The sequence below is a fragment of the Vitis vinifera genome, chromosome 18, assembly GCF_030704535.1.
Source record: "Vitis vinifera cultivar Pinot Noir 40024 chromosome 18, ASM3070453v1".
Lineage (NCBI taxonomy): Eukaryota > Viridiplantae > Streptophyta > Magnoliopsida > Vitales > Vitaceae > Vitis > Vitis vinifera.
In genome coordinates, this window is record NC_081822.1 from 21,482,183 (window position 1) to 21,554,271 (window position 72,089).

At 31.8% G+C, this 72,089-nt stretch overlaps 2 protein-coding genes and 1 pseudogene across 2 annotated transcripts; all 3 read left to right on the forward strand.

The window, feature by feature from the left end:
* Window positions 1–2,043: 2,043 nt before the first annotated feature.
* On the forward strand, window positions 2,044–5,594 carry LOC100249362 (laccase-15). The gene is made up of 7 exons (XM_059734544.1): window positions 2,044–2,122; window positions 2,582–2,724; window positions 3,056–3,207; window positions 3,470–3,714; window positions 3,807–3,935; window positions 4,241–5,191; window positions 5,329–5,594. The coding sequence occupies exons 1-7, from the start codon at window positions 2,044–2,046 to the stop codon at window positions 5,457–5,459; spliced, it is 1,830 nt and encodes a 609-aa protein (XP_059590527.1). The 3' UTR covers window positions 5,460–5,594.
* A 35,599-nt stretch (window positions 5,595–41,193) lies between these two features.
* LOC104877341 (protein PIN-LIKES 2-like) lies at window positions 41,194–51,794 on the forward strand (annotated as a pseudogene).
* A 5,537-nt stretch (window positions 51,795–57,331) lies between these two features.
* LOC100240966 (laccase-15-like) lies at window positions 57,332–60,229 on the forward strand. The gene is made up of 6 exons (XM_002265059.5): window positions 57,332–57,522; window positions 57,772–57,923; window positions 58,185–58,429; window positions 58,521–58,649; window positions 58,957–59,907; window positions 60,016–60,229. Exons 1-6 carry the CDS (start codon window positions 57,421–57,423, stop codon window positions 60,144–60,146), a joined length of 1,710 nt encoding a protein of 569 aa, XP_002265095.3. The 5' UTR covers window positions 57,332–57,420; the 3' UTR covers window positions 60,147–60,229.
* Window positions 60,230–72,089: the final 11,860 nt, after the last annotated feature.

Sequence of the window (72,089 nt, forward strand, 5' to 3'; positions counted from 1 at the left end):
GCGTGCTTTTAGTCCCACTTTTTCCAAAAAAAACCTTCTTGCTGAAAAGGAAAATCCTACTTCCTTTTCTCATTTTCCTTTTTTTAAATCTTCCCCCCTCCAAAACCTTCCAAGGAGAGTCCCACTTTCCTTAAACTCCCATGGTAAGTTTCCTTGCAAAAACATGAAATTTTAGAAGTTAAATAATTGCATGAATAGATAAATAAGTAAATAAATTAGAAAATAGTAAAAATAATAAATAAATAAATAAGTTAAGGAAAATAATATAAAGAGGAAGATAACCAATAAGAAGTGAATGATAATCATAAAACTAAAACTAAAAATAAAAAATAATAATAAAAATAAAATAAAATAAAATAAAAATAAACAAATTAACAAAAAAATGGGCCCTACGAGCCATGCAAACACGCAGGTCATATAAGTCACGCTAAAAAAAAAGTCTTAATAGGCCTAGTGTGCCTAAATGGGCCTAGGGCGTCTAAGTGGACCTAGGGTGGTGCCTAATGGGCCAAGTGTATCTAAAGGCTATCCTAAAAAAACAAGAAAAGCTTAAGTCTAAATTAGGGCTGCCAAGGGTCACAATAAGGGATCAAATAATCCCTCAACCAAAGTCTCCAAGGTGACTCAGAAAAAGGTAAGTGGTGAGTAGTACTGGGCCACCAAGGAACTACTGTGGAGCATTGAAAATGAATTTAAAGACATGTGCTAAAGGAACAAAATTGAGGGTCTACAGCAAGATAAGAAATAGGTAAAAAAAAGTGGTAAATATTTGAATGGAGATGAAAGCATGGGTATAGGTTTGTACTTTAGAAATTTAAAAAGGAAATGAACATATGATTAAAATAAACCTGATACAGTTACTCTATAAGAATGGATCCTGTTTCTAACCTTTTAACACACAAATTTGGAAATCTAAACATTCTTTCCTATAATGGAATCCTATATTCCTTCTGAAAGCAGCGCTGACTTTTCCCTTCCTACCAAATGCAAACATCATGGCTGGAGAGTTAATGAAGATTTTTACCACTACCATGGATTCTGGTGCTATTCCTTCTTCCTAGAAGGAACCATGAAATCTCAAGAACACTTCCAGGTCCAATCTTTATAAATTATTTAATTTTGATTTTTTTTTCAAAATAGATTCATATATGATTTAAAACGGGTCAACCCGTTACAATTTTTTATTTTTTTCTTTAAAAGATGTTAACGTACACGTTTGTCTACATGCAAGTGCAAGTGGAAAATAAAATATTGTCCTGCATGGTCAAAATACGGTTGTCATGCTTTAATTATGATTTTATTTAACTTTTGCAAGCATATATTATACAAAATGGGTCACATATAGGCCGAAAAAAATTCCAATTTAATAAGCTTTCGATCTTACTAATTTTAAACATAATTGAAAAATAAATTAAATAAATTTAAATTTTATAAAATAAGATGTAAACTTTGAAAAACTTGTAAGTAGGCCCATCGTCATTATATCCTCATAGTGTTTTGATAACAAAGTTTACAATTAACAAATTCAATTAAAGAGGAATAATTCTAACATAATAAAGATTTAAAAGAGACAAAAATAATAATTAAAAAAGAAAGAAAGAAAGAAAGAAGAGATGGTTATAATTCCAAGTAGGTGAACTCTCGAGTTCAAGGGCCCATGATAAGGCAGAGTGAGGATAGGCAATTACATTATTTGTGAGGGTCTTTTTTGCATTTTAATTATGAAAGGTGGTGGGATTGAAATTCATGTCACATGACAAATACATGGACTTGCTGGTGATTGTTCGTTATTATATATGAAAGAAAAAAAATGAAACATTTCGAGTTACCTTCTAAAACAGATTGATCATTTCATTGATAATTTTTTCATCTCAAATCGTGAATAAAAATATATGGCTATATTCCTCTCTAACCTTTTAACACACAAATTTGGAAATCTAAACATATGGATTGTTTCTTTCCTATAATGGAATCCTATATTCCTTCTGAAAGCAGCGCTGACCTTTCCCTTCCTACCAAATACAAAGAGAAAATCTGAACATCATGGCTGGAGAGTTAATGAAGACTTTTAAAAGTATTCATGAAATCTCAAGAACACTTCCCAGGCCCAATCTTGATAAAGGTACTGTACGCGAGGTCAAAGTTTTAAAAGTATTCTACATATATTTTAAATTTATTTCTCGGTCAATTCTCAAAGTCAAACTTGTATTCCACGATACGCAACCTGATTGAAGCTGAGTTGCAAGAAATTGATTTTCACAATTGTTAGCATTCTTCATGCATTTGGTTTATTTTGGTAAGTGATCAAATATCATAATTAGAGTGGTCCTGCTCATTGAACTGGTCCTGCACATTGAAGTGGTCCTGGAAGAACATTCAAAACTAATACACATTCAAATTACTTTATCTTATATTGATACGTGGCGAGGACTTGTTGAACCCCAGGAGAATCGTCTTGAATATATTAAAGAAATACAGCAAAAGTTCGGGAGAAACCGGCTGTTGGGTTCCCACAGAAGGTGACAGCAGCCATAAAAGTTGCTGTTCAGCTTTCACCAATTCTATTTTTGGTTCTCTCCAGCCTCTATAAATACCTTTAAGAATTCATCTATTCATGTCAAAGAGCAGATAAGTCGTGCTATTAGAAATAGTAAGAAAATTGAAGGAGTTGTGTTTAGGACAAGAGAAGCTTTTCTTCCAAAGAAGATGTGGCTGATCATGAAGGTTTTCCTCTTGCACATTTTAGCGTTTCTACTTTTTGGTGGTGGCATCTATTGCCAAGCTTCAACCCGTCGGCTTACTTTTGTGGTAAATACTATATATGATTCTAGCCTTAACGCTACCTTATGATCATAATATTTAGGGACTAGTATTACTCTCATTTTCCACCATATGACCCCCATAGGGTCTCGGGTACCTGTGTCATTGAGTCATTCATGTATGCTATCAATTTCTAATTGGTTATACACTTGCATGAGTGGATCGATGCAACTATTCATGCATGTAATATGTCTTTAGGGATGAGGTTGCATGGTTAACTTTTAATTGGTTGCAGGTGAAGGAAGCTTCATATACAAGGCTTTGTAGTCCCAAGAACATCTTAACAGTAAATGGACAATTTCCGGGACCAACTATATATGCTAAGAAAGGAGAGACGATCATTGTCGACATTTATAACAAAGGAAAAGAAAACATCACCATTCACTGGTAGGTCTTGTGCGTATCTCCAAAAAACGATAGCAATCGGCAGCATGCCTACATGACATACATTTTTTTATTTCGAAGAGGGGGCTGCAATATATTGCTTTGCAAATAAAGTCAAATTTAAACAATACTTTATGGTTATTTGCTTCAATTCCATTGAAATACAGTTGATGCCTCTTGTTACTATGACAATATGTTGTTGCATGCCATCTTTTGTTAGTCCAAAAATTAGTACTAGTTTTAACGTATAGTTATTGTTTTGCAGGCATGGGGTGAGCATGCCTAGATATCCATGGACAGATGGTCCCGAGTATATCACACAATGCCTAATTCAACCAAGGTCAAAGTTTAGCCAAAAGATCATCCTTTCCTTTGAGGAAGGCACTCTATGGTGGCATGCTCACAGTGATTGGACCCGAGCCACCGTTCATGGAGCTATAATCATCTATCCCAAGAATGGAACCAAGTATCCTTTTCCCAAACCTAATGCAGAAGTTCCCATCATATTAGGTATAAGTGTTGTTACTTTTAAAGGTTAATTTACATATCACGAATTAACCAACAAATCAAAGTCTAAAATTATTGGAGTTGTTGAAATGCAGGACAATGGTGGAAGAGTGATGTGAATGTGGTTCGAGATGAAGCGCTTGCAACTGGAGCTGACCCCAATGCCTCTGATTCTTTATTGATAAATGGACAACCTGGTGATCTTTTTCCATGCTCAAAATCAGGTACAAATTAAGTTTAACTTCCCATTTTAAAATTGTACACGATTTCATTTTCTTGTATGTTGACCATATTACTTTTTCTTATTAACATCAACATATTTAAAGCTTAATGCTAAAAAAGAGGAATATACCTATAAGGATGGTAGAGCCATGATTTAACACATAAGAAAAGGCTAGTCCGAATATAATTTTGAACTATGGAGCCAAATTTACACCCCTAATCACTTCATAATTAGTGGATCCTCATGGAAATTTTTCTTTTTCTTTTCACTAGTCATAAGTATAAAAATTTCCCTTTCTAATTGCAGACACATTCAAGCTAACGGTGGATCATGGAAAGACCTATCTACTTCGCATAATCAATGCTGCCTTGCACGAGGCTCTCTTCTTCTCCATTGCCAAGCATAAAATGACAGTGGTTGGAACAGATGGTAGCTACACAAAACCATTGACACGAGATTATATCACAATATATCCTGGCCAAACCTACGATGTCTTACTAGAAGCTAACCAACACCTGGATCACTATTACATGGCAGCTAAAACTTATTCCATTGCCCCGGCAGCTCGTAATTTTTTTGACAACACAACCACCACAGCTATTATACAGTACAGGGGATACTACACTCCATCTTCACCTCTCTCCTTGCCTTATTTGCCTACATACAATGACACAAATGCATCGGTTCAGGTCATGGCCGGCCTCCGAAGCTTAGCAGATGCGGAACATCCTTGCAATGTCCCATTGAGCCCGAGCACTAAACTAATTTACACGGTTGGTATGAACTCGTACCTATGCCCCAATAATTCATGTGCAGGGCCTAATGGGACGCGGTTCTTCGCAAGTATAAACAACATAAGCTTCCAATTCCCTACAATTGACATATTGCAAGCTTACTATTATAACATTAGTGGTGTATATGGAGATAAATTTCCTAGTGTTCCAGAACTGGTGTTCGATTTTACCACTGATATTATTCCCTTAGAGTATCAAACGCCAAAAAACGGAACAGAAGTAAGGGTGCTTGAGTATAACTCCACAGTGGAGATTGTTTTTCAAGGGACAAACTTGATTGCAGGGACACACCACCCCATGCATCTCCATGGATACAGTTTCTATGTTGTTGGATGGGGATTTGGGAATTTCGATAAAGATAAGGACCCATTGCACTACAATCTGGTGGATCCTCCCCTTCAGAGTACCATCTCCGTTCCTACGAAAGGTTGGGCTGCAATCAGATTCGAGGCATCCAACCCTGGTATGTTGCAAGCACTCATGTGAATTTTTTATTTTTTTTTAAAAACCCTTGAAACTGCCAACCTGCATACAAGGAAATAATTTTTCTTAATATTGCAATAAGTTAGGTGTAATGTTGGTATATTTTCTCTGTTGCAGGAGTGTGGTTCATGCACTGCCATGTAGAACGCCATCAGACTTGGGGCATGGACACTGCGTTCATAGTGAAAAATGGTAAACACCCAGAAGCTCAAGTGCTGCCTTCGCCATCTGACATGCCACCATGTTGAAGCTACAAAGAATTAACATGCCAAAGATTTCATTGAATGTTTGCATTATTCAGCTCTTTGTTTAAAAAAAACGTTGACTAAGTATTCCTCTTGTATTAAAATAACAAGAATAATGTAAGGTTGTAGAATATTGTGTCTGGGATTATTATATAATTTGTCAATTTCTTGGATTGTTAAAAGTCTATAAAGATATTTTAGTTATTTATTTTTTTTCCTTTTCCTTTATGTTAGTGTAGTCTTGTGATATTATTACTAAAATAGGAGGTAAAAATATAAATTATATATCGATTATTTTAAATTTAGAAAAAAGTGCTTATTTTAATTTGAAATAAATAAATAGAAAAAAAAACTGATTTTATGTCAATTGTGTAAGACTTCAAAAATATTTTCTTATTTGCAAAATATTTTGAGTTGTAAAAGTAAAAGTTAAACAAATCATTTCATGACCTTTTTCACAAGTATCCATTTACATCATAGTCTAATTTTAAAATATTTAAAAAATCCAATTAATCTAAACTATATCATTTATAATTTTTTTAATTATTGCTATGATACCTAACCTTGTATGGAATTGGAATAAAATGTGGATAAGTAAAAAATGTCAAATGAAAGATAATTTCAAACTTTTCTAATGCAACATGATATTTTATCATATTGAATAAAATTGGAATGGGAAAAAGTTGTCAAATCAAGACTTCCATGGCAAATTCCACCATTGCATATCGCAAAGATTATTCTACAACATTATATTTGTAGACATTTAACAATCCAAGAAATTGAAAAACTATATAATAATCCCAGACACAATATTCTATAACTTTACATTATTCTTGTTATTTTAATACAAGAGGAATCCTTAGTCAACAATTTTTTTCTAATATTGGAGCAAACTTTTTATTTGTTTCTTATAAATTTCATTTGGGAATGATTTAAAAATAAATAAATAAAAGCCCTTCTAAATATTAAAAAGTAACTCTTTCTTACAAAAATTAATTAGGTGGATGGTAAGGTCAAATTCGGGATAGCTTCATAATTTTTGCTTTAACTGAAAATTAAAATAAAAACTAAAGTAATAATTTTAAAGGGGAAATATTGATATTGTAAAAGTTTTATTAAACATGAAAGAACTTCTTATATAAAAAAAATGGAATTATAAAATTCTTATAAGAAATAACATTTTTATGAATTCTACATGAAACTTTTTTTTTTTTTAAAGTTACAAGTTTTTTTTAAAAAAATAAATAAATAGGTATAAAAACTTTTATTTAACTCTTAAAAGTCAATCCAAATTAAATTTATATATATATTTGAAAATCACTTTTAAAAATCCAAAAAATCACTTAAAAATAATTTCCAAATATTTTTTTTAAGTTACATTTAAAAAACAAAAAATTAAATATGATTTGTTTTTACTAGTTATTTAAATTAAGGAAGCAGGAAAGGGTTTGGTCTAATGTAAAAAAAAAAAAAAAAAAAAAAATGAGGGTTTAAAAAGTAATTAAATCACTAAAAATAGAATTGGAGTTCCTTCAGTGTGCGGTTAGACTCAATTTGTCCCCATGCAATGGAAATGGAAAATTTTTTATTTTTTATCTTTTATTTGTTTTTTCCTTTTCCTTTATCTGGTGTAGTCTTGTGATATTATTACTAAAATAGGAGGTAAAAATATAAATTATTATCAATTATTTTAAATTTAGGAAAAAAGTGCTTATTTTAATTTGAAATAAATAAGTAGAAAAAAAACTGATTTTATCTTAATTGTTAAAGACTTCATTAAAATTTTCTTATTTGCAAAATATTTTGAGTTGTAAAAGTAAAAATTAAACAAATCATTTCATGACCTTTTTCACAACATGATATTTTATCATGTTGAATAAAATTGGAATGGTCAAAAGTTGTCAAATGAAGACTTCCATGGCAAATTCCACCATTGCATATCTCAAAGATTATTCTACAACATTATCTTTGTAGACTTTTAACAATCCAAGAAATTGACAAATTATATAATAATCCTAGACACAATATTTTACAACTTTACATTATTCTTGTTATTTTAATACAAAAGGAGAGACGATCATTATTAACATTTATAACAAGGGAAAAGAAAATATCACCATTCATTGGTAGGTCCCATGCATGTCTCAGAGAAAGATAGCGGTTGGTAGCATGCCCGCATGACATACATTCTTTTATTTCTAAGAGGGGGCTACAATGTATTGCTATGCAAATAAATTCAAATAAATGGGATAATTTTGGGCTAGATTTGTGTATATCAATTGGGGAATTGGTGAAACCCCTACATAAGAAAACTCTTCAAAACTCTTCCTTGCTGCCAGTTTCCACTCAACCACTAACCATTTAGTGTTAAAATTCATTATAGCAATTTCAAAATGCTCTTAAAGAAAAATTCAAAACTTGTATGATTTTCCTCACTTCTTGAACTTGAGTTAAATTTTTTTTTTTTTGAGTTAGAAAACCATTCTGGAATAGAAGATATAAACTTATCTTTAGGGGAGGGGGGAATGGGGGGCTCTGTTTTCACCTAGTTCTGGACACCCGAGATCTTTTTGAAAAAATAAAATAATAGATGACTTTTAAAATTTGATTCTCTATTTTTCGTTAATTTTAGGGTTCTTGAAATTTATCTTAGACACATAAACTATTAAAAAATATTCTTTTTTGAGGGAGATATGATTTTTCAAAATCGTACCTATTGCACATGCTGAATTCTGGACATCTGATTAGCTTGAATGTTTTAAAAATATTTTTGAGTACTATCCGACCTTGGATTCATTTTTTATGTGATATAGACACTTTGAATATGTGGGTGGTTTTTTTTTTTTTTTTATTTATGATTTTATGTGATCATTTATTGTTTTTCAAAAATTCATTTATACATGTTATTTTTTCTTCTCTAATCTGGACTTTGTAGAACCTTTAGGTGTCTTTGCTGCAATCTGTCCTTTGAATGAGAGTTTGGCCTTCGGTATGTTGATCTAGATGGATAGGAGTTGTTTCTTGAAAATTTTCATAATTAAATTCCACTCTAAATCATTTTTTAGAAATTGTTTTTTTTATGCTCCCTTTTCTAATTGCATGTTGATGATCTTGTACATTGCTTGAATTAGTTATTTATTTTTGGAGTCATTTGACTTACCTTAGCTCAATTTTGACTTTGGTACTGTGTATTAGACATTATGAATATGTTATATAATTCATACTTGTTCTAACCATTCTAACATTTTTGGAGGAATCTTATAAATTATGCATGATATTCAGGTATGCTCTCTATCACTACTTTCCGGGATTCCTTGAACATGCATGTTGTTGTGAGCCTTATTTATGCTTGATATGATCCTTAGGTGCTTAGATGTATGCTTGATTCGCTATACTAACTCTGATGTTTTATGATAGCGCTTGAGAAGTGGTTTGGGTATGCATCCAAAATCTTCTTTATTGTGATTTGATCTTGTTTGGCATGCTACTTTTTGAAATCACCCTAGCCTACCTAGGTACCCTCAATTAAATCAATTAATTGCTACATTTCCCCCAACTTAGTCAGTAGAGACCTTTGTAAGGCTTAGAGGGGTGCTACCTTTTAGAGGTACCTTCCCAATAGGTAACCTGATCCCTAGACCTAGACTCAGGTTTTTCAAAGACATGCTTTTCCAAAAACTATGGAGTCATTTTTTAAGGTTTTCTTTTTTGTTTTATTTTCCCTTTTAAAATAAAATAAAATAAGTGGCGACTCCGAATTTTTTCCAAAAGCTAAATTTTTCATAAAATAAAAACAAGTCTCGCCAATCGAGTGGGGACGCATGTGAAAAATGCAGGTCCACAACGAGATAAGAGAAAGTGAAGTAAAGGGAGAAGTAAAGATTCTGTTGTTTCAAAATCTTAGGTTTCATTGGTCTCTTTAGATTGAAGTAAGTGGTTTTTCATTTATAGTGTTTGGTTGTAGGGAAAGTGGATGAATTAGCTACAAATATGCAAAAAAAAATTGTTTCAAAATTGAGTTTGGGGCTTTGAATTTTTAATTTAGTTTAATGTTTATTTGGGTATGTACAGGTTTGGCTTTGTTCCAATTTCAAAGAGAAAGAGAGTGGTGAGCGATATGTTAGGGCTTTGGTGAATTGGGATAATGGGAGCTTCATCTCTGTTTGTGGTTTGAAGTGGAGTCCTCCAATTGGAAAGCAGTGATTTTGTGAATGATTCTTCCCTAAAAAAACAATTATAGAATATTTAGTTTTCTTAATTTCAAACGTTTTTGGGTCTTAACTATTAAATTGGATTGTTAGTGGTTAACTTATATATAAAGTTTGACTTTTTAATATTAATAGATTCTTAATTTTGGATTGCTATTTTCTATAACAAAATTAAAAAAGAAAATACTCAGCTTTGTTTTTATTATGGATAATATATAATTATTTTTATATGGTAGAAAATTTAATAATACCTCTATAAGTATAGTATTTTAAAAAAATTTACTATTAAATATTATAATTAGTTTCAATAGGTAATAAAATCGATTCTCCAATAAATTAATAATGAATTAAGTAATTATTTTTCTTTATTTTATTTAGACAATGTATTGTTTTTTAAATGTCATATTTTTATTAGTTTTTAATAACAGTGAAATAATATATATATATATATATATATATATATATATATATATATATATATATATATAAATTAATGTATAATAAGTTTTTTATTAAATAGAAGACAATGAATTCTAATTATTTTTCACTAGCAAGATTAACTTTATTTGGCTAGTAGAATATTCAAACTTCATTTGGGCTATAACACTTTAACTTTATTTGACTAGTAGAATATTCAAACTTCATTTGGGCTATAACACTACATAAAATTAATATGATGAATCACAGAAATTAGAGTAATAGATTAGAGAGGCAGATCACTTAGTTGAAAATAGGATAATGCTGACCATCAAATAAATGATTCATGCTTTGTACCTTATGATTCAAAGTCCCAAAAAAAATTTATTACTTTTTACAATCCCTATCTATGTTCTGAGGCCTTTCAGAATTCATGTTGTTAGATTCACAGTTCTAACACTCCCATCATGCGCACCACGAGCTCAGCCCAAAAGAGATAAAGTATATTTTATATCATTTATTTACTTTGTTGTCATAAAATAAATTATCAAAACTCTTTTTAAGATCTTTTAATTGTACTAACTTGTATACCAATTCTTGATTTTATTTATTGGCATCATCATATTAATCTTCTATGACACTCGGTGATTGTAATTCACTTCTACAAAATGAATACATGATTTTTAAGTTTTGTTCATTAGAATCAATTGAAGGAAAAATATTTTTCATTTTAATTTTGAAATAATTTCTTAATATCCTTTTTATTTACAATTTATTTAACAAGAAAAAAAATTTATATTTATATGATTGAGAAAGTTGAATTGGAAACATTAACATCACTTATTTATAAATATGCAAAGTGTAAGAAAAATATAATTTGACAAGGAAAATTGTTATTATGGGTAAATTTAATTTACTATCCAAATCAAGAACCGTTGGATGATGCAATCGCGATGAAGGAGATCAATGAGCTAATAAATTGGTTCACCCTATTAAGGAAAGTGACACAAGACAAGAATAAGATTTAAATCTGGAAGTGATTTGCAGCAATCATCAAGCCCCAACAACAAATCTGGAAGTGATTTGCAGCAATCATCAAGCCGAGTATCATGGCCTGAAATTGATGTAATTGTTTTATTTTTAGTAAAGCAAATCTGTAACCGTTGTACATGATATTTCCTTTGTTGTACAAATTCCTTAGATAGGTTTGTATACGTCTGTATAAAGGTTTGCTAAACAGATCAATATATGTGTGTTGACATTTCCATTGTGAGCTTCAGATTATTTACTTTCCTATATGGTATCAGAGCATCTCTCCAACGAGAATTTGATCCTAATGTCTTCCCCAACACAGCCTACCTTCGAAATCCCCCTTGTTGTTTTTAACATCACAGCTCAGATCAATGAGAAACTCACACCTTCCTCTTTTCCCCAATGGAGAGCTCAGTTTAAGGCTCTCCTAATTGGCTATGATCTAATGGACTACATTACTAGTGAATCCCGTTGCCCTCCCTCTGATGGCACCCCACCATCTATAGCCAAGAAACACCACTGGGTTAGGCAAGATAAATTAATTCTTAGTGCCATCCTTGCCTCTACTTCCCCAACCATTACCTCTCTTATTGCCACAGCAAAAACCTCCTATGATGCCTGGAAAAAATTATCCACCATGTATGTAAGTAAATCACGTACAAGGGCCATGCAACTCAAGGAAGAACTCACCTTGATTCAGCGTGGAAACCGCCCAATTCTGGAGTACCTTCATGTTGTTAAAGGCCTGGTTGATGAGATTGCACTCATCGACCACCCAATCTCCGACGACGACATCACTCTCTATGTCCTCAACGGGTTAGGACCCGAATTTCGTGAGATTGCTGCCCCTATTCGGGCAAGAGAAAAATCCCTTGCCTTTGAGGAGCTTCATGACCTCCTTATAAGGCATGAAAATTACCTGCATAGGATGGAGGCTGCTACCCAGCAGCTCGTGGCCACTGGAAATTTCACAAGCCGACGCTCTGGCTTTTCTGCATCTCAGCAACAGAAAGCTTCTCACAAGGGAAATGGGTCTCCCCGTTCACAAGGCCATTATTGGTTTTCCAGCTCAAATGGCCCATCTCGTGACCCACGTCGTTCCAACAATCAGGGCCAATTCAACTCTAATAAGAGACGCTATCAGCCCAAATGCCAGTACTATGATCAAATGGGCCACACGGCCAAGGCCTGCCCTCAATTAAATTCTTCTGAAATGACTGTTAATTGTGCAGGAACTTCTGATGGTCAAGAAAATAAATGGTTAATTGACTCTGCAGCCTCTCACAATATCACGAGAAATATAAAAAATTTATCAATTCACTCTGAGTATGATGGCACTGATGAAGTCCTTCTTGGTGATGGTACATGTTTAGCGGTTACGCATATTGGTTCTTTAGCATTACCCACACCCAAAAAAATATTTCATTTACATGATACTTTATGCGTTCCCAATATTCACAAAAATCTCATTTCAGTTCATCATTTCACCAAGCAAAATGATGTTTTTCTTTAATTTCACCTTTTTTTTTCCTTGTGAAGGCACGATCCACGGGGGCGATACTACTAAGAGGTACGTGTGAGAATGGCGTCTACATTTTTCCCAACTCCATGGTGGCTCCTTCTACTCCCAAAATGGTTGCTTATGTGCATGAACGGACTTCAATCGATGGATGGCACAAGCGTCTTGGATACCCATCGATTAAAGTTGTTCAAAATCTTGTTAATCTTTTTTCTCTTCCTCTGACAACAAATAAATTACCATTGTCATGTCCTTCATGTTCAATCAATAAAGTACATCAACAACCATTTGGCTCTACAAGTTTTCAAAGTCATTCTCCCCTTGAAATTATTTACAGTGATGTTTGGGGTCCTGTGCACATTACCGGTTTAAATGGTGAACGTTATTATCTTATTTTTGTGGATCATTACACCAAATATATATGGTTTTATCCAATGTCCACAAAATCTCTTGTTTCTACAGTCTTTCCACAGTTTAAATTACTTGTTGAAACAAGATTCAAGTGTTCCATAAAAAGCTTGTACTTAGACAATGGTGGCGAATTTTTGAGTTTAAAAAAATATTTGTCCGATCATGGCATAAGCCACTACACCACCGCCCTCCATACCCCCCAACAAAATGGTGTTTCCAAAAGACGTCACCGTCATCTTGTCGAAACGGGTATCACCTTGCTTCACGATGCTTTTTTATCTCTTTCTTATTGGCCCCATGCCTTTCAAATAGCCACTTATCTCATAAATCGCCAACCAACCCCTCTTCTTAAACACAAGTCTCCATTTGAGGTTCTTTTTGGTCAACGACCAAATTATCTCAAATTGAGAAAATTTGGTTGTTTATGTTACCCTCTCACAAGGCCATACAATACCCATAAATTACAACCAAAATCAATCCCTTGCATTTTTCTCGGCTATTCCCAAACACAAAATGCCTATAAATGTATGGATCCATTAACGAATCGGTTGTATATCTCATGGCATGTGACTTTTGATGAATTGCAGAGCCCATTCCTTTCAAAAACCAAGCACGGGCCATCTGCCGAAACCCACTTATTTTCCTCTGCTCCTCACCTTTTCCTTCAGCAGAACCCGTGCCCTAATTTCCTTCCCCTCCTCCTTCCATTCTTGCTCCTCCATCTCGTCCCGATCGCTCCTCACAGCCACCACTGAGCTCGGAACCTGCAGCTGCCATTCCTGCACCACCTCTAGGTATATCCCCCTCTATCTCTCCTTCTTTTCATTATGAATCACATGACAATACCTGTGATATGAATCTGAACTTAGATGTTGGTATACATATGACTGTTCCGCATGCTTCTCTTTCAAATTCACTTGCATCTAATTTAATTCTTGATTCACAATCTCTTGTACACACTAAACCCACTTCCCACCGAACCCATTCCATGACTACTAGATCTATGAACAACATCTTTAAACCTAAGCAATTACACATTATGTCTAAGCACTATCTTCCATTACCTCTAGAACCAACATGCGCGACTTAAGCTGTATCTCACCCTGAATGGCATGAACCCATGTCTAGTGAATTGACTGCTCTCATGCGACATGGTACATGGGATTTAATTCCTCCCCCCATCAATTGTCATCCAGTGGGTTGTAAGTGGGTGTTTAGAGTCAAAAGGAAAGCAGATGGCTCGGTTGATAAATTTAAAGCCCGGCTTGTTGCCAAGGGCTATAATCAGCAACCTAGTGTTGATTATAATGAAACCTTTAGTCCTGTGGTTAAACCAGCCACCATAAGGACATTGTTGAGCATTGCAATCATGAATGGGTGGCCTTTGAAACAAATGGACGTAAACAATGCTTTTTTACATGGAAATCTGACTGAAACTGTGTACATGATGCAACCTCCGGGTTTCAAAGATTTGTCTCTACCTGATTATGTGTGTCGGCTCAGGAAAGCAATTTATGATCTCAAACAAGCCCCAAAGGCCTGGTATTCAGCATTAAAAACTGCTCTTCTAGCACTCGGGTTCCAAAATTCTAAAGTTGATTCCTCTCTTTTTATTTATCGCCATGATTCCATGGTCTGCTATTTCCTTGTTTATGTTGATGATTTAGTCATTACAGGTAATGACAAGAAGTGTGTAGCTCATGTTGTTACCAAACTTGGTGACCAATTTTCCTTGAAAGATATGGGTTCCCTTCATTACTTCCTTGGACAGGAAGTTATACCGACTACTGCAGGTGTATTTCTCTCCCAACATAAGTATGTTCGTGACATCTTGGAGAATACACACATGGCTGGTGCAAAGGATGTCTTTACCCCGCTGTCAACAACTCAATCCCTTCACTTGGTAGATGTCACGAATGCTGTAAACAGCACAGAGTATAGGCGTGTTATTGGCAGCTTACAATACCTTTCTCTTACTCGGCCCGACATTTCTTGTGCTGTTAATAAGCTCTCTCAATTTATGCACAAGCCAACAATCACTCATTGGACTACCACTAAGAGACTTCTTCGATATCTCAAGAAGACAATCTTTCACGGTCTTCACCTCAAGTCAGCTGCAGCACCATGCTTAATAACCTACACTGATGCAGATTGGGCTGAAAACATTGATGATCGAACATCCACATCAGCTTACATTACATTTCTGGGTTGCAATCCCATCTCATGGAGTTCAAAAAAACAACGAGTTGTTGCTCGTTCCACCACAGAAGCAAAATATCGAGCGCTGGCCAATGGTGCATCAGAAACAATGTGGTTACTTGCCCTTCTTCAAGAATTGGGTTTTTCATTAAAGCTGCCACCTTCTCTTCTATGTGATAATCTTGGAGCAACTCATCTCAGCTTCAATCCGGTCCAACATTCAAGAATGAAACATATTCAAATTGATCTTCATTTTGTGCGTGATCAAGTTCAGAAAGGTGCACTTAAAGTGAGTTATGTTCATACTCAAGATCAATTGGCTGATCTACTAACTAAGCCACTGTCCCAGGAATGCACAAAATGTCTAAGAGCCAAAATTGGTCTTGCCGATGGAAGCTCAATTTTGCGAGGGCGTATTAAGGAAAGTGACACAAGACAAGAATAAGATTTAAATCTAGAAGTGATTTGCAGCAATCATCAAGCCCCAACAACAAATCTGGAAGTGATTTGCAGCAATCATCAAGCCGAGTATCATGGCCTGAAATTGATGTAATTGTTTTATTTTTAGTAAAGCAAATCTGTAACCGTTGTACATGATATTTCCTTAGCTGTACAAATTCCTTAGATAGGTTTGTAAACGTCTGTATAAAGGTTTGCTAAACAGATCAATATATGGGTGTTGACATTTCCATTGTGAGCTTCAGATTATTTACTTTCCTATACACCCCATATTTTAAAAGTTTCATTATGGCAAACTCCCTCTAATTTTAGAAAACCTTTTTAAGGGATAAATTAGTGTTATATTTTGTTATTGTAATTTGTATAAAGTTTCATTATGGCCTGTTATTTTAACTTTTTAATGTTATATCATAATTAGAAATATATTACTCTTGAAGAGTTCGTTTTCAATTATGAAGCATTATTTTGTTATAGAGTTTCTTCACTCAATTAGGGAAGGACATCTTATCCTCAAGTGATAACCTCTAACTATTTTTTCCTAACTTGTGTGTTTTTGTGGAAGTCATTGTTTCAATTGTATTTATTGGTTGCATATATAATTTAGAGGTTTTCTATTTTTCCAATATTTGTTTACAAGTTGCAAAGGAAATTGATTTGACAAAAGAAGATAAGCCATTATGTGTAAAGGAAGTGATACCGGAAATCATGAAGATTATATCAATAAAGTGATTAGGAGATTGAACTATGTTTTTGTAGAATTTAGATCTTAATAGTTGTTGCCCTAATATTTGTTCTTTTGTTGAAAATTAGAAATTATTGTATATCAATATTTGATGGTATTTTAATTATAAAATTTAATTTAATTTTGGGGCTTGTTTTTTTCTTTTATTTAATTATATAGGAAACCCATTGTTGTAATAAACATTAATCAAAGATGGCGTTTTTAAAAGTGTCATTTATAAAATATATTATAGATGAAGCTCTTTGTAAAAATTATTTCACTAGTAAATGTTCAAAGATGACATTTTTTATAAGTGTCATTAATATTATTCAAAGATGATGCTTTATTAAATGTCATTGAAAGCATTTATGAAAGATGACGCTTACTAAAAGCGTCATTGTTAGCTAACACATACAATGACAAGCCAAAAGATGACGCATTAAAGAAGCGTCATCTTTTATCTTTCTTGCTGTGTAAAAAGTGGCCAAGTAATGGAATTTAGAGATGGGATTTTCAATGAGTGACTTGAAGAATATCCCATGTTTACAATTTGCTATTCTATGAAACTCATTTGGATAAACTCCATTAAAAATACTAAATGAAGCCCTAGCTTTAGCTTCACTACCTTCATTATTAGCTTTGTCCCATTCATGTTTAGGTTTAAGTTCTCCGATCTTCCTTTAGCATCAAGGATTAATGGTGGTCCCTAACCATGTTCAACTAAGTAATTATTTTGTCTTGCATTTTGACGAAAACCATCATTTGTTCTTTCCAATGGAAGTAATTATTTCCATCAAAATAGGGTAGACCATTCAAAGGAGCACCACTTTTTGATTGTTTCGATAAAAATTTGATTTTTATCTTATATGATTAATAAAAATTTGTTTTTTTAAAGAATACTAGGTTTGATCCACATGCAAGGCACGTGGACAAGATAGGTAATAAAGTTGATATTATATATAAATTTTAAATTATTTAATAAAAATTATAAAAATTAATTTAATTAAAATAAAATTGTCAAACTTTTAAGTATTTTTTAGATATTTGTATTTAAAAATATATTATAGAATCATGATAATTCTATGCATATATTTATTATATAATAAAAAAAATCTAGATATCAAATCAAAAGTGATTAATTATTTTTTATTATAATAAATAAATATACATTATTATTTTTTGAGATAGTGTATATGGCTTTAAATTTCCTAAAATGTTAAGATTAGTAATAAACAAACATATATTATTATTTATTTGAAAATATTTTTTTTTAAATTCAAGAAATAAAAAAATTATTAATTCTATTTAACCAAAATTTATTAGAAACAATATTTTCAAACTTTTTTAAAAACTAAAATAATGATCCTATTTAGATGAGATTTCTAATTTTGATCAAATTAAAAGAAAAAGAAATTACTCTTCAATCATAATTTTCTAATATATATATTAAAGTTATATATAAAAGTAGAGGCATTTATAAACACCAAGCCAAAGATAGATCCCAATTTAATGACATGCATAATTAGAAAATATCTAAGTTTTAAATTTACAAATGAAAACTTAAAATTTAAATTTAAATAATTATTTGCATTTGAAATCAATATATTTTTATCTATAATTCTATATAAATAAAAAATTATTAAAAAAATGAAAAAAAAAGGATTACATAGAAAATCACATATATTCTCTATTTTAAAGAATATCTTTAAAAGGTATATTTATATTTTTTTCTCTTTTAAATATAAATTTGTTAATATTTTTTATTATTTAATTTGATAAATAGAAATTTGTGTTTAAAAAAAAAAAATCTAAAACCAAAAGCAAAACCATTTCACATAAATGAAATTCTAAATCAAATTCAGTTCAACCTTACTAAGGCAAGGATTTGGATTCGGAAAGAAGAGGAAAATGATGAATAACTTAAAAAAGGAATGTCTTGTAGCTAATTTCCATCATTTCTCTTTCTTTTCACTCCTCTTTCAAATTTAGCTTGAAAAAAAAGTCCAAACGTAGCTCTTTTGGCAAGTTAAACAAATTTACAATATTTTAAAAAGATACAAATTTATCCTAAGATAATTGTTTTGGACCCAACAAATGCTTCAATCCTCTTCCAATCTCAATCAACCTATGTAAAAAAATCACAAAAGAAAAAAAAAATCAGAATGCATGATTTTCCTACCGTATGAAATGAAACAGAAAGCCATTTCATAACAAAGCTAAATAAACAAAACTCTAACTAAAAAAATCCTCAAATTTTAGTTCAGTCTCACCTAGAATCCCCCAATAATCAATTATTTCTTGAGGAATTATGATTAGACTTGGGGATCCATGGAAATTACTAAAATTAGATGTTAAATTAAATAAATCTACAATCTAATGCAACTGAAAATCGTAATTTATCATAAAATAAACTAAAATCATCTATTAAAAAGGAAAAAAAAAAAAAAGAAAAGCAAAGAAAGGGAAACCAAAGTGAAATGACAAAAATTGAAGCCTTATTAGGAAAAACGGAAATAAAAATATTAACCAATTAAGATAATGTTCAATTTTTGATATTTAACGGAATTACCAACCTCAATTCCTCATTTGGTTGTGGAGAAAGTGCGAGAAAATAGAAAGAAACGAAAGAAAAGAGAAACAAGTCCTAAAAAACAATAAACCCACCTCACTCAATTGATCAATTGACTTGACTCTATTGAACATTTTTCCCAATCTTTCCTCGAAATGAAGAAATAAAACACACACACAATTCTCCAATTCCCGCTGAATGTTCTCATCTACAAAACAAAACTCCAAAATCAAGTAATTGAGAGTGACACACCATTGTAAAGCTTCGAGAAACTTATCGTGCTCTTGCTCAATCCAACCCTCTCTGGACTTGGTGATGGTATAGGGCTGACGGATCTTCTTATTCAGATCCTTCAATGAAGATGACGTAGCAGCAGAAGTAGTAGTAGGCTGCAGAGACCCGGTGATTCTCAAAACTTTGCAAGACAAGTCTCCAAATCCATGTGGGCACCACGAAATCCTAGATTTCCGGAAGTGCCCTTATCATGCACCAACATAGCAAGGTGTGTGTAGGGCATCATCGTCCATCCATCCCATCAAAAAGTTGGTGTGGGTAGTTCGGTAAATATTCAAAGAAAATAGGGGTAAAAAAGTTACAACAAAGGCTTTTATACTATAAAGATAAATAATAAAAATTGATTTTTTAATCAATAGGATAAAGAATCAGTTTTTTTTATCCCTCTTCCATACCAATTGAAAAAATATGAGTATTGCTCTATATACCCCTTAAATAACCAAAAGTCCAATAAGAACCCCTAGAGGGGATGGTGGGGTGGATAGATGATTTAAAAAATTAAATCAATATTTATGAATTATAATTACTTTTTCTTATCTCAATATATTATAAGGATAACCTGGATATTCGAAAAGGATTTCATCTTAACAATATATATTGAAAAATGCTAGAGACAATAATAACTACAAGAATAACCAACCTAACAAACTTAATAATAATCCACAAGTTAGAGATATAACCATCACAAGATAACCAATTCAACAAACTCAATAACCAATTAATCAATCAATCCAATTTATTCAACATCTTTAACTAGAATATATGTAGCAATAAATCTAAATTATAAACCTTTTAGAATAGCCTTACAAGATATTAGGTTAAAACAAATTAACCAATATAATGAGGTAGACAATGAGGCACAAGATTTTTATGTGGAAAGCCCCCACAAACTATGGAGATATGAAAAGCCACGAGGTCTAAGACCTATCCAGAGAACAAATTAAAACTAAACTAAATTGTAATTAAAAACATGAAATTTATTTAATAGAATTAATTAAACTATTGAATTGCAATCACAAACATATCTAAACTAAAAAAAAATAAATTATAACTAAACTAAATCGAAATTAAAAACATAAACTTTATCCAATGGGATTATTTAAACTAATGAATTAAAACCACAAACATTCTTAAACTAAAAGATAGTTTAAAACTAAACTAATTCAAAATTAAAAAAAAAAAAACTTTATCTAACAAGATTATTCAAATTAATGAATTCAAACCACAAACATATTTAAACTAAAAGATAGGTTAAAACTAATCTAATTGAGAATTAAAAATATAAACTTTATACAACAAGATTATTTAAACTAATAAATTAAAATCACGAACACATTTAAACTAAAGATAGAATAAAACTAAATTAATTGAGACTTAAAAATACAAACTTTATATAACAAGATTATTTAAATTAATGAATTAACATCACAAACGCACTTAAATTAAGAGAATAAATTGTAACCAAACAAAATCGGAATTAAAAACATGATATCTAATAGGATTAATTAATCTTAAGAATCAAAATTTCAAATGTATCTAAATTTAAAAATAAATTAAAACTAAACTAAATTGGAATTACAAAAAATGAACTTTATTTAACAGAATTAATCAAACAAATGAATTAAAATCATAAACACATCCAAATTTAAAATAAAAAAAAAAGATTAAAACTAAACTAAATCGTATTTAAAAATTGGAACTTATCCCGTGTCGTTGATACCCTCCCGAATGCATTTCTCAAAAAATCAACTCTTAGTGCGCTAAAGAGGCAACCAAATCTGATTTTTTTAGGTGCTGCTGAACATACCGCCTTCTCCTTGCGCATACGGTGTCGAGATCCTTATATAGCAACGTGGATATCTCTTTTGTTGTAGCATGTAGATCTCTTTCCAATTCCCACCCCTTAAATCCCCATTGAACTTTCCAAAAAAAAAATAAAATTACAACATGGCCACTAAAAACTTCAATCCCACTAAAACATTCTTCCACCAAACATCATACACAAAACCATATTTTCATTGAATTATTTAATCACCACCTCATATGTACAGCCGGTGAACTCCATAAATACCCATTTTAAAACTTTATCTTTCTTTTATTTTGAATTGAGTAATATTCTAAATTCTTTATTTAATATTGGAGAACCTATTCCTAATTCTAAGGTAGTTAGAAAAATATTGAGATCTCTTCCAGGGAGATTTAGACCCAAAGTAATTGTCATAGAGGAAAGCAAGGACAGTGATTCCATAAGAGTTGATGAACTTGTAGGCTCCATTCAAACATATGAAATGAACCTACCAAATTCCCATAATCCTAAAGACTCTGCCTTTAAGGTTTTTGAGAATGAGGAAAAAGATATTGAAATGCCAAAAGATATAACTCATGATGAATTGGCACATATGCCCAAAAGAATTAAAAGGGCTATGAGATTCAACAAAATGTTCTACAAGAACCAAGAATTGGGAAAAAGAAAAGGACCAAATGAACAAACATCCAATGAGAAAGGAAAAGGTTCTTTCAAAGACAAGAAAGTTGAATTCTTTAACTATGGAGGCGTGGGACACTACTCTTAAGAGTGTCTTAGCTCCAAAAATATTAAAATGTTTATGCAAGTAATATGGAGTGATTCATATTTTGAAGACAATGCTTCTACAACTTTTGAAGATGCAAGGTACGATCCCAATGACATGTTAGCTTTTGTTGCATCTATAGAGCATGAGAATAATTCTTATTGTGATAGTGATAGTGATATTAATGATGATGAGTTTACTAATAAACAAAGGGCTAAATTTTTTGACAATCTTTTTATTGAGCATGAAAGATTAATTAAGAGTTATATGACAAATCATGAAATTCTTGATGCAAATAAAAATAAGATTGATGTGCTTAATGCTGAAAATTCTAATTTACTTGAGAAAATTAGATTTCTTAAATCTGAGCATCATTCTCTCCTTGAGAAGAATAATGTCCCCACTCAACAGATCAAGAATAATAAGTCTTCTTCATCTATGAATGAAAATTTTCACCCTGGAACTAAAGTGCTTAATGAAATACTTGATAAAGGCATCTAGTGGAAAAACTGTGTTTGTTAAAGGTAAGGATGATACCCTTAACCAAGTAGAATCTCTTAAAAATACATCACTATGCACACAATTTAAGAAAACTGGACACTCTCAATCTAGATGCTACTCTAGGTTTCTCAAAATGTTTGAAACTCAAATGAATAGACTTATGAATGATTTTAATTCCCTTAAAAATAACATTTTGAATAATGGGAAAAGAAATAAAACCAATCAAAAACCTAGAAATCAATCTAGTTCCTCCAAGTTACCACCTAGAACTAAGCAAGTTTGGTTGAGAAAGGATAAGTTCAAATGTCAAGTTGTGTTAAATTCTCTTAAAGCTAAATCTTCTATTAAATGGTACCTTGATGGTGGGTGCCCTAGATACATGATAGGAGATAATCCTCTTTCATTTCTCTAGAAAACTTTGATGGTGGGATCTGTTGCTTTTGGAAATGGAAACCTAGCTAAAGTGAAAGACAGGGGTGGTATAGTTACCCTTGGTTGGCCCAAATTAGATGAAGTTCTTTATGTTGAAGGGCTTAAAGAAAATCTCATAAGTATTAGTCAAATGTGCGAAAAAGACCATAAACTGAATTTTCACCAAGACTTATACAAGGTAATTAATAAAAAGGGAAAGGTAGTCATCATAGGACATAGAACACTTGATAATTGTTATGCCACAAATTCTATCTTTAGAACACCTCTTATGTACAGTAGGGCTAAGCCTGATTCTACTAAGCTTTGGCATAAAAGACTAGGTCACATAAACTATAGGGATCTTGTGCACTTAGTGAATACTGAAAGAGTTAGAGATATCCCTAGACTTAGTGGTGAACCTAAACCCATTTGTGATGAGTGCATGAAAGGAAAAAAAATTAAGAGCTCACATAAAAAGGTTAAGGAGATAAGGACTACTAAACCTTTAGATCTTCTTCACATGGATCTTATGAGTCCAATGCAAACTAAAAGTAAAGGCAACAAGAGATATGTCCTTATGGTAGTAGATAATTTTGTCAAGATACTCCTTTGTGAGTTTTCTTAGGGAGACATCTAAGGCCATAAAACATTTAAAGTCTTTATTTAATAGAGTACAAGTGTAAATTGGTCATTCAATTGTAACGATTAAGAGTGATAGAGGGAAAGAGCTTGACAATGTGGGCGTTGACCTTTTTTGTGAGTCAAAAGGAATTAAACATGAGTTTTCAACCCTTAGAACTCCTTAATAGAATGGAGTAGTTGAAAGAAAGAACAAAGTACTACAAGAGATGAGTAAGGTGATGATTCACATGAATAATACCTCTATGCAATTTTGGGTAGAAACAATTAATATTGCTTGTTATACTAATAGGATTTTTCTTAGACCAGGAACAAAAAAGGCATCTTATGAATTATAGATTGGGAGAAAGCCTAACCTTCATAATTTAGGACTTTTGGAAGTGAATGCTACATTCTTAAGAATGGGAAGAACCTTGGAAAGTTTGATGTTAAATCTAATTTAGGTACTTCCTAGGTTATTCGACTATGAGTAAAGTTTATAGGGTTTATAATCAAAATTCACAAGTCATCCAGGAATCTTCTAATGTAGTTATAAATGATACTGGGTATGATCAGAATATAATTGATAATCAAATTTCAACCCAGGAACAAACAAGATGAAAATGGGGTCATTGTGAGAAACAAAGTAAGACTAGTTGCCAAAGGATATTCACAAATAGAAGGGATTGCATATGAAGAGACATTTGCACCCTTAGCTAGATTAGACTCAATTAAGATACTTTGGGCAATAGCATGCTCCTTGAGGATAAAGCTATACCAAATGGATGTCAAGAGTGCTTTTCTCAATGAAATTTTGAGTGAAGAAGCCTATGTTGAGCAACCTAAGGGTTTTGAGGATCCTAAATTCCTCAATTATGTTTATTGGTTAAAGAAACCTCCTAGAGCATGGTATGAGAGACTCATAACCTATCTTTTAGAGAAAAAGTATGAAAGAAGGGGAGTTGATAGAACCTTGTTTATAGATAGGTCCAATGATGAGTTGTTAGTAGCTTATATTTTATGTTGATGATATAGTTTTTTGAGTTACCTATAGTGAACTTGCCCTTAGTTTTGCAGAAGAGATGAAGATTGAATTCAAGTTGAACATAGTAGGTGAATTAATTTTCTTCCTAGGATTGCAGATTAGGCAATTCAAAGATGGAATCTTTCTTTCTCTATCTAAGTATGCTAGGAAAGTTGTTAATAAATTCGATCTAGAATCTTCTAAACACTATAAGACATTAATAAGCACTACCACTAAGCTTAACAAGGATGCATCTGGAAAAGATGTTGAGCAAAATCTTTATAGAAGTATAATAGGAAGCTTACTTTACCTCACTACGAGTCGTCTTGACATATCTTTTAGTGTTGGAGCTTGTGCTAGATATCAAGCAAACCCTAAACAGTCACACCTAATGTCTATTAAAAGAATTATTCGTTATATAAATGGAACTCTCAATTATGGTTTGTGGTATCCCTATGACTCTTCTCTTGTAATTGCTAGATATTTTGATGTTGAGTGGGCTGGAAACGTTGATGATAGAAAAAACACATCTTTTATTGGAGATTGTCTTGTGGCTTGCCTTAGTAAGAAACAAAATTTTATATCTTTATCTATTGTCGAAGCTAAGTATATTGTTGTTAGAAGTTGTTGTATGCAACTCCTGTGGATAAGCAAATGCTTAAAGACTATGGAATTAAACAAAGAACCATGAACATGCATTATGACAACTCTAGTGCTATAAATATCTCAAAGGATCTTGTTCTTCATTCCTGTAGTAATCATATTGAAATTCTTCATCATTTCATTAAGGATCTTGTTGAAGAAAAGGTTGCTTATTTAGAGTTTATCCTTTTTGAACTTTAATTAGCAGACATTCTTACCAAACACTTGGATTCTCTTAGGTTTGAGTACCTAAGGAAATCCTTGGGCATATGGCTAATTGATTGATCATCATAGGTTTAGGCTTCAAAAGTGTTGAGCTTAGTGTTTATATCTTTTTGTTTTCTTTGGCCTTTTTTTTTAGGCATATTATTTTTTTTAGTTACTTGAAATATTACCATGATTCGTAATGTTTCAAGTTTGTGATTTAAAGAAATATATATATATCTACAAGATTTGATCTGGATAGAATCATAGATAATTGTTAATAACTATTGATGCATTTGATTCCTGATAATTAAATGTCATTGTATATGAAAAATTCAATATTGGTTACATCTTATACTTGATCAAGGGGGAGACTTCTTAAGTTGAACTCATAAAGTAGACTTTGATTACTTTGAAAGGATCTGTTGTCATGCTCAAATCTTATTATCCACATACCTTGTTTGACTAAAATCATTTTTTTTGTTTCCCAAGGTACATGAGTATAAAATATTGAATCTTTGGTTAAATATAACTCTTAGCAAGATTCATGCTCTTAAACGTATACTACTCACTTGCAACATTTGGAAACACCCCCAAAGTGGACACAAAGACAACTATGAATGAAAAAAAATAAAAAATCAATTGATCATGATGTATAATGCCTCCACTTTTAAATAGAAAAATAAAAAGTAAAGAATAGAAATATGATATCATATTAAAGGGGAGTCAAGTTGCATTGTATGTAGATCAACGAGGTCATGTTAAATAGAAATCTGAAAATCTTAGTTCAAATTGACTGAATGTGTTCTTTAATTTGACCAAAGTGGTGGTTGGATCCATTCGAAGTAATTAATTTCAAAATATTGAACTAAATAGGAAGTTGTATTTCCTTGAAAATCAATACTTATGTTTCTATGTTGACTCTCTTATACATTGATGGTTATGTATTGGGTTTTTGAATATGTGATTAGGATTAAATCTAATGGTTGATCTTGAAATTTCATTCTTAATGGATTGACATATACTATCTAAAGTAACATACTTCATCTATTACTGATTGAGCTAATGTTGAAAGTTTATGAACTTAATTATCTACTCTTTATTGTCAAAATTTGTTTCAATTGGTGTCAATCCTTGTTTATATGTTAGTTAGTTGAGTATTCTATCCCTTGCTAGATTTTTTATTTTATTTTTTTTATTTGGCTCTAGTGGCTTGAGTGCTACATTTAGTGTCCTCAAGCACTCAAGCCACTTCCAACGTCTTTATTGCTCAAGCACTCGTAGTTACATCTATTAGTGTATCGATCGAGCATCCTGCTTGAGCACTAATCTACATCTAGTGGTACGCCTGAGTATAAAAACCCATCTAGTGTGCCTTTTGTAATTTCAATCATTTTTCTATTCTCTCAAGCGCTTTAAGACTTTGTTTCTTTGTATTTTGAGATCAATTTTCTTTGTTTTTCGCATTTTCAACTTCATAATATTGTTCTTCGCATTGTTTAGGACATTTATAGCTGCTTAGATTTTTCAATATATTTCTTATTTTTTGTGTTTTTTTGTATTCCTCTAGTTATGTCTAGCCACAAGCGTTAGCAACAGGTGATTCCTCCTAGGTTACTTGAGTCTATATAGGGCATCGCTCTTCAAGGCTCTTTTAACCCTTTTGATCTCCCTATAGAGTGCTTCCACTCTCATGAGGCACGTGATCATTTCTATGCTCACTTTCAGAGCCATCACATTGACGTCGAGCATTTTGTTGACCTTTCTACCTTTTAGAACAATCATTTTCCTGCCATTCTCTAAGAGAGAGAGTGGAAGTCCTTGTTTACCTTACATAGTTTGTATTATCCTCTTCTAGTTCGCATGTTCTATACAAACATGCATACCACTTCTCATAGTTGCTTCTTTTGAGTGACCATGTTTTGTCATCCATTCCAGATCACCTCATTGTCAATCAGGCATGTACTCAACATGCCTATACTTGATGCATGTCTTCTTTATTTTCTTCTAGAGATTCAATCTCCCACTCTTAGAGAGCTTGTTTTTTTATTCTCGTTTCGTTATATGGTGCTCCTTGAGAGCCTTCTTCTTATATTCCTCTGGCTGGCTTCTCCGAGCTAGTTTGGATTTTTGCTACTTTCTTGACATATTCTTTCTACCATTCTTCCCATTGCACCTAAATTTGTCAATCGACTGCTTGTCTCATCCATGCCATTCTATTTGGACAGCAATTCGACATTGGTCAAGTGACCATCGATACCATCACCCCTTATCGAGACTTCTTCTTCCGTCGTGGTGCACTTATTTTCATACTCCTCAACTCTAGATTATTATAGCATATTAGTTTTGAGATTGCTACTACATAGAGGGTATAGGTTGCTCATGCCTTGTTGGATGAGAGCTCTTGGGGCAAACACTACGGTCACGTGTATGGTCCCTTGGGTCCTCTAGTTCCAAATGGCTCCTAGGCTGTTGCACCAAATCAATAAGCTGCTTAAGAGGCACTTGCTGAGAAGGATGAGATTCAAACTTTGAAGCTGGATGCACCCATTCTTATTATTGCATTGAGGACTCACTCCAGTTAAGGATGTGCTAGATCATCTAAAGCCTCTCATGGCACATCGTCTTCCGCACCCCTAACTTCTTAGAAAATGGATCCCTCATCTATAGTGCTTCAAAGTTTAGACTCATAGGACGTTCAACTCCATGAGATCCAGGGTCAGTTAACCTACATTATTTCTTGGATCCATACTTAGAGAGTTCAAGCTTCTTTCCTTCTCTACCTTTTTCTGATGTTTAGTTATTGAGTTTTTTTATTTATATCTTTATTGATCTGGATGTTTATTCTTTGATTATCTTATGTATCAAAAATAATATTTTTAATATATATATGTCACTCATATTTGTCTTTCTCTTTTATGTGCCTTCTTGTATTTATATTTCTATTGCTTTGTCATTTTTTGTGACAAAAATAAGGGGATAATGCATATTTAACTCACTTAAATTAAGATAAAAAGAAAGCATTGAATATTTGATTCACCTAAAAAAGAGGAGCTAAAAAAAAAGGTGAAAATAGAAACTCCTGAATTTAAAGGTAGTTTTTGAATTCTGAATTAAGGGGAATTATTTGAAATATTTGAGGAAACTAAAAATGAGGCATTGAAGTAAACCAAATCAACCTTAGGAAACATGACTTTAGAGTTTAAGAAAGATTCCTAACACGAATGTTTCTTGCAAATTACGATTGTTAGATTGACTATCTCTTTAGAACAAATCTCAGTCATAGAAGCTTTTTCCTAGGGCCTTTATTGCTTATGTTATGGTTGGTGAACGTCCCTTGCACTTTTCTATTAAATTACTAGGTCTTATCTAGCTTCTATTGTGTTTGGTTGATTTGCATACATTCAAATTCCTTTTGATCTTTGCTTTGTACCTTGGTGTCACTATAGGAATTTGTTCCTTTTTCGTGCTTACACAATTCATCAAGCAAAATCTCCAACTATCCTATTTTTCTTTCTTGATCATATCTTATAACACACACTGTTTTGTCTTTGGTATAGTTTTTTGTGTAGGTTACAAGGTTAGAAGATAAGTACTACAAAGCATTGCAAAATATTCCTTTAGTTTATTTTTGAGTGTCAATGTGTGTTATGTAAACTCCATTATGAGAGTATGGGTGGGTTTATGTAACAATGTTTCATCACAAAATTTCAAAATGGAGAGATTGTTAGGGCATTGAGTCTTGCTTATATGTTGGCAATTTTATGTCAATTTGTGTTTGGCCATAGAAGTCTTTTTAGATAGTAAGATGCCCTCCATTGAAGATTAAGGGTTGTTATTCGTCCAATTGGGAAGTCATAGGTACATCTAAAAAGGTTTTAACTTGTGGCATATAAAGGCTCAGTTGAGGTATAAAAGGATCAATATCATTTTTTAGCTTAAAATATTTTTAAAAAAGTAAGACCGCTCAAGTGATTAATCCCGCTCAAGCGACACAAGCATGCTCTAGTGGTCATGATAGTCTTACCAAGTTTAGAAAAGTATTTTGAATGAATTTCAATCTAATTCTAATTTCGAAACTTGAGATACCGAAATCCTTATGGTTTTTACATATAAATACCTCCTTTGTAACCCTTTGAGGGTTAGAGATTCAAGCTAAGAGATTAGAGATCGTAGAGATCGAATTGTTAGAGACCTCTCATTCTTTAAAGGTACTCTTTGGTAAGAAAAGTCTCATTGCCACAACATTCTCATTCTATCATTCAAGGATTCGATTTTTTGAATTGTTGGTTGAAGATTGTAATCCCTTCAAAGGGACCAAAGGATCTACTAGGGAGCAACAAGTATTTGCTACATTGTAGATGTGGATCAAGTTGTAAGTATTGGAGAGTAAGTCTTTAGGGTAAAATGGTTAGGTAAATTTGTCTGACTTGATTTCAAATAGTGGATTTCGATTAATAGGTCTTAGACCTCGTGGTTTTTTATCTCCATAGTTTGTGAGGATTTTCCACATAAAAATCTTGTGTCTCATTGTCTATCTCTTTATATTTGATATCACATTTTAATTGCCTAGAATAGGTTAATTTGTTTTAACCTAATATCTTCCAAGGTTATTCTAAAAAGTTTATATTTTTTCCTACAAACATTCTAGTTGAAGATATTGAATATATTGGATTGATTGGTTAATTGGTTGTTGAGTTTGTTAGGTTGGTTATTCTTGTGGTTATTATTATCCATAACATTCTTCAACATATATTGTTAATCTTTGGATATCAATTAATCATAAAAATCAGTTTTTTTTTTATTAGGATGGAATCCTTTTTGAATATCTAGGTTATCCTTATGACATCTTAGGATAAGAAAAATTGATTATAATTCACAAATATTGGTTGAATTTTTTAAATCACCCATTCATACCCCCCCTCTCCCTCATTCCCTTTCCCCTTCTGGGTGTTCCCTATTAGACTTTCAGTTATTTAAGGGGTATTAAAGCAATACCCATATTTTTTTTAGGGGTATTCTGTATGTGAATCTTCACTCTTGTCATTTCTTGTAGCACTTTATTCCTTCTTTCAACTACTTTATTTGGCTGAGGAGTTCTAGGTGTTGAATATTCATGTTTAATTCCTTTAGAATAAAAAAAGAGGTTAACTTCAACATTGTCAAACTCTCTCCCCCTATCACTCCTAATTCTTACAATTGGATGACCTATTTCCACTTGTATTCTATTAAATAAAAACTTCAAATGTTGTATGGCCTCTGATTTCTCCCTAAGAAAACTCACAAAGTATCTTGGAAAATCATCTACTACCATAAGGACATATATCTGGCCACCTTTACTTTCAATTCGCATTGGACCCATAAGATCCATGTGAAGAAGATTTAAAGGTCTAGTGGTCCTTATCTCCTTAACCTTTTTGTGTAAACCCTTAGTTTTTTTTTCCTTTCATGCATTCACCAAAAATGGGTTTAGGTTTGCCACTAAGTTTAAGGATACCTCTAACTTTTTCAATATTCACTAAGTCCACAAGATCCCTATAGTTTATGTGACCTAGTCTTCTATGCTAGAGCTTAGTAGAATCAAGCTTAGCCTTACTACACAAAAGAGGTGCTCTAGAGTTAGGATTTATGTAATAACAATTATCAATTGTCCTATGTCCTATGATTAATTATGGGAAGTGAAAATGATAATAATAATAATATGGTTAATAAAAAAATTAATTAAAAAAAAATAGAATTTTAGAAAAGGGTTTGGAATTAAAATAAGTTTTACAAAAAATTTAGGAAGTCGTTGATTTAGATAATTAGTCTTTAATAATTATTTTTTATTTATATTTATATTAGATGTAGATTAAGTCTTTTGGGATTTTGAACGATTTCTTCAAGGTAAGGGTTAATAGTATAGTAAACCATTTTATAATTTATTATTTGTTTTTCATCTATTTTAAAACTATTAAAATGTTTAAATTCCTTAAAGTGAATCAAATAATATTTTACTAAAAATGTTATGATTTGTTCCTTAGTTTATAAAATAAATTGGGAATATCATATGATTTGTTTATTGTTATGCAAATCAATTTTATCATTTAATTTATTATATTAGTTTAAGGGAGAAGCTGTATTAGAAAAGTTTGAAATTATCTTTCATTTGACATTTTTTACTTATCCATATTTTATTCCAATTCCATACAAGGTTAGGTATCATATTAATAATTTAAAAAATTATAAATGATATAGTTTAGAGTAATTGGATTTTTCAAATATTTTAAAATTAGACTATGATCTAAATGGATACTTGTGAAAAAGACCATGAAATGATTTCTTTAATTTTTACTTTTACAACTCAAAATATTTTGCAAATAAGAAAATTTTTGTGAAGTCTTACACAATTGAGAGAAAATCATTTCTTTTATATTTATTTATTTCAAATTAAAATAAGCATTTTTTTCTAAATTTAAAATAATTGATATATAATTTATATTTTTACCTCCTATTTTAGTAACAATATCACAAGACTACACCAAGATAAAGGAAAAGGAAATAAAAATAAAAAATAAAAAATCGTCCATTTCCATTGCATGGGGACAAATTGAGTCTAATCGCACACCAAAGGAACTCCAAGTCTATTTTTTAGTGATTAATTACTTTTCAACCCTCAATTTTTATTTTATTTTATTTTTATTTATTTTTAGCATTGGAGTAAACCTTTCCTACTTCCTTAAATATAAATAACTAGTAAAAACAAATCATTTTTAATTTTTTGTTTTTTAAATGTAAGTAAAAAAAAAAACAGATCAATCACATGATCTATACTCTAAAGGACGACACTGAATGCCTCTACTTTGAAAGCTGATGAATCGGCCATGAAGGAGACTGTGATACACAAACCCATAATCAATCACGTGATCTGTACTCTGAAGGATGACACTGAATGCCTCTACTCTAAAAGATGATGAATCGACCATGAAGAAGAATGTGATACACAAACCCCTAATCAATCACATGATCTATACTTTGAAGGATGACATTGAATGCCTCTACTCTAAAAGCTGATGAATTGATGGTAAAGGAGGATGCGATACACAAACTCGTGATCAATCACATGATTTATGCTTTGAAAGATGACACTGAATGCCTCTGCTTTGAAAGCTGAACAAGTAATGATCTCAATAATCTCAACATGGGGGAAATATGCCCCAATATGCAAGGTTTATGTACTACTAGTATGGCAATACCATAACATCAAGAATACTCTAAGGATAGATCATCTAAAAATACTCTAAGGGACCAAAATGCCATTAGCTCATCAATAAAAAAATCAATATGGCCAATCGGTCACTCAGGGAGATAACTCTGCTAAAGACTATCTCCAACTCAAAAACAACCAATTGATCTATCTCAAAAATGGTTCACTAAGGAACTAGAATGTAGAACAATCAAACCAATCCATCTCAAAAACACTCCACTAAGGAATCATGATGGCGAAAACTATCATAATCCCCCCAAAAAATACTCTATCAAAACTAATGTTATATCAAAATACTCCATTAAGAATCTTTGATCCATGAAAATATCCAAGCTCAAATGTAATGCTCTCCTGTGATCTCATCTCAACAAAAGAAAAAAGAATATGCCCTAGTATGACAACTAATGCAAAATCATGGGGATAACCAAATGATACCAACTTATCACATCTTTCTCTAAGGATGAAATGATCAAATGACTTAGAAGATATATGTGCATCAACTAATCATAGGAACTGGAATGTAGAATAATTGAACCAATCCATCTTATAAACACTTTGCTAAGGAATCATGATGGCGAAAACTGTCATAATCTCAAAAAAGATGCTCCATCAAAACTAATGTTGTCTCAAAATACTTCTGATTACTACTCAAAAAGTGCTATTTGATAGCTTGTAATTAACTCTTTTAAACACTTTTGAGTAGTAGTTATTACCTTTTAACTCAATTGGCATGTTAAGGACCCTTGCAATCAATTCTAATCAAATTGTGTTAAGTTTTGGTGTTTTGATAGCTTTTGATCACCAAAGCAATCCAAGATTGAGGAGAGTTCTTTGGAATCCATGGAAAAGCAATGGAAAGCTCAGAAACATGAAGAACTGAAGCTTTGAAGTCCTTTGCCATAAGCAAATCCGGAATGCAAGGAGGGGAAGCAAAGAGAAATCTGCCATGAAGCATTCTTGATGACAGTCATGTCAGCCACTTTTGCAGCACTTCCTGAAGTTCAATTTATGCATGCTATATGTCATTTCGAAGCTCAGGAAGTCAACAATCCAATGCTTCAAACAGTGTGCGATTCGGAGTTGAAATAAAGGAGTTACAGCCATTGGAAGCAGATCACTCCAAGCTGAAGGCCAATTTCGCAGGGCTGCGAAATCAGCCTTTGGCTGCGAAATGATTTCGCAGCCATCTTGGTCGTCTGCGAAATTTCGCAGCCATTTTGTGCGCCTGTGAAATTCTCCCGCGTGCTTCCAGATATTTGCGACCGACATTTTTGGATATTTTTCTTCAGATATTTTTGTATAAATTTCTATTATTCTCCTTGTAATCCACCAACCATAAGATTTCTTAGTTAGGAAGGTTGGAAAAACGTCTCTATATATATTCCCTTGCATCCACTGTAAAAGATATATATAGATAAATATATAGAATATACAGAGCCTTGCTCTGTTTTTCCTTCTCTTTCATTTTCATTTCTTTTTATTTCTAGCCAACCAAACTCTGAGGATTTTTCCTCAGAGGATGAGAGGCTAGGCTCTTTGTCTCTTGGAGTGAGGAAAGCCGGGTAAGTTTCCACATGCATAAATTGGAAGTTTTTTTGTTTTAGTTTTTAATGAAGAGAAAGTGTGACCCGTTAATGGTTTTTATCTTTTTAGTTAACTTAAAACGTCTTCAATTCACCTGAGCCAACACTTGGTAAGGCAAGTGATCTCCGTCCATGGAGATTCACTAGTTTATCTCTTGCGAGCTTTTGGGAGGTGGTTTGAAGGTAGGATTTTCTAGAATAGCCAACACTTGGTAAGCTTTTGGACTCCAAGGAGACATCCATTAGTTATCTCTTGCGAGCTTTTGACGGGTAATCCAAGGTTAAAGATCACCTTGAATGGTAAATGCTAGGTGAGAGGTATGAGCCATTGCAAGGTGCATCAGTGAGAGGGATTTAGTGTTTGAACCCATTAATGGGAAGCATCTGTACAACACCGGTTAGAGAATTAACTATATGTTAATTCTCTAATGCGAGGAAAAGAAACAAGTGACTGGAACTCCCTTTTTGTATGAGGAATCTGAGCCTAGTGATCTGAAACTCCAAGAAACACTTTTCTTTGTAAGTAAAATCAGTTACTATTTGTGGTTAGTTTAAAACCAAACATTTTCCAACTCAAGTTTATGTTTTCTTTTAAAGCTAACCTTGAAATGAAAAGGCACCAATTCAACTTTGAATTAATATCATTTGTGAAGTGAAAACCCATCCCAGTGAACAATCCTAGAGCCACTATGCTATAGTAGCGTTGTCTTTGCTACCCTAGTAGATGGTGTAATAGGTTATAAATTTTGTTGATTACTCCCTCAATCAAGGAGCACCAGCTGGATACGAATTAGCTGAGACACCAATTGGGCACGAATCAACTTCACTAAGAATCTCCGATCCATGGAAAATATCCAAGCTCAAAGGTAATGATCCCCTATGATCTTATCTCAACAAAAGAAAGGGGATTATGTCCTAGTATGGCAACTAATGCAAAATCATAAGGATAACCAAATGATATCAACTCATCACATCTCTTTCTATGGATGAAATTATCAAATGACTCAGAACATATATGTGCATCAACCAATCATCTTAGGTCAAACAGGCTCCACTGATGATCAGAAATAGCCATACTGAACTAGTCAACTGTGTGTATGGATGAAAGCACATCTCATCAAGGTAACTCCATAAAAAAAGTGAGGATATAAAAAAGTGTAAGCTCATCCCAATGACTCGAGATGGAACTCCACCAAGGGATATGATAATGAAGTTGAACTAATCCACTAAAAGCCTGGATAGAAGCATACCTCACTAGGGTAATTCCATCGAAAATAGCGAGGATATCAGAAAGTGTAAGTCTCACCCAATGACTCGAGATGTAACTCCAATAAAGATCGTAAAGAAATCAAATAGTCAAAATCAACAACCATCATCATGAAACAAAGTGAAAACCAATGTTAGACTAGCAATCTTGACGTAAAAAGGATATGCCCCATGCAGTATGACATTTGAAATATAACAGAATGGGAAGTCAGAAAACATCTCTCATCCACCATAAAATCAAGCAATCCTCTACATCCATCATGAATTAACTCCAAACATTGAAGAAACATTCCCCAAAAGAAAGATTATGATAATGCCTACACATCAACCAAATCTGAAACGCTTGCCCAAGTAGAGGTTGTTAAAGCTAATATTCGAACCCATGGCCTCAAAGTGGTCTTAAGACACAAGACAAAATGTAGGCTAGGGTAATAGGGTAAAAAAATGAAAGGAAACTAGGCTCAAATACCCAATGATCAAACTCAGACCCTCATGTACAAAACATAATATGCATAAATAATCTCATAAGCTATGAACCTAAAGATATCCGATGTGAGCATGGGTGGGACATAAAAGGTCTCAGCAAAATCAACGATGATAGAGAAAAGGAATAGAAGTGAGTATCAAGCTACAAAGAGAGATAATGTGAAGAGAATATCAATCATGGAATGAGGATAGATATGAATGAAGAACGATGAATGTATGGTGAATGATGAAGAATATAAAGAACAGATAAGATCAAAAGGAATCAGAAGAGCTTCGATCTACTCAAGACAAAACATAGAAAGCGATCAAATCAGCGGTGACTAAAGTGATGGAAGGAGATAATGATTTAGAGTCTTTAGGAAGGAGTCACCCATCTCTCATACTCGGAACATATACAAGATAAATTTGAGGATCACAAACTCTCATGCAATCTCATCAACCAATGAACTCCACATAATAAACTCTCAAATATCTCATACATGCTCAATGGAGTAATACATCTCATGCACATATATATTTACAATGGTATGAATATACTCTTAAATAGTGATCCAAAAAATGACGAGCTCTCCCTAATGAAATGACCATCTCAACCAAAGACCTTTGTATTAATGTCTACGAGATGGAATGTAAGTGGTGATATGACTGATCTGCATATAATGAAATGTGAAAGATCATCACTCAATGTATGAGAAGAAACAAGATAAATCAAATAGTATCAAAAAGGCATAACAAAGAACAAAAACAATGGAAGTGAGAATAAAATAGGGTATCATGATAATGACAAAACAAATGGAAAGAGTATATCAATAGGTCCAAGACTCGTGAAATTCCTAAATAAAGCATATGTACATTAGAGGGTCCCAAGTATAAAAAGTAAACAAGGCTATAAAAAAGAATAGGCTATAGTGATCATGGGAGGCTCAAAGGGCTAGCAATGGTTTAAATATCCAAAAGGTGATAGGGTATAAGCCACTCATCCTGCAACCATAGTCTCGAACATAATACTTCTTTAACTAATCTACATTGCTCGGCTCTGAGAATTAGTTTCCATCTAGATCCATCAACCATGTTGCATCCTTTGGGGTTAACTCTCTAATGACATATGGTCCACTCCAAGTCGGTCTGAACTTCCCTCTAGGGTCTCCAACCGAGCCTCTAAGAACTCTCAAAACCAAATCTCCTCTCAGTATTGGTCTAGGCTTGATCCGATTTCTAAAAGCACGGGGCATCTTCCTCTGATAAGCAGGTGTGTTCTATTGCTCTCAATCTCCTCTCATCAAGAAGACTAAGTTGATCAAAATGTGCTTAAGTCCAATCTACCTCAGATATCTCTTGCTCAAATGCTACTCTCAAAAATCTCATCTCTATCTCAACTGGTAGCACTGCCTCTATAACATACACTAGAGAATAGGGTGTGGCTCCTATAAAGGTGTGACAAGAAGTGTGATAAGCCCATAATTCCAAAAGTAGCTTCTCTGAACAGTTTCGAGAAGTGTCAACTATTCTCTACAAAAGCCTCTTAATATTCTTATTTGTGGCCTTTACTACCCCGTTAGTCTACAGTCTATACGCAAACGACTTATGATGCTAAATGTCATATCTTTGTAATAAAACATCAACCTCTGCCCTGAAGTGCATTCCTTTGTCAGATATCAACTCATGTGGGACTCCATAACGACAAATGATGTGTGATATGATGAAGCTAACAACTCTGGCTAATGTCAATCTCGTATAAGAAGTTTTCTCCACCCACTTGGTAAGAAGGTGGCCCTAAAAAAATTAAGTAGGTGGGTTAAGGGAATCCCTAGCAAAGGTGATCGTATGCTCTGATGGTATGTAACCTTTTGCACGCCTCCTAAGAGATAAGGTGCTTCCATGCAAGGTGGTCATCACCTCCACACATGCACTTCCTCACATCCCATGGGGTTTCCTATAGGTAAAGCTTTTACATTTCTCAACATTTAGGGTTAATCTAAGTGTACATTTAGAATAATGTGGGTGCTTCCGAAAAACCTATGTGACTAAAACAATAAAGGGAACAAACTGGCCACACGAGTATCCATTCAATCTAGTTTTGTGTCATATAGGTCTTCAATGATAGGACTACTATTGGCATTAACATGCCTATCTCCATAGTGCACCCAAACATTAATATAACCCGTTACTAGACTCTACTCCTAGTCTCTAGCTTGATCGAAAGCATACATGAATTAACAAGTCCCATTGTAAACCCTCCATTTTGTCCTCCTAGAACATGTCCTATTAGGTATTTGTTTGATACTTTACAACAATTCCTTGGTGGCTCATTACTACTCGTGTAGCCTATCTTTTCTAAGCCACCTTGGGGACTTTGGTTGAGGGATTTACCTAACCCCATTGTGACTCTTGGCAACCCTATTTAGACTTGGGATCATTTAGGCACCTTAGGCCCACTTATGCACCATAGGCCCACTTAGACACACTTGGCCCATTAGGCATCACCTTAGGCTCACTTAGGTACCTTAGGCTCACTTAGGCACCATAGGCCCACTTATGCACCATAGGCCCACTTAGGCACCTTAACCCCACTTAGGCACCTTAAGCTCACTTAGGCACCATAGGCCCACTTATGCACCATAGGCCCACTTAGGTACCTTAGGCCCACTTAAGCACCTTAAGCTCACGTAGGCACCATAGGCCCACTTAGGCACCTTAGTCCCACTTAGGCACCTTAGGCCCATTTAGGCACACTTGATCCATTAGGCATCACCTTAGGCTCACTTAGGCACTTTAGGCCCACTTAGGCATCCTAGGCCCATTTAGATACACTTGGCCCATTAGGCACCACTTTAGGCCCACTTAGGCTCCCTAGGCCCATTTAGGTACACTTGACCCAGTAGGCACCACTTTAGGTCCATTTAGGCACCATAGGCCCGTTTAGATACACTTGACCATTAGGCACCACTTAGGCACTTTAGGCCCATTTAGGTACACTTGGCCCATTAGGCACCACTTTAGGCCCACTTAGGCACCTTAGGCCCATTTAGATACACTTGGCCCATTAGGCAACACCTTAGGCCCACTTAGGTCACCTTTCAGGTAATTTTTGCATGTTTGCATGGTTGGTATAGATTGCATTTTTTATATGGCTTGCATGATTTGCATGGCTCGTTTTTGTAAAATCACATGACTTGACTTTTTATTATATTTTTGTTTATTTTATTTATTATCTTGTCTATTACCTCCTCGATTTTATTTTCCTATTATTTTGTCACTTTTCTGTAATACTTATCCTTACTTATTTATTTTAATTTAATAATTTGGTTTAATTTTTTTTATTGTCATTTTATTACTATTATTATTATTATTATTATTAATACTTTTACTCATTTTTATCATTATTATTATTTTATTATTATTATTTTATTTAATCTATTAACTTTGAAATTTTGTAGGAAATGTATGGAAGATAGGTGTGGAAGTTTTGGGAGAGTTTAAGGAAAGGTGGCTCTAAGAGATAAGGAAGCAATTGAAGATAGACACAGCTTGGGGAAAGAGATCGGAGTTTGAGGTTTTTTTTTAGAAAGGAAGACAAGTGAAAGTCCACAATTGCAGACAAAGAGCAATTTTTGGGGATATTCATGCACGAAAGGGATTTTTGGTTTTGGAAGGTTTAAGAATCTCTTTGGAAACTTTGAGATTGTTTTTGGATGAGGAGGCGCTCTTTAGGAAGATATCATGGAGAGTTTGGAAGGGAGGTTGGACTGGCTATTCTGAAAAAGGAGATGTATGTGCCTGCAATAGAGGGTTGGGAGGAGAGCACAGGCTGAAAAATGAAGATAAGAGGGTTGGCTGATCTTTTAGGAAGGAAAGGAGGACGTCCAGAAGGAGAGTTGTTGCAAGAAGAGTGAGGAGCAGGGGGAGGACCTCACTGGGATTCTTAAGGGGATATTCGTCAGCCTGCATCTTCCTAAGACAAGTTCTTCATTTTACATCCATGTTCCTTTCAAATTTTATTCCATTTGCAATTATTGATATTCGTTTGGATGATTGGAGTGGCCGTTAAAGGTCATGATGCTGTTGATTTTGGATTCTTCATGGATTGCTTGCAGTTTCTGGACCCATAACCAGCGCACAACTCGCCTCTGAAGAATCTGAGAAGGGAAAATCCATGAAGTTTAGTTTGCCTTGGGGTTTGTGTGGATCAATCTGATTCGCTCCTTCATTGATCAAGAATGGGTGGTTTCTATATTAACAGGCGTGCCACCAGAAAAACACTTTCGAGGGTTGACTTTTCCATTCTAGCAAACATGTCTCTAAGTGGTTTTGCCAGTGTCAGATTGATTTCTTCTCCAAGAATTACACTACTCCGCTACTCATCCCCCTCACTTCATGCACTCCATAAGACATTTGAAACCCACGCACATATCTAAGACTCAGTGCAACAGATCTGAGGCAGCAACCGTCTGATCTAAGGAGCCTGTAGGAAATAAGGGGAATTACAGGCATCGGTCTCTCCTCGTTCATTTTCTATGGTTCTCTTTCGTCCGTTGCTTATTTAGAAGAGAGACGTAGATGGAGTTGCAAATTAAGGCCGCCTAGGCTGTTCACGCCCTCAATCATGACTCTCAGTCCTGCAACCGCGTAGCTGCTAATCAGTGGCTCGTCCAGTTCCAGCATACTAACCTTTCTTGGGATGTCGTCACCTCCATCCTCACTTCCGATCATCATCGTCATCATCATTCCTTTCTTTCTGATTTCGAAGTCGAGTTCTTCGCTGCCCAGATTCTTAAGCGGAAGATCCAAAATGAAGGATATTACTTGCAGTTAGGAGCTAAAGATGCTTTGCTAAATGCTCTTCTGCTGGCTGCTAAAAAATTCAATCCAGGCCCTCCGTAGCTTTTGATGCAAATCTGTCTTTGTGTGATCTTCCTATATATAGGGCTTTTGGAAAAGTGGGGTTTTCTTTCAGTAGAGGGCACGGTTGGCAGCACCAAAACTGGAAGAGGAGGTGCAACCACACACCACTTCGTTTGCCACCACCTTCGGCTACCCGCCACTCTCGCGCACCCACATGCCTCTACTGCCACTCTATTCTCATCTAAAGGTTTAAAAGACAGTGAAATAAGAGAGTCAAGTGCTGATAGATGTACCAACCAATATCAATTAGTCAGTCATCGTCAAAGATGAACCCCGTGGTGAGGCGATGAATCGCTAACTATCCACCCGAAAATCAATCACTCAGTGGACCAATCCTTTTCATCCATCACTCCGGATCCGGCCTTTTCTGGGTGTTCCTGGACTCTCGTCTGTGGTATTGGAGTCTGAAATTTAGTTGTTGGAATATAGTGTTAATTCTAGGGATTTCTCGGATTTTTTGCTTAGCTCGTCAAATTCATTGGAAGTTTCCTTTTGGGATTTTTCCTCTTAGACAGAGGGAAAAAAATGGATTCCTTCTGGGATCTATCAGATGGGAATGTGAAATCTGGTGGAGAAAATTGGCTATCAGCAGTTGTGCCTTTGATGAAACTGCTCTCACTCACTGTCATAGGCCTAATTCTCGCCCATCCAAAACTCCAAGTTATGTCAAAAGCTACTTTCAGGCTTCTCAGCAAGCTTGTTTTTGTCCTATTCCTACTATGCTTAATCTTCACCCAATTGGGACAATCCATTACTGGCAAGAATTTTGTCCTCTGGTGGTTCATACCCGTAAACGTCATTATCAGTACTGCTGTCGGTTGCATTTTGAGGTACTTGGTGGCAATAATATGCCAGCCACCACCCGAATTCTTTTGGTTTACCATCATCATGACTGCATTTGGGAACACGGGTAATCTCCCGCTTGCCATTGTTGGGTCAATATGCCACAGTGCGAAGAACCCATTTGGTCCTGATTGTCATACCTCTGGTGTGTTTTATGTTTCTTTTGCTCAGTGGGTTGCTGTAATTCTTGTTTACACACTTGCATACCACATGATGGAACCACCCCTTGAGTATTATGAAATTGTTGACGAAGGGAATGAGGTTAAGGAGGTGGTCACTGCTAACGATTTAAGTAGGCCGCTGCTTGTTGAAGCTAAATGGCCAGGAATGGAAGATAAAGAAAGCGAGCATTGTAAGACACCCTTTATTGCAAGGGTCTTTACCAGAATCTCTAGCATTTCACCAAGTACTTTTCCTGATGTTGGTTTAGTGGAGGAGGGAGGTCCAAACAGTCCCGAGTCCATTAGGTGTTTGGTGGAGCCGAAGGTGGTTAGGAGAATTAGGATCGTTGCTGAACAAACACCAATTCAGCACATACTTCAACCTCCTACAGTTGCTTCTCTGTTAGCCATTATTATTGGGATGTTTCCTCAGCTCAAATCTTTTGTTTTTGACTATGATGCTCCACTTTCATTTATCACAGACAACTTATCAATCTTGGCTGGGGCAACAATTCCATTCGTGTTGCTTATCCTTGGAGGAATGCTCGTTGAGGGTCCATATGAATCTAAACTTGGAATTCGGACTGTAATTGGAATTAGTGTTGCAAGGCTTTTGGTACTTCGATTGGAATTGGAATCATTCTTTTAGATGATAAGATGAATTTTTTTGGTTCCAGAGATCAAATGTATCGGTTTATGCTTTTGTTGCAATATACAACACCAAGTGCCATCCTGTTGGGAGCAATTGCAAGTTTAAGAGGCTGTGAAGTTAGTGAAGCTTCAACACTCCTCTTTTGGCAGCAGGTTGCACTTTGAGAAGGTGAGGAATGCGAGTTCAGGGGTCAGCAAATGTGTTCTGAAACTGCTGGTTCATTGGATGAATACGGGAAGAAAACAGTCGGGTGGGTTTTAAAAGCTTGGGTTTCTTTCAGTTGATTGGAATGGGAGACACAGGCTGGTGGTCTTTTGTGGGGGATAGAAGATTGAGAGAGAGGCACCATTTTTTTTTGAGAAGGAAGGTCCACACAGGTTCTGGTTTTGGTGAGGCTATCTGGGGATTTTCGGGAGCAGATTCAGCAGATTTTGGTGAAGGAGTTCTCTAAGCAGATTTTTCTGTTGTTAAGTGGCAGCCGCATGGACTGCACGAGGAGGGTTGATGCCTCATAGTCACCTTCTTTCCTCCATTGATAGTAGCTCACAAGGCCACCTTAAGTGAGTGACACAATAAGGCCACCATGTTCGCATGAGGCAGCCATGACGCAGCCATATGGGAGGAGGCAGCAGCCACTTCCGCATTTTTTCTATGTATCTCTAGAAACTCCTTTGTACAGCCCACACACGCGCCAATGAAGCAGATTCAACAGATTTTTAGAGGGGGAATCTTGAGACCACACAGCATCAAGAGACTTGGCCGGAAGTGTGATGATGGGTGTTTCCGAAGAAGAGTTATAATTCGCCCACGGTTGAATATGTTCATAGACGTGAAGGGTCCCACGAGCCTTGAATTTGTCAATACATGCAAAATATATGCAGAAGTGATTGAGAATGCATGGCTACAATAAGAACATACATTCATCTTTGAAATCAAACGGATTTCAAGAATACTACTGTGATTTGACTTGTTATTCATTCATCTCCACAATATGGATGGTAATCTCTGACTCTTCAAAAGACACGTGCTCCCTATTCCTAATTACCTTTTGGCTGCATATACCTGACTTCTTCTTATTGGAACCATCATCCTCTTTGCTGTCTAGGATAGGGAGTACTTCATGGTACCCACTAAAATTCCTCTTCAATCCTTTGATAACATCAAAATTCCAGCTACCCATCGTGAGTTTAGTGTTGATTTTGTAAATCTGAATTTTATACCTTATGGAGGACATTCTCCTAACGCATCAGCCATTTTGAGAGGAAAATTCTAGTGTTGCAAAAATTTTCAAAAACTTTTTTTTTTCCTTGCTGCCAGTTTTCATTCAACCATTGACCTTTTAGAGTTAAATTCATTATAGCAATTTTAGAATATTTTAAAAAAAAATTCAAAGCTTGTATGACTTTCCTCACTCCTTGAACTTGAATTTAAAGTTTCGTTTGAGTTAGAAAACAATTCCAGAACAGAAAATATAACTGAAAATTTAGGAGGGCTCTGTTTTCACCCAGTTTTGGATAATGCAAAAATAAAATAATGGACGACTGTCTAAATTTAATTTGATATTTTTCGTTAATTATAAGCTTCTTGAATTTGATCTTAGAGATATAAACTATTAAAATATATGCTTCTTTAAGGGAGATATGATTTTTCAAAGTCGTACCTATTGCACATGCTGAATTCTGGACATCTGATTAGCTTGAGTGCTTTAAAAATATTTTTGAGTACTATCCGACCCTAGATTCATTTTTTTGTGATATAGACACTTTGAACTATGTGTGTGATTTTTTGTATGATTTTATGTGATTATTTATTATTTTTAAAAAATTCATTTACACATGTCAGTTTTTCTTATCTAATCTGGAATTTGTAGAACCTTTAGGTGTCTTTGCTACAATCTATCCTTTGAATGAGAGTTTGGCCTTCGGTATGTTGATCTAGATGTGTAGGAGTTGTTTTGTGAAATTTTTTGTAATTAAATTCTACTCTAATCCATTTTTTAGAAATTGTTTTTTTGATGCTCCCTATTCTAATTACATGCTGATGATCTTGTACATTGCTTGAATTCGTTATTTATTTTTGGAGTCATTTGACTTACCTTGGCTCAATTTTGGCTTTGGTACCGTGTATTAGACATAATGAATATGTTATATAATTCATACTTGTCTTAATCACTCTAGCATTTTTGGAGGAATCTTATAAATTATGCATGCTATCTAGGTATGCTCTCTATCACTTACTTTTCAAAATTTTATGAACATGCATGTTGTTGTGAGTCTTATTTATGCTTGATGTGATCCTTAGGTGCTTAGATGTATGCTTGATTTTCTTGGATAAAACACATGTGTGCTATATTTCCAAACTAATTTTGATGTCTTGTGATAGCGCTTAAGAAGGAGTCTAGGTATGCACCCTAAATCTCCTTTATGAGTATGATTGGTTTTTCTTTTTTGGCATGCTAATTTTGAAATCACCTTAGCCTACCTAGGTATCCATGATCAACTAGTTAATTCCACATTTCCCTCAACTTGGTTAGTAGAGAGCTTTGTAGAGCTTAAAGGGGTGCTACATTCTAGAAGTACCTTCCCAATTAGTAACCTGATCCCCGGACCTAGACTCAGGTTTTTCAAAGACACGTGTTTTTTCAAAAACTATGGAGTCATTTTTTAGGGTTTTATTTCTTGTTTTATTTTCCCTTTAAAATAAAATAAAATAAGTGGCGACTCTAACTTTTCCAAAATTAAATTTTTCACCAAATAAAAGCGAGTCTCGTTGATCAAGTGGGGGTGCGCGTGAAAAATGTGGGTCCACACCCATATATAATACAAGATCAAGGGAAACAAAGCCGACCAAAATTAGAGAATTGGAGTTAAGGGGATACAAGTGCGTCTACATGAACATGCAACAAGCAATCACATAAGAGAAGAGTAGTCATGCAACAATCAATCATGCAATACATGTATAAATCATCCATCACTATATTCAAATTAAACAAAGACATAATAATCTAATAAAACATACAACTAGATCAACCATCATGCTAAGGGATAATAGGCATGTGATAAGAATACAATCAATCATGTTAAGAAAAACATAATAGACAAGAGAAGCAATCATAAATAAACATCATCATCTAACATGCATCTATCATAGATATTTACAGCATCAAAAAATCTTCAATGTGCCATTAATCACACAATCACACAAAGGCGCAAAGAAAGGGTATTCATTAATCAAGCAATTAAACGTCAAATTTACTTTAACTTAAGTTCAAGCTTTGACCCTCTAAGATCCCTAGTGGAGTTGCCACTTTGTGATCCCGTATTTTCACATGCGTTCCCACTCGATGGCAAGGCTCACTTTTTGTTTGTGAAAAATTAATTTTATAAATAAAGGAGTCGCCACTTACTTTGGTTTTTTTTTAAGACAAACAAAATAAGAAAAAAAAACCCTAAATGTGACTCCTAAAAGAAAAGACGGGTATGTGAAAACCAAGTTGGGTCCAGGAGTCAGATTATTTATTGGAAAGGTACGGAAAAGAACCGCAACACCCCTCTAAGTCCTAAAAAACTAGATCTCTACTAAGTTGAGATAATTATGAGGATTAGTTGATTAATTCATATACACTATGAACTAACTAAACACATCAACATAATTCACCAATTTAATAAAGAAAAGCATACCTAATTTGCATTCCAAGCGCTTCTAGAAAACACAAAATTTAAATAACAAGCAATAGCATCACATTGTATTCTAAGTAGTCACATATTTCATAACAAGCGTTTTAAAGTGCTTTCATAGAAATGAGACTAATTCACAAATAATAGCAATGAATTCAAAAAGGAATCAAAAACTAAACTTATATATAACCAATGTCAAATGTATTCACAAGAGGGTTTCTTTGCAAAAAAAAAAAAATAGCAAATGGTTGAAACCAGGGGTTTCTACAAAATAAATCTAAAACAAATATCTTGAAGTTAAATTTCATCATGAAAATTTTTAGAGAATATCTTCTATACGTCTAGTTTATCATCCAAGTGATCAAATTAATCAACTAGCTCTCATTTAATACCAGATTTCATAATGCTAATAGTAGGTTTAGAACAGGGCATTTTGTTAAAGTATTCAACAATTGATTTTTTTTAAATTAATTTGGAGATGTCCTAAAATCATAAAAAATAAAAATAAAAATTCGTAAAACTAGCCTAACATGTCTATTTTGAATGAAAAATAATCACAAGGCAATATTACATTCATAATATGTTTAACAATAAGTAAACTTCATTCAGCTCCAGCAGAGCACAGGTGCAATAGGTTCAAGAAAAAAAATTATATCTCCCTTTTTAGTAATTATATATTAATATTTTATGTGTCAAAAATTAAACTTAGGAGGTCTAGATTAAGCGAAAAATATTCAATGAATTTAAAGAGATCTTTTAGTAATTTAATTTTACAAAAAAAAACTAAGTATCAAAAACAAAGTGAAAGCTGAACCTTCTGAAAGATTGATTTATATCTTCTAATTGGGAAATTATTTTTTACCAAAATAAAATTCTAAAATTAATTTCAAAGAGTTAGAATATCATGGAATAATTATAAAAATTTTAAGGAGTCTATAAATGGTCAGATTATAATTTACAAGTTCAAATATGCACTGGGCTGTCAATAGTGTCAATAGAAAACTTTATTTTTGAAATTTTTTTGTATGTAGGGATTTATTAAATCCCATTTTTATCTACATGAATTAGTTCATAAAGAATCCATTAGTTGGAACTATGAATTTTAATTCGCGTACATTTAAAACCAAAATTCATTTTTAAAACATTTCAAAGTTCCATACCGAATAAAAATGGGCAGCATTATTCTTTTTAGAAATTGAAATTTCATACTTAAAAGAGAGTAAGATAGATTTTAAATATAAAAACAATTCATTATAAAAGAGACTAAGATTAATTCTGTTATGAATGAGGTATAAAAAAAATTTTCAAAAGGAAAAATAATTCATATATATTTTTAAATTTGGATTACCAAAAAAATTGTAAGTGTATATGTGTGAATTATTTAAGAAAATTAAGATAAATCAAATTTCCATGAATCAAAATCAAGAGAGTTTATTCAAAGTCAATTGTCATGTGATTATCCAATGGTTTATTTAGATGAAAAGAAATTTTGAAGAAAAAAAGAAAAGAAAAAAATAGCTGAATCTCAATCATAATTCATCAAGTAATCCACATTTAATCATTTAGTTTCCTAAATATCAAATTCTATAAACACTCGTGTGGCCCAAATTGTCCATACCCAACCTAAACTAACATGTATTCAAAAAAATCAATCATGAAGTGGGAAGAAATGAATAAAGTGAAAATATTGGCAATAAATATTAGAATTAAGGAATCGAATATTTTACTTAGAACTAAAATGACGACACTAAACATATAGAAAAAAAATATATATAGTACATATGAACAAGGCACCATTACTTATCATCAAGAGCCACTAAAAACACTTATGGCTGGATATACATCCACTTTTTATACATAGCTTTTATTAAAAAATCAACAAGCATCATCAACATTATCCCATAACCAATTGTGCATTATTCACTACAACTGTCATTATTCCATAACATATATCTAGATATTTCCTTTAAAACTTCAACAAGTAATCATAGCCAGCCTCTATTCCTTCTCTAATTTTCCTAGCCACATAAATTTCATGGATCACACAGCATTTTCAGCCATACAATTCCATTAACACAACTATATCACTTCTCCATCATTGCTACTAATGTAATTAAAAAATATTTTACTTAGAACTAAAATGACAACACTAAACATATAGAAAAAAAGTATAGTACATATTAACAAGGCATCAACCAATTCTGCATTATTCCATCATTGCATTTATCCTTCTTTATTTTTAATTCACATAGTAACCGACACATCACAAACAGCCATGAGTTTCAAAATCGACAAACCAATTTCATCCATTGTCCTTTAACCTTATCAATGAATAACTTAAAAATCATTAATAAACCAATTCAAATGGTAAAGATTCATTGAGACTAACCTTTATGTCCAACTGTTGTGGTGAAGAATAAATGAAGAAAAACACCAAGTTTGGCAGCACAATATGGAAGTCTCTTCTTTTTCTTCTATCCGTCCATGAAATAATGCATGCTCGAGATTCAGGTCAATGCAGAATCCGAGTTCATCTATGGAGATTCGATGCCCATAGAAACCGGGATAACCTTCGAGATATAAGCATAGAGAGTGAAGACGATGAAGAGATTCTCGTCTCTTCTTTCAGAACTGTGCACGATCACGAAGATGATGGAGATCAATCAATCATGGAGGTTCCTACCATTGAGATGTTTAGATATCTCTTCATGTGTGTGATCCAGTTCACAGGTGACATCGATGATCAACAAAATGCGTCAGTCCGTAACGATGAAGAGGCAATTCAGAGAATGGAGAAGAGGTTTCCAGGCTGATTGTGTATTCGTACAGGGATCGGGGTGCCAATGCCACTATGAAGGAGATGTTCATGAAGATCTAGAATGGTGAACCTTGGCTCTAATGAGAAGCCTTCTGAATTCTTTGAATCGGTTTATGTGATGATTTTCTACAGAAAGAAGATCTTTGAACTCTCCTCCAAAAAAACGCCCAGAAAAAGAGACTATGTCAATTCTCCTCCCGCAACAGAAAAAGATTCTTCTCCTGGAGACTTCCCTTCAAAAAATCGCTTCACCGAATGCATGGCAGTTGGAAAACGTGACTGACGAGCTCCCTCGCGTGGCCTGTGGTGATGCTCTCTCACATGCAGGGGTTTCAGTTTTTAACCGGTTAGTTTCGAATCCAAGGTGCACATAGCAATCTGAATGGCATAAACCACTGCATTAATTCTGTAGAAACTTGGTCTCAGTACATCAGTAGATACAGCACGTGCCTGATAGTATATTTCTACCCAGAACAATGCCAAAAGCGCATAGGTCGTGAAGAAAGTAAGACTTGGCATATCAAGTAAGACATGTTGGATAATCTCTGGATGCAGGCGCTGCACATTTCTACGGAACATAAAAAACTAGTGATCTAACCCTATTCACCAGGAAATTGAGAGAGTGGAACACCTTCTCGTGGCCCAACCATACTCTGGGACTTTCAACTGTATCCGAACCAGTCCAGCCCGCGCACAGGATACAAAATCCGTCCAATTTTTTTTTATAAAAAAACATAAGATGCTATTTGGTAATCTGATCATGATTTGCGGGGAAAGGTTGTGTTTTTTAGCCTAGCTCAAAAATCGTGGATTTAGGGTTCGTGAAATTTAAATCCAATGGCACAAAAGGAAAGAGACCCCTAGAACAGATCCAGAAAGCACAGGGAGCAAAAAAAAAAAGCATTTTTTTTTGTTTTCTTTGGGGGGTTTTGCATGGATTTTCTCGGAAATCAAATGAGGATGAATTTTCCCGGAAATCGAATGGGGGATGGATTTTCTTGGGAATCAAACGGGGGTTGCAAAAAAAATTAAAATTCATTGATTATTTTTGTTTTTGTTTTTGAATTTTGTCCACTTCACTTGATACCAAATTTCATATTCTCATCGACATGGATGGTTCGTGTTGCCTCAAATTCAATTCTTGTCTAATAGTGAAGTTCGTCCAGGTGAGGTTCAAGCACGGTTTTGGCAATGAAGAGTGAAGATCAAAACAGGGTTAATGGTAAACTAGAGACAAAAAGGATATTTAAGAGATATGGGGCCATCGCTGAGAAGACCACACAAGAGAATAACATCACTGAAGGTCACTTGCATGAATGATGGATCAGAGCCTTTTTGTTTCTACACAAAAGCCTAGACAGTGGTCACTATCTGCTGCTTGAAATGATAATAGAAGAGAGAATGAGAGAATCTTAAGGTAGAGAAACAAGCAGGTAGTAATAAACTGGCTTTTCAGAAATTTAGCCATAATGCAGGCACTAGTTCATAGAAGACGAAAAACCAAATACTTACAACCCGGCTGCTTTCTTTAGCACTCCAAATTTACAATTTGATTATAAAGTAGTGATAGTTACAACATTGAACCTCCTTCCTCACTTTTTTTATATTACTTACAAAATTTTTTATTACGACAGCATGCAAGAATCATGAATTGATATTTGATTCGAAACACAGACTTGGATTCACCTCATGTTGAGATAGATAGACTTGAACAAATATGGGGGAGACCTGGCTGAAGATATAAGCTTCTTTGACATAGTCTTCATCCAATTTTCCTAGTTCTAAAAAAATAAAAAATAAAAAATAAAACATTCACGGGTTCACCAGTAACACTCATTTCAATTAAGAACATTTGCTTCATAGTTTATTTTGGAAAGTTCATAAATAAATTTGATAAGTATACATTGATTATTAAATAATATAAAATATTATTTGATGATAATATTGTGATATGTGATTATAACATGTTTAATTTTAAAATCTATTTAATGTTAAAATTATGATATATTATAAAATAAATGATGATAAATGTATAAATTTTTAATATTTTAATAATATTAAAAACACTATGAATAAAATTATGATATATTTTTACTAATCAATTAAATGAAAATTTTTCATTTAATTATAAAATAGTTATAATTAATTTGTTATTTAAACCCTATATATATATATATATATATATATATATATATATATATATATATATATATATATATATATTTTGTGGAAAGTGTCTCTTGAAGAGACTTTCCGTATAAACCCTTTTTTTTTTTTTCAAATTATGGAAGGTGTCTCTTGGAGAGACACCTTTAGTATAATTCTATTTTTTGGGAATTATAGAATGTCCCTTTTCAAAATTTGAAATTTTCCACTAAAAAATTGTGGAAAGTGTCTCTTCAAGAGACATTTTCAGTATAAACCCAATTTTTTAAAAATTATGAAAGGCGTCCGAATATAATTCCATTTTTTTGGTAATTATGGAAGGTGCCTCTTCAAGAGACACCTTCAACATAAATTCGAAATTTTTCACTATTTGAATGGAAATTGTAGAAAGTGTCTTTTGAACAGACACTTTCAGTATAAATCCAATATTTTTAAAATTGTGGAAGGTGCCAAGAGACACCTTTCACAATTCCCAAAAATTGAATTATAGGTGTCTCTTGAAGAGACACCTTCCATTATTTTTAAAAAAATTGAGTTTATACTGAAAGTGTCTCTTTAGTGTCTCTTAAAGAGACACTTTCCACAATTTTCATACATTGAAGAGAGACATCTTTAACTTTAAAATCATTTCTACAATTTTTAATAAATATTGGATTTTTTGGAATTGTGGAAAGTGTCTTTTCAAGAGAAACCTTTAGTATAAATCTAATTTTTTGGAATTCTAGAATGTGTCTCTTGACGGGACACCTTCACCTTTGACACATTTTGTATAGATTAAAAGTTTTAGGAATTGTAGAAGGTGTCTCTTTAAGAGACATCTTTAACTTCAAAATCAAATTCATGAGACATTCAAATTTGTCAAATTGTGGAAGGTGTCTCTTTAAGAGACACCTTTAATGCATATTGGATTTTTTGCCACGTGGAAAGTGTCTTTGCAAGAGACACCTTTAATGCATATTGGATTTTTTGCCATGTGGAAAGTGTCTTTTCAAGAGACATCTTTAATATAAATCCAATTTTTTGGAATTGTAGAAGGTGTCTCTTCAAGAGACACCTTTAGCTTAAATTCAATTCTTTCATGATTTTAAAAATTGTGAAAGGTGTCTCTTCAAAAGACACCTTCCACGTAGCCAAAACTGATGTATATCTATCAATATGTTCACAACTACCATTTTTTAATAATTATTTTTTAAAATTGCCGCAAAAGTTAAAAAAGTCCGACTTGTGAATATGTGGCTAGCATAGGCATGGGATTTTTGAATGGCAGTTGTTGTAGTTAGAATTGATGGAAAAAGGGGATTTTTGGCACATTCGAAATTAAATAAATATTTAAAGAGATATCGTATTTTATGTTTCAAAATGTATATTTAATGACAATAGTAAAAACTTTATTTTAAATTATGGTTTATGAAACAAAAAGAGAAAGAATATTACTCATATATTGGCCTTTATAATTTGAAAAATAATGCTTAATAAAAAAAATTGAATCATGTTAAGTTGTTTGTATTAAAATCTACTTTTAATTTGTTACCAAATTTTATTATATACATCTTTTTAGTTATTTTTATTATTCAAAGAAGTAATTTATTTTGCTTTATATTTTAAAAATAAGGATTCAATAATTTTGTTTTAAATTACTGTTAATGGTAAGTTAGAACAATCAGAAGGCCTTAAGCTACAAATTCAAAGGTTTATGTGATCACATCAAAATTTCTATAAATTATCCTCCAAGAAGCTTTGAGAAAGAATCAAAGATTACAAGTCGATGAATTACAATGATTTATTAGATGGTAACCTATGTGTGTCATGGTCAAAATGAGGGGTCTATAATAGGTGTCCTGTTAGCTCAAGGATCGGATATAACAAATTTTCTTAAGGATGTACCTAGGGTTCCAAAGTCCATTTCGAAGTAGCTCAGGATCAACCTCTAATCACTTCCCAAAGATCCCTAAAGGAATAAACGAACCATGGGTAATAAGATAGGGGTCCCAATAGCTCAAGGATTAGATGTACCAAATTTTTTTAAGGATGTACCAATTTTTGTGACTGATGTACCAAATTTTGTAAATGATGTACTAAATTTTGTAAATGATGTACCAAGGGTGCCAAAGTCCATTCCAATGTGGGGAACGACCTCCAATCACTTCCCGAGGGTCTCTAAAAAGAATAAATGGACCATGGGAAGGGAGATAGGTGTCCCAAGGATTAGATGTTTCAAAATTTCTTAAGGATGTACCTAGGGTTCCAATGTTTATTCTAAGGTGGAAAATGACATCCAATCACTTCCCAAGAGTTCCTAAAGGAACAAATGGGCCATAGGAAGGGTGATAGGGGTCTTAGTAGTCTGATGATTGGATGTACCAAATTTTCTTAAGGATGTACCTAGGGTTCCAAAGTCCATTATGAGATGAGGAACAACTTAAAATCAATTCTAAATGATCAAATGGACCATAAGAAGCGATATTGGGTAGCTAGAGGATAAGATATACCCGATTTTCTTAAAGATGTATCTAGGGTTTAAAAGTCCATTTTGGAGTGAGGAATAACCTCCAATCACTTCTCGAGGATCCCTAAATGAACAAATTGACCTTGGGAAAGGAGATAGGGGTCCCAATAGCCCGAGAATTTGATGTAACAAATTTTTTTAAGGATGTACCTAAGGTTCCAAAGTCCATTCTGAGATTAGAAATGACCTCCATTCACTTCTCAAGAGTCCTCAAAGTATCAAATAGACTATGGGAAGGGATATAGGGGTTTTGGTAGCCCAAGGATCGAATGTACCAAATTGTCTTTAGGATATACCTTGGGTTCTAATGTCTAATCCAAGGTGAAGAACAACCTATAATTCATTCTCGAGGATCCCTAAAGGAATATATGAACCATGAGAATTGATATAAGGGTCTTGGTTCCCTTAAGAATGGATGTACCTAGGATTCCAAAGTTCGTTCTGGGGTGGGCAAGGACCTCCAATCACTTATCAAGGGTTCCAAAGGAATATATAGACCATGACAAGGATGATAGGGGTCTCGATTCCCCTAGGCATGGATTTACCTATTTTTCTCACGGATGTACTTATTTTTCATGAAATTAATATGAAAGGTTAAACACAATTTTTTTTTATGAAAAATATATTTTCTTTTATATTTTATTTTAATTAAAAATTAAAGATTTTAACCAAACAAAATGTTAGATCCACAATCAAATTAAAATCATAAGAAAATAGATAAAAGCACAATAACTTATTGTGATTTTGATGTGATAAATTTAAAATAAAAATTTAAAAAATAATATAAATAATAAAATAGTATTATAAAGATATTTTTACTTTTTCATGTGATAGAATTTACAAAATAAATAAATCTTTTGTTTAGCATTAATATAAAAAAAGTCTTATATCATAAACCTCTAAATAATAAAATAAAATATTTAAATTTAAACCTTAATTTATTCAATATATTAATATAATTAATATTTAAAATCATAAAGTACATTATTTGTGGGATAATATTTTCATTTTTGTCTATTATACATTTATTTTATTTTATTTGTTATATTAACTATTTATTATACATTATCATTTTAAGTATAATATGTCCAAAAAATAATTATAATCAATAAATATAGAGAAATTAGAGAGTGAAAAAAAATTTAAATTAAAGAAGTTTATATGAGCATATTAAAAAGAGTATCAAAGGAAAAAAAAATAGGAATGAAAAATATAATAGGTGACTATGGATTATGGTGGTAAAAGAAAGAAGGAAAAAAGAAAAAAGTGGAAATGTGGCAAGTGGTACGTGAGACGTGTGAGAGAAATAAGAAAAATAAATGATTCATGTACTTGTCAATAGGTGGTATTAAAGTGATGTGTATTTTGTCATTTACTTTATAATTATGGAACAAATCTAAAAGCACTATTGAAGTACATGAATAGGAAATATTTTTTCTCATCTTACATTAAAATTAAAAAGGTAAAAGCAAAGTTCTAAAAATCTCATATATATATATATATATATATATATTGGTGATGTATGGTTACATGATTTCCCCTTTAAAATTTAGGAATTAAAAATTTTAAAATTAAAAATTAGAATTTATAGATTAAAAATTAGACTAAAAATAAGATTGAAAATTTAAAGTAAGGAATTTAAAACTTAAATTAAATATCTTATTAAACAATGTATGCAAGTAAATAATAATAATAATAATAATCCTTAACAAATTAGTATCTATAACAATTACTAGTTTTATGGCATAATTTATGATTTTATTCTTAATAACAAATCACTTTTGAAAAATTAGCTATTAATAATTAAAAATAATAAATACATAATTAGATTATTTGAAAATAAAATAATCAATTATTAATTAAAATGTGGTTCGATACTTTACACAAAAACTTTTTATGTATATAATATATTACTATTATATAGTGTATTTTTTATTTTGTAAAATAGTAATATAGTAGTTATGCATATAGTACAACATATTATACAATATAATATTTAACTTACAATATATATATTTATTAAAAATATATGATATATTTATATAGACAAATTATATTTGGAATTCTACATCAATGGAATGTCTTTAGAGAAACTATATACATATACCAATATTAACAATTTTAAAAAAACTAAGCAATAATTTAAAAATATTTCTACTAGTTTAAACTAGGTAATTAAATATTAGTATAAATTTACTTTTTGAGTGAACAAGCTTAGGGGTTACAATTTGTGTTGGTGGGTCATATTTGTGTTGTGTCAAACTCGACACGAATAATAATCTGGTTAAAAACGTAAACCTAAAATACTACATAATTACTAAACAAGTAACATATCGTGTAACTCATATGTCCCATTTAATAATTAAGTAGAGTTAGGTCTTGTGTTAATTTATATGACTAATATATTTATGACTCGATTAACCTATTTATCTAAAATCAAATTTAAAATGTGTCAAATATGAGTTAAATATTTTAAAAAGTATAATTAAACTAATCAACATAATTATTAAATGAATTAATTGATGTCCAATCTTGTTATGCATGTTGACTCAAAGACTACCTATATATATACCCATTTTAATATATTTTCATATTTAAATATTATGTATATTTTGTTTAATAAATTAACAATATTAATACATTTATATAAAAATGAATAAATAATATTGCAAATATTATTAATTTTTAATTATATATATATATATATATTTTAAAATTATTTTTAATTTTAATAAAATATAAATTATGTATGTATGATGTCATCGGTTCGGTCACTAGTCTGACCAGTGACGTATGAATCGATAATTTTTCTAATTCAATGTCTGATTCGGTTATGAAAATATTGGGATTGACCCAATTCAATAAATAATTATTTATTGGGTTTGTTTTTGGGTACCCAAGTGGACTGAGCCAACCTAATAAATAAAAATAAGGGAGAAGTTTTTGGAAGCTTTAAAACTAAACTAAAACTATTATAAAAATATAAACAATGTGAATCTCCAACTTTCTCCCGATGAGAAAATAAAAAGGAAAATAATTCTTTCTAGGAGAAAGTCACCTCTTGAAAATGAGGGTCAAGATTTTTATGCCATGATTATATTTTATTTTTAATCATGGGGAACATTTTGGCCCATTACTAATGGCCGGTACGCCCATGGTAGCATATAGTGTATCTTTGATGGATTATGATTATAGCGCTGACTTTTCCCTTCCTACCAAAAACAAAGAAAAAATATTGACTAATCTTGATAAAGGTACTGTATATATGCGAGGTCAAAGTTTTAAAAATATTCTACATATATTTTATATTTGTTCTAAAATACTGTGTTTGATTAATTTCTTGGTCAATTCTCAAAGTCAAACTTGTATTTTGAATTAGAAAATTCAAGAGATTCTAAGAAACTCGTCTTCTATGGTACACAGCCTGATTGAAGCTGAGCTGTGAGAAATTTTCACAATTGTTAGCATTCTTCAGGCATTTGGTTTATTTAAATTTTGGTGAGTAATCAAATATCATACACAACCTGCTCTTTGAAGTGGTCCTGGAAGAACATTCAAAACCAATACACATTCGAATTACTTCTCTTATATTGATACGCGGCAAGGAATTGTTGTACCCCAGGAAAATCATCTTGAATAGATTATGAATTATATATTAAAAAAATACATCAAAAGTTCGAGAGAAACCGGCTGTTCAGCTTTCACCAATTCCAGTTTTGGTTCTCTCCAGCCTCTATAAATACCTTTAAGAATTCATCTATTCATGTCAAAGAGAAGATAAGTCGTGCTTATTAGAAATAGTAAGAAAATTGAAGGAGTTGTGTTTAGGACAAGAGAAGAGGCTTTTATTCCAAAGAAGATGTGGCTGATCATGAAGGTTTTCCTCCTGCAAATTTTAGCGTTTCTACTTTTTGGTGGTGGCATCCATTGCCAAGCTTCAACTCGTCGGCTTACTTTTGTGGTAAATACTTATATGATTCTAGCCTTAACACCATCTTTTGTTCATGATATTTAGGGAGCAGTATGGCTCTCATTTTCCACCGTATGACCCTCATGGTGTCTTCGGGTACCCTGGTGTCATTGAGTCGTTCATGCATGCTTTCAATTTCTTATTGGTTATACACTTGCATGAGTGGATCGATGCAACTATTCATGCTTGTAATATTTCTTTTGGGATGAGGTTGCATGGTTAACTTTTAATTGGTTGCAGGTGAAGGAGGCTTCATATACAAGGCTTTGTAGCACCAAGAACATCTTAACAGTAAATGGACAATTTCCTGGACCAACTATATATGCTAAGAAAGGAGAGACGATCATCGTCGATGTTTATAATAGGGGAAAAGAAAATATCACCATTCACTGGTAAGTCCTATCGTGTCTCGGAGAAAGATAGCAGTGGGCAGCATGCCTCCATGACATACATTCTTTTATTTCTAAGAGGGGGCTGCAATGTATTGCTTTGCAAATAAAGTTAAATTTAAAATAATATTTTAGGGTTATTTGCATTGGTTCCATTGAAATACAGTTGATGCCTCTTGTTACTATGATAATATGTTGCTACATGCCATCTTTTGTTAGTTCGAAAATTAGTACTAGTTTTAACGTATAGTTATTGTTTTGCAGGCATGGGGTGAATATGCCTAGATATCCATGGACAGATGGTCCCGAGTATATCACACAATGCCCAATTCAACCAGGGTCAAAGTTTAGCCAGAAGATCATCCTTTCCTCCGAGGAAGGCACTCTATGGTGGCATGCTCACAGTGACTGGACCCGAGCCACCGTTCATGGAGCTATAATCGTTTATCCCAAGAATGGAACCAAGTATCCTTTTCCCAAACCTAATGCAGAAATTCCCATCATATTAGGTATAAGTGTAGTTCCTTTTAAAGGTTAATTTACATATCATGAATTAACTAACAAAGCGAAATCTAAATTATTGGAGTTGTTGAAATGCAGGACAATGGTGGAAGAGTGATGTGAATGCGGTTCGAGATGAAGGGCTTGCAACCGGAGCTGACCCTAATGCCTCTGATTCTTTATTGATAAATGGACAACCCGGTGATCTATATCCATGCTCAAAATCCGGTATAAAGTTTAACTTTCCATTTTAAAATTGTGCATTGATGTCATTTTCTTGTATGTTAACCATATTACTTTTTCTTATTAATATAAACATATTTAAAACTTAATGCTAAGAAAGAGGAATATAGCTATGAGGATGGTAGAGCCATGACTTAACACATAAGAAAAGGCTAGTCCAAATATAATTTTGAACTATGGAGCCAAATTTACACCCTTAATTAATCAATCACTTCATAATTGGTGGATGCTCATGGAATGTTTTTTTCTTTTCGCTAGTCATAAGTATACAACTTTTCCTTTCTAATTGCAGGCACATTCAAGCTAAGAGTGGATCATGGAAAGACCTATCTACTTCGCATAATCAATGCTGCCTTGCATGAGGCTCTCTTCTTCTCCATTGCCAAGCATAAAATGACAGTGGTTGGAACAGATGGTAGCTACACGAAACCATTGACACGAGATTATATCACAATATATCCTGGCCAAACCTTCGACGTCTTACTAGAAGCTAACCAACTCCCAGATCACTATTACATGGCGGCTAAAACTTATTCCATTGCCCCGGTAGCTCAAAATTTTTATGATAACACAACCACCACAGCTATTGTACAGTACAGAGGATACTACACTCCATCTTCACCTCTCTCCTTGCCTCATTTTCCTGCATATAATGACACAAATGCATCGGTTCAGGTCATGGCTGGCCTCCGAAGCTTAGCAGATGCGGAACATCCTTCCAATGTCCCATTGAGCCCGAGCACTAAACTGATTTACACTGTTTCTGTAAACTCGTTCCTATGCCCCAATAATTCATGTGCAGGGCCCAATGGGACGCGATTCTCCGCAAGTATAAACAACATAAGCTTCCAATCCCCTACAATTGACATACTACAAGCTTACTATTATAACATCAGTGGTGTATATGGAGATAAATTTCCTAGCGTTCCACCACTAGTGTTCGATTTTACAGCTGATTATCTTCCATTAGAGTATCAGACGCCAGAAATCGGAACAGAAGTAAGGGTGCTCGAGTATAACTCCACAGTGGAGATTGTTTTTCAAGGGACAAACTTGGTTGCAGGGACACACCACCCCATGCATCTCCATGGATACAGTTTCTACCTTGTTGGATGGGGATTTGGGAATTTTGATAAAAATAGGGACCCTTTGCGCTATAATCTGGTGGATCCTCCCCTTCAGAGTACCATCTCCGTTCCTACGAATGGTTGGGTTGCAATCAGATTCGAGGCATCCAACCCTGGTATGTTGCAAGCACTCACATCCTCTATTAAAAAAAAAACCCTTGAAATAATTTTTCTTAATATTGCAATAAGTTAGGTGTAATGTTGGTATATTTTCTCTATTGCAGGAGTGTGGTTCATGCACTGCCATGTAGAACGCCATGTGACTTGGGGCATGGAAACTGCGTTCATAGTGAAAAATGGTAAACACCCAGAAGCTCAAATGCTGCCTCCGCCATCCGACATGCCACCATGTTGAAGCTGCAAAGAATTAACATGCCAAAGATTTCATTGAATGTTTGCATTATTCAGATTTCATTATTTATTTTTTGTTCAACAAAATTGTAGAATATTGTAAAGTTGTAGAATATTGTGTTTGGGATTATTATATAATTTTTCAATTTCTTGGATTGTTAAAAGTCTACGAAGATAATGTTGTAGAATAATCTTTGAGATATGCAATGGAATTTGCCATGGAAGTCTTGATTTGACAACTTTTGCCCATTCCAATTTTATTGAACATGATAAAATATCATGTTGTATTAGAAAAGTTTGAAATTATCTTTCATTTGACATTTTTTACTTATCCATATTTTATTCCAATTCTATAGAAGCTTAGGTATCATATTAATAATAAAAAAAATTATAAATGATATAGTTTAGAGTAATTGAATTATTCAAATATTTAAAAATTAGATTGTGATCTAAATGGATACTTGTGAAAAAGGTCATGAAATGTTTTGTTTAATTTTTACTGTTACAACTCAAAATATTTTGCAAATAAGAATTTTTTTATGAAGTCTTATTCAATTGAGATAAAATCAGTTTTTTTCTATTTATTTATTTCAAATTAAAATAAGCACTTTTTTTTTTCTAAATTTAAAATAATTGATATATAATTTATATTTTTACCTCCTATTTTAGTAACAATATCACAAGACTACACCAAGATAAAGGAAAAGGAAATAAAATAAAAAATCGTCCATTTCCATTGCATGGGACAAATTGAATCTAACCCCACACCGAAGGAACTCCAAGTCTATTTTTTAGTGATTTACTTACTTTTCAACCCTCATTTTATTTATTTATTTATCTTTTATTTTACATCAAAGTAAACCCTTTACTGCTTCCTTAAAATTAAATAACTAGTAAAAACAAATCATTTTTTACTTTTTATTTTTTAAATGTAAGTTAAAAAAATGTTTAGAAATTATTTTGAAGGGATTTTTTGGATTTTTAAAAGTGATTTTCATATATATTTAAATTTCCTTATGATTGACTCTTAAGAGTTAAATAAAAGATTTTTTACCTATTTAATTATTTTTTTAAAAAAAAAAACTTATAACTTTTAAAAAAGGTTTCATGTAGAAGTCATCAAAATGTAATTTTTTATAAGAATTTTATAATTCTATTTTTTTTTTATATAAGAAGTTCTTTCATGTTTAATAGAACTTTTACAATATCAATATTACCCCTTAAAAATTATTACTTTAATTTTGATTTTAATTTTCAGTTAAAGCAAAAAATATGAAGCTATCCTGAATTTGACCTTACCATCTACCTAATTAATTTTTATAAGAAAGGTTTACTTTTTAATATTTAGAAGGGCTTTTATTTATTTATTTTAAAATCATTCCCAAATGAAATTTATAAGAAAGAAAGAAAAAGTTTGCTCCAATATTAGAAAGAAATACAATTTTTAAAACATGGATTGAAGTAATTATAGAACTTTGTTACATATTTAAAATTAAGATCTCCTAATTTGTTACAACTCCAATCTCCAATATCCATTCTTTATCTAAAATCTAACATAAGGAATGGTTGTCTACTCATAATATACAACATGAAATATAATTTTGTTTTAGGCAACATCAAATTCAATGCATTAAATTCAAAGAGCAAGTGAGGATCTGAATTTCTCCTTGTGCATAGTATTTGATAGTGGTCCATATGAATTTATTTCTACTCAAAGTATTTTTATTATCTAATTTTAGATGTGTTTGCTTTTTTATTGAACAGAAAAAACTAAAATATTTTATTTTTTCTATTTAGTTAAAAATAACCTACCGATATCAACCAACGTAACTAAACTAAACCTATTAATAATAAGTTCACTTTAGTTATGTTGGTTGATATCAACAGGTTACTTTTAGTTAAATAAAAAATAAACAAAATCAAATATTTTAATTTTTTCTATTCAAACAAAAAAATAAACATCATCTTAGTGTTAGAAATAACCCCTGTATTTCAAATCAAATTTAGAGGACAACAACCTTTTTATTTCAATAATACAATAATATAGTTATTATTATTATGGCTAAAAATCAGCCTACCATTAAAGTAAACACACACACACACAAACATATATATATATATATATATATAATGCCAATATCATTATTTTAGGCTATGAAATAAATCTTTCATGCAATCATTTCAGTGATTCCTTTAAATAATAGAAAGAGATATTTAATTTACAAAGTTTATATATATATATATATATAAACTCTAGCAAACCCAATGATTAAACCTAAATAATCATATTTTTAATACTTAAACTATATTCATATTTAATATTTGGTTTTAATTTTAACTTTTTGCTTCATTTTATTATTAAGTCCCTGTTTTTAGGTTTAATAATTTTTTTTAATATTTTCCTCTTAATTTTTACTTATATCAAATGTTGAAAAATGTCTTTTTATATAATTGGATACCATATATATATATATATATATATATATATAGATAGATAGATAGATACATAGATAGATAGATATTTGCATGATTACCATATATTCCCCAACCTATGATTGTTATGGTTCACACATCATTAACCATCGAATAAGAGAGCTTAACATATTCTAGCCACTTTCATGCTAAAGAGGGGTCCACAAGTCGCTGCCCATGCCAAAAAAAAGTCAAGCAAAAGTTGACTTTAAGCCTTGACTAGTTGCCACCGGTTGTCCAACCTTGCCCCAAGGTTCATTCATCTTTCTTATATTATGAATTGGTGCGAAGATAACTTTGTATAAAGGGAGGAATGCTTATTGAAGAAGCGAGTAAAAATATGATGTCAAATAGAGTAGTAGATGTAGAAATGGAAGAATAAAGAGGAAGAATATACAATTTGTTGTAGTTCTTAATTTTTATTTACAAAGATTGTGTTTGGTTTTCAGAAAATTCAAGGGAAAGGACCAAAAAAATACTATGGAAAGTTATTTTCCTTAGTTTGGGTGACATGAGAAATATGATGGAAAAAAATATAAATGAAAATGCTAAAGAAAATATTGTAATATTTTCCTTTCTACTTTCCTTAGAAATTAGTGAGGAATATAAGAGAGAAAGAGAAGGGAAAAGTAGGAGGAAATTTTATTAGGCTCACATTATCTTCCTCATCAAGTCTCCAATACACCTAACTTCCTCTTCACCAGTAGTTATGGATTCCCACCACCATTAACCCTTTCAACAACTATCACCATACTCCAACCATCTTCTAGTACCTCCAAAAACCAACCCTCTTTAGATACACAAGTTCCCATGGATGAATTGCATTCTTCAAATCTAGTCAATATGTTTGAATCCATGTTAGGCATGGGTTGAATTCCTCTCTTAACCTCACACCTTGATCTTTTTTCGATGTAGGTCTTTTCTCAATGAATCTTTTTTTTTTTTTTTCATTTTTAGAAATCTTAACACCCGAATTTTGTAGATATGGAAATTTTGATACTACTCTTTGTAATTGGATTTCAGTGTTTCTCTTGTGTTTGCATTTTTTTAATTCATGTGCTTCCATTTGATTTTGAATACAAGAATTTTAATTTTTCGTTTCATACTGCAAGACTTAATAGCAACAATGAGGATATTACATGTTTGAGGAATTACCTATAAGAGAATTTAACACACCAATGAAGTTGTTGCTATAACCAAAGAAAAAATAACTTAGAAAGGCAAGAAAAAAAAAAGCATGCAGAATAAGTATAATAATAGTATTGTGGATTGGGTATGAGAAAATTATAGAAGAGAGCATTATTGATGTGGTAGATTTGCAATTGAATGAGATTTTCAACAAGGAGCAAGATGTCCCTTCTGTGCAGCCTTTTATCTTACCTTATTGGGATTTGTCTTGTAATAGATTTTGATGTTAGCTTGGGTAGTGAAAACTTCATGAACTAAAACTATCAACTTGTCCTTTACCACTAGATAGTTTCTTTCTTAATAGAATATAGTAAGTATTCTTAGCAAATACAACTTGGTTTTGGTGGTACATTTTCTCCTCAATACTTTATTATCATGATAAAACTTGGTAAATGTCTCTTAGATCAATTCAGTGAAGTTTAAAAATTCCCTCTTAAAAATTCTAAACAACTTATCCAACTTGAGAAGCCCTCTTAATTAATGCACAATCAATTACATATGTTCAGAAGATCATTCTCTGTTGTAGTAGCTCTTTAGATTATTCTTGCAAAATTTTCTTTGTTGTGGAAGTCTTTAGTGCATGCATGTAGTTAATTGACTCGAAGCATTGTATTGAGAAGGTGCTTGAGATAAGCCTCCATATTGAGTTAATAAGCAATTCCATCAACTTCAAACTTGATTACTTTCATTTGGTCCCCAAATCTTCAATTTCCATTGTTTGATAGATAAGCCTGACTAGCCTTGCATAATAGTTCATAGGAACCCCATTTGCATTTGTCTCAAATTATTCTAGGAAAGGTTTCCACAAGCTATTTGTAAACCTCCCCAACAGCAAAACTTGTCTTGCATGTGCCATTGGTTTTTTCTACTTGAATTACTTTATTTTGGTAGTGCAATGAAACTAGAGATCAAACTAGTTTAAGTATTTGGATTATGAAAGGTTTGACCTAGATCACTTACTAAAAGTGGATTGGCAAACAAACCCAAGTAGTAGAGGAGTGGAACAAATATAATTTCTTGGATTTTGGAGTGTTGTGGAGAATCTTGAGACTTTATGAGTCAAATCATGCTCTTCCAAAGCTAACTTGTTAGGCTATAGTTTGGTGTTGGATGCCTAGAGCCTAACTCCTGTGGCTTTATTACAAATTTAAAGTGGCTTATGGCGTAAGCATGATCTAAAATTTAAAATCTTTGTACTGTGGGACTAAATAATGATGATATATAATTTCAAGTCACAAGCACCCAATATGTCAAGAATACTATTCATTGACTTACTCCCAATAAGAAAATAACCCATTGGTTTGCTCCTACACATTATTTTTAAATTTTTTAATTGTATTATTTGTAAAAAAAAAAATTATTTTTATCTAAAACAATTTGATCATTTTGGTTCCGTGGATAAAAAAACATATAGACTTAATATTTTGGTCTAAATTGAGTTAACTAAATTGAATCAAACTAATATTAAGTTGGATTAGCTTGAGTCAATAAATAAATTTGTTATACTTTAGTTAAAACCAATCAACTTCTATTTGATTCTTGGATTGGTTATAATCCAACCTAGCTAAATGTAGATATCTATCCCTAATTTTGTGTTCTTGTCATAAATCCTTTAGGTTACCCTATATACTATTAATTTATATAACCATTCAAAGAAAGATAATCTTAACTTCCATTTGATAGATTTCTAAAGTCAATATGGAAACTAATAATATCAAATATCTATTTGATGTTATCTAACGAAAGCATAAATGTCAAATTACTTAAATCCCTTTTATCTACTTAATCCATTAATGTATACAATATTTCTTTTGAACTTTTTTCTACTAAATAAACTATAAATTCGTGGAATAAAGATTTCTCTATTTAACTCCTATTGTATCACCTTGTTTCATTGTCTTTATTGTTAGATTTTCCATTTTAAATATTTGTTTTCTTTTGAAAACTATTTGTTCCATTATACTTTGAATCTTGTATCATCAAAGATTTAAAAACTTACGACATTTGTTGATTTAGTAATTGTATTATATTTTAAGTCTAAGAAATACAATTGTGAACTGTCATTTTTCATGTGCATTCCCACTTGATGGTGAGACTTGTTTTTATTATAAAAAACTATTTTTTATTTTTTATTTTTTAAAGTTGGAGTCATCACTCATTTTTTATTTTTTTTAAAAGAAAAAAGAAAAGAAATAAAGCCCTATTGTTACTCCTTTTTAAAGAAAAGATGTGTCGGTAAAAATCGAGTCCAAATCTAGAGGTCAGGTTATTTATTGGGCAGATACCATAGGGTAGCACCCCTTCAAGCCTTAAAAAGGTTTCTAATAAGCACGTAAAAGGAATATATATATATAAAGAATAGTACAAGTACATGAAATAATGCAAAAGCAAATTATAAGGATACGTGGAAATGATACATGAGAAATGCACAAAATAATTTATTAGAAAGATTTTATTATTTCAAATATCATAATACAATTTCCAGAAATTTTCAAAGAATTCATTTATTTTAACAACAATTTCAAATTAGTGATTTTAATTTATTTATTCACAAGGCTTCAATTGATTACAAAAGATTTGATTTATAAGAAATGATTTTTGTTTACCTTATTAAGAAGAGGGGTGAGTTTTACATATTTATTTTAAAAAGTGTTTTGATTCAATCTTTATTTATTTGAAAAAAAAAAATCTACAAACTTAAAGAAAGATATTTACAAATTTATAAGAAGGAATTTCAACCCAATTTTATTAAATATATATATATATATATATATATATATATATATTTTATTTTACCTAGAAAAAGATTCTTTATTACTAACTTATTTAGAGAAAGAATTTCACAAATTTGTTCCCAAGGATTCCAATTATATTTAGAAAGAATTTTGGATTTCATCTAGCGGGAGATTAGTTTTCCAATTTATTAAAAAAAAAGGTCTCTCAGTTCGATTTAAAGGTTTACTCATACTATTCTTATTTAAAAAAATTCTTTAGGACCTCTATTTATAAAAATTACTTTTAATCCCATTCTTATCAAGGAAAGAGAATTATATTTAAAAATCAATTTTGGACAATTTTATTAAAATTAACTTTTTGGACAATTTTATTTAAATATCAATTTTTTCTAGAAACTTTTGTTAAACAAATGAATTTCTAGATAGCTTGTTATTAAAAATATTTATTTGAATTTTTATTATTCTTTTTCTAGATTCTTCTAAAAACATTTATTTGAACTTTCTATTAAGAAAACTTTCTTTTATTAAAAAGAATATTTTTTTGAAGTAGCATGGACTATTTTATTTTATTTGAAAAAAATATTTTTGAACCTTTTATTTATTTATTTTAAAATTCTGAACTATTTCTTTTATTAAAACAAAAAATTTGAACTATTTTATCTAAAAAAATGTCTAAAACTTATTTTTATTAAAAGAAAATTTTGGGTCCCTTTTCTTATTTAATGGAAATGTTTTATTGGATCTATTTTATTAAAAAAAAAAATTATCTTTGGATAACTTAGGGGCCCGTTTGGCAATATTTTTTAAAATTTTGATTAATTTTTTTTTTCACATAGAGAACAAAAAACAGTTTAATTTTTTTCTTTTTTTTTTAAATAAGAGTGTTTGATAAGATGTTTTAAAAATAGTTTTTGTAAAACAAAAAACAAAAAACTTGTTTGGATGAAAGAATGTGTATTGTTTTTAAAAGCAATGTCTTACTTTTATTTTATAAAAATTTTATAAATTTAATTTATAATAATATGAAATCAAATTTAAGTTAAGTCTTATTAACAAATAAAAATTAAATCTACAAATATGTATACGTTAAAGATAAATAATTTTTTTTATTATTATAGTGAAAATTACTATAAGATAAAAATGATATAAATATTCATTTTTAATACAAGTTAAATAAGTACTTCAATTAATTTTTTTTTAAAATTCTTGTTTGATCATGATTTCTTATGTTTTTTTTTTTTTTTGAGAAATTGTTTTTAAGTCAAAGAACCAAAAAAAGTTTTTAAATGTTTTATAAAAATAAGAATATTTGTCAAGTTGTTTTTATAAAAGGATTTTAAAAATAAAAAACAAAAAGACCTGTTTGGATAAATTGTTTTTTATTTATTTTTTTTTAAATTTGTTTTGATTTTGTAAAAACATTTTAAATTCAATTTATATAACATTTATTTAATTAAATTTAAGTGAAGTGTTATTGAAAATGAAAATAATTTTGTAATTACAAATAAATTAAAAAATATATAGTTTTTAGTAAAATATAAATAGTAATATGACAATAAAATCATAAATTATATTTTTAATAGAAAATATATTATTTTATTATATGTTAGAAAAAATTATATTTATTATCTTAATAAATTTATGGTATTAATGAGTTTATTATTTAAGAATTATTTAATTTGGAGTTAAGTTGTCTAGCAAAAAAAGAATTGAGAAATAATAATTCTATATAGAAGATAAATAATAGAGTGTGTGTTTTTCTATTATTTTTAAAAATTGGTGGAAACAACTTTTACTTGTTCTCTAAAAGTTGTTCATTATTTCACCTTATTTTTAAAAATTGAAAATAGTGAACAATAATCAAACAGTGGCATTTTTTTATTTATTTGGATTTGGTTTTTGTTGAGATTTTGTTGTTTTATTGCGGTCTTCTTCAAGATCCTTCATTATCCTTTATATGTGTGTGTGTGTTTGGTTAGTATTTTTTTATGGTTGTTTTATAATTTTTTTTATTGAGATTTTATAGTTTTTTTTTATTCTTTTTTTGTAGCTATTTTTTGTTAGAATTTTTCGCAATTGTATTGTTGGGATTTTGGTTGTCTTTATTTATTTATTTATTTATTTTTATTTATTTGCAATGTCCAACTAGGATTTTTGGTCGGGATTTTTCTAGTGGAATTTTTGTTAGGATTTTTTGAGGTTGTCCTTTAGTGGTAATTTTTACTATTTTTTGTTAAGTGTTTTTGTAGTTTCATTTAAACTTCTAAAATGTGAAGATGAGATTACATAATCCTTTCATTTAATGTTTAAGTCCATATGAATATTTTAATTAAGAAATTAATTATAATTAAGTTTTTTGGTAGATAAAATGTTAAATTAACTCTAATTAAATTTTTTTAAAAATAAAACTTAATAACAACAAAGTTCATATCATTATAATCAAGCTCTTTGTTGGTGAAATGGAAAACTTGACTATAGTTAAATTATTTGTAAATGAATTTAATTCTAGTTAAATTTTTTTGTAAATCAAACTTGACTGTTGTGTATTTATTTAATCTAGATAAACATCTAAAATGAAAGCAAGAATGTGTTATTTGAAAGATAAGACAGTTACTAAAAGATAATGATTTTTATAATAAAGAAAATGAAGAAGGGTAAAAGCATCCAGAAAGAGTTATTTCTCGACAAAATTAAAGTGTGAGGGGCCATTTTTATAATTTGAGAGTTATTTTGAGTCATGTGTCCAAATAACCTTGTTTTTTTTTTTTTTTTTTTTTTTTTTTTTGTAATTTTCGAACCAATGTTAATGTCTCACATGTAAACATTGAGAAATTATTTAAATTTGTAATATAGTTTCATATTGACAAGGCCAAAGGGCTATAGATAAACAATGGTTTCAGACTTGGAACTTCTTTATTAAATATATATATATATATATATATATATATATATATATATAGATATATATAATTAATTGATAATTAATCATGCTAAGCTTATTATGTTTACTTAATTTTTTGTTTCTTTAAAATAAATCTCTTACACTTTGACCCTTGTTATTTCATAGTTATTACTGGTGCTCAAACTCTTGAGCTAGGGTCCATGAGTGATGTGATCTAACAGTATTCTTCTTAGAGGTGGTGATTGATCTATTTGCCTATAGCACCTAGCACTTGCACTAAGGGGTATTGAAAGTGAATCTTGGCTATGCCTCTCCAAAGATTAAGTTAGATCTTAACTGAATGAAGGTTGACAAACATGGATTACCTATAGGCTGAGATGAGAGATGGAGGTTGGGAGAGAGTTGAAAGCTAATTGAACTAGAGTGTGGGAAGAGACATAGTTTATGTTGCTACTCCATGGTAGGTTGACTAAAAGGGTTGAGGTCAACCATCTCTTCATGAAGGAACTATTAGTTGGGTAGGTTTGTGTTAGACAATGCTCAATAGATTGTTAGGAATATATACTATTGTTGAGATGTGCCCCTGACAAAGAGTTGACTTCCGTATTGAGTCATTAGTGTAAGAGGTCGAGTAAGAAAGAGCAAAAGGAACTAAGCCCTAAATGTTTAAGTCAAGGCAAGTGATGATTTTGAAAAGTTGTTTATCGATTACTATTGTTTAAGATTTATGGCCTTAAAAGGCATGATCATGGTTTATCAGGTTGATATGTAAATTCTAACAACAATGCTTATAGTTTCTCTTTTGCCTAAGGAGTAGTGGATACTAGATAAGTTGACTAAGTTTGGGTAGAATCACTCAAGTGATAAGTGTATGGACTCACGGTTTGTGTTGCATGCACCCAACTAGGCATCCAGATGCAAATGTCAAGCATTCTTAGGCTTTCATGGCTAGGTCTAAAGGGAATACTCCCCAAATTCTTTAATGAACCAAGATGCACAACCTTATAATAGGATATGATATGATTTATACTATATAAAGGAACCCCCTTTTCCAAATTAAGTGTTAAGACCTTAGTTGCAGAGCTAACATATATTTTGAGCTGAGAAAATATATGAGCATATTAAAAAGAATATCAAAGGAAAAAAAAATAGGAATGAAAAATATAATAGGTGACTATGGATTATGGTGGTAAAAGAGGGGAAAAAAAGAAAGAAAGAAAAAAGAAAAAAGTGGAAATGGGGCAAGTGGTAAGTGAGACATGTGAGGGAGTTGATGTGAGAGAAATAAGAAAAATAAATTATTCATGTACTTGTCAATAGGTGGTATTAAAGTGATGTGTATTTTGTCATTTACTTTTGAGGGTAATTATGGAACAAATCTGAAAGCACTATTGAAGTACATGAATAGGTAATATTTTTTCTCATCTTCATTAAAATTAAAAAGGTAAAAGCAAAGTTCTAAAAATCTCATTTATTTTTTTTGGTGATGTATGGTTACATGATTTCCCCTTTAAAATTTAGGAATTAAAAATTAAAAATTAAAAATTAGAACTTATAGATTAAAAATTAGACTAAAAATAAAATTGAAAATTTAAAGTAAGGAATTTAAAACTTAAATTAAATATTTTATTAAACAATGTATGCAAGTAAAAATAATAATAATAATCCTTAACAAATTAGCATCTACAACAATTACTACTTTTATGACATAATTTATGATTTTATTTTTAATGACAAATCACTTTTGAAAAAATAGTTATTAATAATTAAAAATAATAAATACATAATTAGATTATTTAAAAATAAAATAATCAATTATTAATTAAAATGTGGTTGGATACTTTACACAAAAACTTTTTATGTATATAATATATTACTATTATATAGTGTATTTTTTATTTTGTAAAATAGTAATATAGTAGTTATGCATATAGTACAACATATTATACAATATAATATTTAACTTACAATATATATATTTATTAAAAATATATGATATATTTATATAGACAAATTATATTTGGAATTCTACATCAATGGAATGTCTTTAGAGAAACTATATACATATACCAATATTAACAATTTTAAAAAAACTAAGCAATAATTTAAAAATATTCCTACTAGTTTAAACTAGGTAATTAAATATTAGTATAAATTTACTTTTTGAGTGAACAAGCTTAGGGGTTACAATTTGTGTTGGTGGGTCATATTTGTGTTGTGTCAAACTCGACACGAATAATAATCTGGTTAAAAACGTAAACCTAAAATACTACATAATTACTAAACAAGTAACATATCGTGTAACTCATATGTCCCATTTAATAATTAAGTAGAGTTAGGTCTTGTGTTAATTTATATGACTAATATATTTATGACTCAATTAACCTATTTATTTAAAATCAAATTTAAAATGTGTCAAATATGAGTTAAATATTTTAAAAAGTATAATTAAACTAATCAACATAATTATTAAATGAATTAATTGATGTCCAATCTTGTTATGCATGTTGACTCAAAGACTACCTATATATATACCCATTTTAATATATTTTCATATTTAAATATTATGTATATTTTGTTTAATAAATTAACAATATTAATACATTTATATAAAAATGAATAAATAATATTGCAAATATTATTAATTTTT

Coding starts and splice junctions, on each gene's coding strand:
- LOC100249362 (XM_059734544.1), top strand. CDS start 2,044: ATGGCTGGAGAGTTAATGAAGACTTTTAAAAGTATTCATGAAATCTCA. Junction 3,208..3,469: donor GAAAACATCACCATTCACTG/GTAGGTCTTGTG, acceptor ATTGTTTTGCAG/GCATGGGGTGAGCATGCCTA. Junction 3,936..4,240: donor TTTTCCATGCTCAAAATCAG/GTACAAATTAAG, acceptor TTCTAATTGCAG/ACACATTCAAGCTAACGGTG.
- LOC100240966 (XM_002265059.5), top strand. CDS start 57,421: ATGTGGCTGATCATGAAGGTTTTCCTCCTGCAAATTTTAGCGTTTCTA. Junction 58,430..58,520: donor AGAAATTCCCATCATATTAG/GTATAAGTGTAG, acceptor GTTGAAATGCAG/GACAATGGTGGAAGAGTGAT. Junction 59,908..60,015: donor ATTCGAGGCATCCAACCCTG/GTATGTTGCAAG, acceptor TCTCTATTGCAG/GAGTGTGGTTCATGCACTGC.